Below are 72,089 nucleotides of genomic sequence, written 5' to 3'. Positions count from 1 at the left end.
ATTTGGTTTTGATAATTTAGTTTAAATAATCGAAAATGGAGAAATTGTTAAATTACAATTTATGAAATGGTTTTGATAATGAATGAATAAAACTAAGTTTTAATTATATATAAGTTAAATTATATATATATATATAATTGTTAAGTCATATCAATTATATTAATATATATAAAGATAACAAGAAGGTGTTGTAGTATAGTGGTAAATACTCCCGCCTATGTTTGGCTGGTTGCAAGTTCGGTTGTGCGCGTCCGGTTGATTGTTTGGAAATACCAAAGTTGAGCAAAACCCGGAAGCGCTTCTAAAATACCGAAGTTGAGCAAAAAAACGGAAGCGCCTCTAAAATACCAAAGTTGAGCAAAAACCAGAAGCGCCTCTAAAATACCGAAGTTGAGCAAAAACTGGAAGCGCCTCTAAAATACCGAAGTTAAGCAAAAACCGAAGCTTTCTTCTAGCTCATCATCATACGTCCGAAATGAAGTAAAACAAGATGATATCAACAAATGAATGACTACCACATATGCGTTATTATTCAAATTGTCTATCCACTATCCAGTACACCACGATCTTATGAATATTCTCTAATGTACTATCCTGACACACATCCAATGAAAGGAGGACAAGTGTCTATTGAAGAAGATCCGACTATTACTGTGATTTAGATATAAAAGAAGATCAAAGGAAAACAAAAATAAGACTTGACTCTCTAGGTTCTCCTAAAAATTAAAAACTCTCTCTCTACAAATAGTTTTCAAGATCTCATTATCTTAACACTTTTATGAGAGATTATTTATACCGAAAATCATTGTATCACTTTTCTATATTGTGAGTTCTTTGTAAGTTGATAGAGTGTCTATCAACAAGTGTTGTGTGTGCTAGGAGTTTAGAAACAGGCAGTGTATAAGACCTGGTTTCTAACTAGATTAGTTTTGAGATGTTATTCAAATCAAAGTCTTCTAGTTGAATCCTTCTCTAGGTTAAGAAGAAGGGGTGACGTATGAGAGTTTTCTTCGAACATCCATAAACAAACTTTGTGTCTTGTGTATGTCGCTTCAAGTCTAAACAAACAGTTCCGCACTTGACTCTGTTCAAGAGTTTGTGAAGACTTACGAAGAATAGAAACATATATTAACTTCTAACAGAGTTAATATTGAAGTGAAGGTTTTCGTGGTTAACAATACTTGGTCAACCCTTGCTATTGTTGACTCCTTTACTAACAAAATCTTTATAATCTAATTAACAAACTATTTCTTTCTCAATCAACAACATTGCTATCCCATTTAATATATTCTATGACATTGTTGATCGAAGATAATTCTTGATTAACTTCAACTTCGAGAAACTTCTTTCTAGCGATGCAACTATTATTGGTATGGTTAAAAATATCTTATAGGTAATGTAATTATTTGGGAATAAATCATTCAGTTTTGCTAGACATTGTATCATATTAATTATTCTTCTTTCATTTGTTAAATAACATCTCACGACTAACAACTCTGAATACAATTCATCACCATTAATGTATGAACGTCCATCTTGACTCAAAAATTGTTGAAGCTAAATACAAGACTTCATCAAGATAGTTTAAGGCTCACTTTTTAACTTCTCTAAATTCAATAAAACCCAAATATTTATTTATATTTTTTAAATTGTTCAAACCGGACTTGAAGCGAATATCGAACTTGATCAATTATAAACAAAAAATATTCAACTCTAAAAGACTCTTCACCAGATTATGTCACATCATCATTGCCACTTTCATCAAATTGTTTTTTTCTTCGAATGATACGCTTTTCTCTAAATTTAGGTTCAATCCTCATTTCACTTACCATTTGTATAGCTTTTTCATGGCACTAGAAAATCCCTCTTCTCTAAACTCATCAAGAAATTGATCAAGTCATTTTAAGAGGTTGATTACAATCATTATCCATATCTTCAGATTGGATAAACTTACTCACATTGTGTAACAAATTATACAATATCATCATTTCAAGCAAGAACTCAAAACTCTCAAGATCATATAATTCTAAGGTCTCATCATTACTTTTTGTTTTAGAATCTTCAGCAACTTCCGCCAAGTCAAGTAAAACATCTCTTATATGTACAATTTTCTCTTTTATAGCTTTTATACTCTCAACATTACTTTCTAGCGGGTATGTGACAATGGCTTAACAGTCAAACCAGACACCTTATCTTTAAAATATTTCCATCTCTTTGTAGAGGAATAAAACAATGTATAGATACGTTGCACCACTCCAAAGAAGGACTTAGGTTTAGGACAACATTTCACTATATCAACTAATGCCAAATTAATACCATGACAACCACATGGTGTGTAAAAAGATCTAGAATTTATTTCAATCAATCTTTTTTGTACACATTTGTATCTTCCACTCATATTAGACTCATTGTCGTACCTTCTCCTCTTACGTCATCAATGTACAACCCCACTTTAGTTAACACTTTCAGAAGTTCACTTGATAACCCAAGACCTAATGTGTCATCCACCTTCAATAACTCAACCCAATATTCTTCTACTTTTGATGTGTTTGTCGAATCATCCATGCATCGTAGCACTAGAGACATTTGTTTTTGAGGACTCGTATCTAGAGTACATCAAGTATTACTGGAAAATATTTTGCATGTTTAACTTTTTCAATAATTGTCTTTTTTACTTCGTTTGCCAAAGTCTCTATCAAAATCATTCTGATTTTTTGGACTTAAATATGTATATTGTGATTCCCTTGCTTCACAACGTCGAACATGCTCCTCCATCACTAGATCAAACTCATCAACCATTTCTATCATTTGCAAAAATAGTCCATTGTTCTCGACATAAAGTTTCATATCATTTCCTCGGAAGGTCAAAGTATTTTTGGTAAGTGCTTTAACAATGGAGATTATTCTTGTTAACATTTACCTCCAATGTTGTTTTTCTTTGTTGATTTGAAGTTACATACTCTCATCAATTGTTTGATTTTTTTCAGCTTCTTTTCTAATTCAACCCAAATAAACATGCAATTCATATGATCCCTTCTAACTTCATGATGTTTAAGACTTCTATGTATATTATGTCAGTCTTTGTATCGTCATTACCTAAATTCTCCATTCTACTCATCATTTGTTCAGTCTTGAACAACTTACAACAAAAGCAAAATATTATATCTAATGAAATAGAATATAAAAGCCATAGTTTATCAAATGTTTGTCCATTTGCTATTATCCGTGTATAATGCGATGAATCAAAATGCTTATTGTTATTATCTTTAGTAAATAAAAAATCATCCACTCTTTTTGAACCCATATGTGCCAAGTAATCTCTCACTTCTTGACTAATTTTATTCCAATGTGTAGGATCCTCCAAATTCTCAATCGAATTTAAATTTTCATGTTGAGAGTCAATCTCCAAGTTCTCATTCGATTCACCCAAATTGACAGTCTCAACCAATTCTTCATTTTTATAGTGACTTTATTCTTCAATCACCAAACTATCTCCTAATTCATCTCTTTCTATTATATTATTTCTATTAAAATATTTGTTAATATCACCGGCTTGACTTTGAATTAATATATCCCCCTTTGTTTCAATTTTCTCTTTTTAGCTCTAGACAAATGTTTATGAGACATTTTACACAAGATCAATTCTAGTAGCTACAACCAATTTCTTACCGTTGACATATTATGAAATTGTCACAATTTACAATTTCATCAAATAAAGATTAAATTCATTTAGCTCTTTTCAAATAAAGTTAATTTAATTAACACAACCTAACTCAACAACAGATTCATTCATACCATTGAGCAATAAAAATATAGAACTAGGATTTCATCGTTTCAATAGATTAGAACATCTATTATAATTAATTGCTATGATTTTGAGTTCTCACATACAAATTCAAAAAATTCATTGATAATATAACAAAAATAATTATTAATTCAAGTAAAGTATTAAAGCTCCACTTATTTCAGATATTTCATCAAAATCACATAAGTCTATTAGAGAAAACACTTTTTATTCAACTTGTAAGATCAATAAGTTAAAAAATCAAACAAGATTTGAAGCACATTATCAGATTGAAAAGTATTAGAATTGTTTGATACATTTGGGGATGGAAATTGGAGGCGACAACCGACAAGTTACGTAGGTATAAATCGTGGCAACTATTTTGCGTCATATTAAATATAATATATATATATATATTAATATTAAAAAATTTGGACCCCTTAGTTGGCGGGGCCTGAGGCAATGGCCTCTCTCGCCTCCAAATAGGTTCGGCCTTGAAGAGCCGACATCGAAGGATGAAAAAACAATGTCGCTATAAACGCTTGGCTACTACAAGCCAATTATTTATGTGGTAACTTTTCTGACACCTTAACTTGAAATTTCAAAGATCTAAAGGATCGTTAGGACACATTTCCATGGTTAGTATTCGTGCTGAAAATTAAAATACTATAAATTTTTTAATTTGAATAAATATATATAAACTAAATCAACTTTCCTAAATTAGGCAGTTTCCAAAATTTTCATCAATTCTTAAAATATCCATAATATATATTCAATTACTTTTTTTTAAATATAAAAATTAGAATTAAATTATAATATAACAAATGAATTAAAATTTAAATGTCAATTTCACCATCCAAATATGACCTTAGTGTAATTTAGCTTCGTTTTTTATAGTATATTTTTATTATGATGAAAATACCTTCTTAGACATTGCTTTATGAATGGTTAAAAACTCCTTATCCTACTATCAATTAAAATTAAATTATTCATCCTATTTATGTTAAATTAAAAAATATTTAATCATTTTGATCTTAATAACCCACATTGTACCAATCCATTTCATTCTTAATAAAAACACAATTTATTTTTTTGATTGACTATCAACATGAGGTTTTTATTTTTGTTAAATTTCCTTTTTATTCTCTAGTGGTGTAATACAACAGGAAAAGCAAAATCAAACTGATGCAGGTTTTGAACATAACATGTGTACTTAATTACAAATCAAGCATGTCCTATTTTCATAAACAAAATAGAGAAGGATAAAAGAAAAAGAAGCAGATCTGAATAAATTAATACACAATTTGTTTACAATCTTTGTTTCTTATACAAATCTTGCTCAATCAGTAGTCATGGGCTGATTCATGCAGCATCTGAACCGAGCTTTACGAACAGTGGTCATAATTTCAGTTTGAGCATTCTCGAGCATCATCACTACCTCAGTGAAGGGCGGTCTGAGGTCAGAATCTGCATCCCAACATCGGGTCATGATTTCACTGAGAACGGGAAGGCATTCACTGGAAATAGTGGGTCGAACTCCCTTGTTTACAACTGCAAAAGCAGCTTGAACGGCAGTCATGTTCTGGAATGGAAGCATTCCTGTTATGAGCTCCCAAAGAACAATTCCGAAGCTATAAACGTCTACTTTCTGCGTGTAAGATCTGTGCTGGATCATTTCGCTGCAATAATTCATGTGTTAACAATAATCAGACATAATCTGAATTCAGAAACATACTCTATTTTCAAATGTTATTTGATGAGGGTGACAAGTAATGAACATTCAGATATTCAAAACATCAATAAAAAAAAACTCACTATATATATACTTTAAATCATTTACTAATTGTTTGTTTGATGTTGATCCGAATAGTTTCATAATCAATGACTTCACTCACCAAATCCTCGTTTAGACCTTGTTTGATGAAAGATTATTTGAACTTAATCGAAAATAGACTAAATTTCCCCTCATTAATCAAATACAAAATTACCCATACTTTATTTTTTCTTATAACATTTAAATATTACTATAAAATAATATTTTAATAATTTAACCCAAATAATGGTTACTTTATTTTAATTTTATAATACTAAAAATACTATATATAAAAATTATTTTAAGAATTTAATAAAAGTAACCTATATTTTCATCAATCAAGTTTAGATTCAAATAATCCTACATCCAACATACTCTTAGGCCTTGTTGGGATTTGTGATAACCTTGTTCAGATGGGGTTATAAAAATTATTCCTCCTTAGGTGTGTGATCTCCACTAAACCGAAAAGCAATGCAAAAACGTTAAAAGAAGAAAAAATAGTAAGTTATTTGAATAAAATACTTAAAATATATTAATATATAATGAAAAATTAATGTTTTAAAAGGAAATAAATAGTATTTTAGTTAATGATTTAAACGATAATAAAATAAATGAAAAGATGGTAAGATCTTCAAATAACCCGCCGATCTGAACAAGGCCCTAATGTCTTTCTATCCAAATAACTAGATATAACCTACATTACACAAAATTATTTAGAAATAACCACTTCGTTAGTAACCCAGATCATAAAAGGCCTCAAAAACATTCATGGGAAATAGAATCACATACAGATTGATAACATTCAATGATGAGAGAGTATTAGGGTTCTTACGGTGCCATCCAGCGATAAGTCCCCGTCTCGGGTGTCATTCCCTCGGATTGCACCTCGATCCTGGCAACACCAAAATCCGCAATCTTGATTGACTTGTCAGCAGAAATGAGTAAATTATCAGATTTCAAATCTCTATGAATCAATCCAAGTCCATGTACATAAGCCATTCCCCTTGCAACATCCAAAGCCTGCTTAACCGCCAATTTCAAAGGCACGGATCTGTTTTGCCTCTTCATCAAGAACTGCCTAACCGAACCCCCTTTAGCATATTCAGTAATAATACACCACACCATAGGTTTTCGACATGCACCAATAAACCTAACAATATTTGGATGTTTTAAAGTTGCCAGCATCATAACCTCTTGCTGAAATTGTTGCTCCAACAAGTTTGCCATCTCTTGATTGTTCTCAGGCTTCTCCAAAAGCTTAATAGCAACGTCTTCCCCATCGTAACAGCCTTTATACAGTTTCCCAAAAGCTCCCATTGCAAAAGCAGGCCCCATGTTCAGCTTCCTCAAGTCAATTGTCCATTCCTCAAAATTATGAAGGCCTTCTGTTTGGAAACGGGGATCTAATAAGGCTTGGGCAAGTGCATCGTTGCTCAAGCCGTGTGAGACTTTTCCCCTGTTTACACTCTGGGTACCGGTGTAGTTCTTAACACGTTTCAAACCTTGATGGTCTAACAATTGGGCGTTGGAATCATGGTTTGACGCAACACTGCTATCAACTGACATCGCAAGTGAACCTCCATTGTTGCTTAACTGTAAGCTTGCGAAACTGTCTATGGACATGTTGGAATCCTCACCTACTCCTAGTTTATGGTAAAAGCCTTGAGGGATTTCGTAATTATCATGGTTGTTGTTTAAACCTATCATTCCAGTTATATTTGGACCTTCCATCATCATATCTGAGTTATCAGTTCAATCTTCAAACACTTTTATTCCTATCGGAATTAACATTTTGATTTTTACGTCCTAAAACAACAGATTAATCGAGACAAACAGATCAATTATATCGAAAAAAGAAGAATCGAACTAGAAAAGAGAAGCTATATTTTCCAAACTAAAAAGGACAACAACTTTTATTAAGATTATTCATAAATTGGTTTAAATATCATGATTCTGTGAAAGCAGATCAGAGAAGTAGTTGAAGGATAAAGCAACTAACTACTCATCATCAGATCTCAGCAAAACGAGCAAATTTGGAGACGAAAATCGTGATTCTTTAGTAGAGAATGAACAGATTTTGCATTACCTCAATCGGAGATGGTTTGACTGCGGGATTCAGCTGATGGAATTCTAAGGCGGAAATTGAAGAAACAACTGTACAGACTGACTGAGAAAACGATTGGATGGATGGATTCTCTTAAGTAAATGCTCTACCAAGCCCCCGTCGTAGTCCGTAGAACACACAACACCACCAGAGCAAGGTAGAGAGAGATAATGGAATGGAATGAAATGGAAGACAAAGAAAGAGGGCGTAGGCAGTCGGTCTTCGTCTCTATTTTCTATTGAGGTTACCAGGAGGAAACACTCTGGTACAATCAATCATATTGGAAGCATCACCTGTCCATCCACGTGGCCAATTTATAAGCGTTTGATTCTAACTCAAAGTTTAATCGGAGGAGGATGAATGTTGGATTTCATGAGGCGAGACCTTTATTGCAAAATTCTCAAGTTTTAGTACTGGCCTCTACAAGCCAATAAAAACTTGTGTCACCATTCTCAACTTTAACGGGTTTGTTTTATATTATTAAATTTATTTAGGTTCAATTTATTTTCTTAAATTTATCTTCTATCTGCAAATTTATGTATTTATCTAAATGGGCGTCTCATTTAGACACGTAAATTTTTTTAATCTAAACTATCTTCAAGGTGGAGTTCTACTTGCATAAATTAATAATACAACTAGATTACACATTATTTTTTATTATTAAATTAATTACTATTTAAAATATAATATTGAGACATAAAATTAATAACAAAACAAGAATTCTGAGCAGTAGATTGAGGAGCTCATGTAGTACAAATGTCTATTTTTCTTAGAAAGAAAAAAACTCACATCTTTGTTGTTGGACACGAACATAGACTCCCCACTTTTTTTTTATTTTTAGCAATATGAAAATTAGGGTAGTAGACAATAAAACTATATATCCAAGTAATTTCTCGAACAATATTAGTATAAAAACTGTCATTTTCTTTTTGGTAAAGTTTTTTTTTTTTTTTCAAAATCAAAGTGTGAATGGATGTATTTGATGTGATATTATAGTAGTATTCATCGAGCCCGATGGATTTTTTCACTAAGTTCACAAAAGCCCATAAACCTGGTCTAGGTTTGTGTAACAACTTGAATTTGAAAGATCAAGAATGAAATATGTTGTTATGAGCAAAGTATCGCGGGGAAGTTAGGAGCAAGAATTCATAGGTTTCAAAAGAAGAAAAAGAAACATGAATGAGGTAATATTATGAGAGTTCAATACGAAAAAGAAAATTAAAAATATAGTAAATTTGTGCTTAATAAAACTGAAAATGAAGATCTTAATACTAAATATTGAATTTGGAGTATATAATGACTTAAATATTTAGAGATAAAAAATTAAATTAATAAATAGAAATATTTTGAACTTTAAGTATTTAATATTTTAATTAATTTGATAAATATTTAAAATTAATATTTAAAAAAATATATCAAAACTACTATAGGCTTTTATACTAATTATATTAGTTAATAAACTTAATATATAGAAATATAAATTTGGTATATTAAATAAAAATTAATTAAAATAAATATTAATATTTTTTAACTGATGTATTAAATTATAATTTATTAAGTAATTAATATATATATATAAATTAATTAATGTGATTATATATATATATATATATATTTTGAGAAATAATAAAAAATATACATAAATATATTTTTTCTGTTTCACTTGTAAGGAGAAAAAAATGAAAAAATAATACGACTTTATTTATAGAAGTAATTTTATTAAATTTATAAATGATAAAGTTGATTTTTGGTGATTTTTAATTAGTCATTTAACTTTTTTTTTCACTTTTAAAATAAACTTGATATTTTAGTTTATTATTTTTAACATATTTTCACTTAAGTTTATAAAAATAAGTGATTATAAATATACATTATCAAACTTACCTATTTTAATTAAGTCTTTCATATATTAAATTAAGTGAGAAGTCAAGTTATCAAAACATTGTCTAAACCAAAATTTTCACCATCTTATTCATATCTATAATTGAAGGTGAGTTCAACTTATATATTAGCCAACCTCATAAAAATATTCAGTTACAACTGTTTAAAAATAATGTGATTTACAAAAAAAAACAAAAATTGAAATAGTCAGATAATCAACTTTAATTATCACACTACTAAACTATTTTCTATCATGGGATCATAACATTATCTCTCCCTTCAAATATTCGTCGTCCTCGACGAAGAGACCTTGACATGATCTGCCTCCAATTCTCAACCCCATCTTTAAAGATAACTCATTTCTCTTGTTGTTCTGCAACTACTTTATGCGTTTATGACCTCTTTTCAGCAGGGCAATAAAGGGAACCACTCTCTTTGACAAACATTCAATAATATCCTTTCAATTTCTTTACCGATTGTGGAACCGGTCATGTCCTCATTATCTCCAACTTTTTCGAGTTTGTATCCACTCGATTTTCATCTAATAAATGGCCCATTAGGAAATTTTCATGCACCCTAAGCTACATTTTCCTTTATTGAGGAATAACTTTTTTTGTTATAATGTTGTCAGGACTTGGTGTAGGTAGAAGATGAGCTCATTCCAGCTCACACTGTACACCAAGATGTCATCGAAGATTCATGACAAGTTCTTCTTCTAGACAAGCACCATAGGGGTAGCAAAAGAGCTATGACTCCTTTGTTCAACATATCATTGACTAACTGCTCAATTTTTATTTTTTTAGTGCATGGTTCCAGTATGAGCACATGCACACAAATTTCATGCATTCCTTTAATATGATTCGATGATGTTGTTTCCTAATTGGAGGTAGGTCTTTGGGTTGCTAGAATAAAGTGTTGAAGTCTTCGAGCAGCTTCTAGCGATTCTCAAGAACCTTTTTTGTGCAATTATGGTAAGTGAAATAAATTGGCATTCATGCTCACTCCTTATTTGCACCATGACAACAATACTGTCTATATTTAGTAATTTCTCTAGTTGGTTTCCTTGTATCAGGTTGATTTGTACATGAGTTATACCTTCTAGGACAATGATTATTCCATCCTGTTCAAAATATAGGGTCGGATTTTCAAAATCTTGGGATGAAGGGCTTAAAGTAATCAACCACTAAATGCACATCACAATATCGTACTTTGTCATGGTAAGCACCTTTATGCCTGTTTGATAATCCTTACATTCCATTGACCATTTCAGATTTTGACAAATACTAGAGCAGAATATGTTAGAGCCATTTACCACTCTAACTAAAAACACCTAAGTGGGCAGGGTATTGTAATTTGTATTCTTCATAATCCTATTATTTATAAAGTTATGAGTGATTCATGTATTAAACAGGGTCACCACCGGTAGGTTCTCGATATTACCAAAGATTTGGAGTGTCTGGAAAATCTCAAAATCAATCAAAGCGTGCAAGGAAATAATAAACTCTTCCACTACCATAGGCTGCCTTGGAGAATTGTCAAGAATCGGCTATAAGGTGGCTTCTTCGACACCTAGTAATCTTTCTTGGTCATTAGTAAAGACCATGAATAACTTTAATTTATGCTTGTGGTTGGGTTTCTATTTTTCATGTCAAGTGTAATAGAGGCCTTTCATCCTCTTTGCATCCATTACAGTCGGGTCTATTTGCTTCACGTGGCCCTAATTTATGATGGAAGAAGACGCAAAAGAGGGGTTTAGCTTGAGTTCGGTGGTCCGGTTGGTGCTTGGCCAGGCCGGATGAACAATATGTAGCTTGGGTAGTACTGATGGTTTAACACTACATAAGTGCCCATTGCTCAATAGGGACCTATATGTCACTTCTTAGACTTTGATCATTGACTTGACTTCATTTAAGGACCCGAGGAAACCGTAACCTGATCACATTTGAGATTTCCTCCCTCAATCCGGACATATAATAGTCTATAACATATTCCCTTAGAATACTATATAGTTTTTGGGAAACTGTCATGTATAGAAGATTGTATTCTTAGACATAACTGACGTGTTACAGGTGCATGAATTGCCTCATGGGAGTGTCATTTATGGAAGGACCGAACTGAAACAAGAGGTCTCTCTTGAACACATCCCATGTCATGACTTCTTTATGGTTGTGTTGATGAAGATATGACACATATCACATTATTGCTCAAACATTGCCTTTTAGCACTAACAAACTTGCACAATTCATGCACCATTCCAGAACGACACATTGGTCTATACTTAAACGGGTGCTTCATTATCTAGCGAACTCTTACGACAAAGGCATTTTCATCTCGGCATTTGCTATGGTAACCCTTCACGCTTACTCAGATGCAGATTGAGCGGGTGATAAGGATGATTATATCGTCACTATTGGTTACTTTTTATATCTCGGTAGCACTCCCATATCTTAGAGCTCATAGAAACAATGTTATGTTGCTCGTTCCTCAACCGAAAGAGAATACAAAGCCTTAGATGACACAATTAGTGAACTTCTATGGTTCCTATTCTTGTTCACTAAACTTGGTCATCTGCCTGTTAGAGTATAATATATTATATTTGTAAGATATATCACAACATTATAAATTGTGATAATATCAATATTATATTATTTAGTTTCCTTATATGTCAATTATAATATCTATGTTATAGACATAATCTATGCAACCATGAATAACAATTTAATATAATATTTCTCTCTTTAGTTTAATATGGTATCAGAGCCAGGTTATTGTTCTTGAGTCAATCAAGTGATATTCTTCTGTTGCCTCCATCAATAGTTACCTTAGCCATTGATGGAGGGCTTTAATAATTTATTATTAATATTTGTTATGTCAGTGTTCTTAAGTAACTTATTTGGGGTCTTGGATTTTGTTTTAGTGAATTTGTTGTCATCTAGTTGGATTGAGGATTTTAGTAGTTTGATTGGTCTTTGTTTAATTGGTTTTGGTTTTTTTGTTGAGTAAAGGGAGTTGAATTAGGTTTGGGGTTTCCCTAAGTTTGTAATGTTTGGTTTGGTTTGATTTGGTTTGGTTTAGTTGTTGTGGGTTGTTGATTTTAGTTTGGTTTTTTGGTTTTGGTTTGGTTGTTAATTTTGGTTGATCTGAATCGAAGAAGAGCTGTTTTTCGGTGGATGGTCAATGGATTGTGCAGAAGAGAAGAGAAGGAAGAGAAGAAGATTAAGAATGCTATGTAACTTTTTATTGTTCGCGCTTTCGTTTTCTGATTGTCAAACTATCAATGCTTATTATTGTTGCATTGTGAGTTTGAGTGGGGATGTTAGAGTATAATATATTATATTTGTAAGATATATCACAACATTATAAATTGTGATAATATCAATATTATATTATTTAGTTTCCTTATATGTCAATTATAATGTCTATGTAATAGACATAATCTATGTAACCATGAAAAACAATTCAATATAATTTTTCTCTCTTTAGTTTAACACTTCCCACAACCAATTCGGTTATCTATTGTGATTAGGGGTGAGCATTGGGTGGTTTAATCCAAAATTCAATCCAATCTGAATCCTAAATACTAATTCGGATTGGATATTTCGGATTGGACTGAGATCGGATCGGATTGAGTTCGGATTGAATTAAATCGGTTTGGATTAGGATTATCCAAACTATCTAAATAAAAAAATATTTTTTAATTAATTTTCTTTAAATTAAATTTCATCTCAATATAATATATATTTTACCTATCATCACTTACAACGATATTTTTTTATTTTTATTTTTATTATTTTTTTCAGATTCAAATTTAATAATAATAAAAAATTTGAATTTAAAAAAAAAATTAAAAAAATTTTTAAAAAAAAAATTTTAAAAATTAAAAAAAAAATTGTTGACTAATTTCAAGCTGATATATATAAATATTTTTTAGTTTGGATTATCCAAACCATTTTCAATCCAATCTGTATCCGATCCGTTTAATTAGTAAAATGGTTTGGATTACGGATTGGATAAACTTAGTTTGAATTTTATACGGATCGGACAAAACGGATTGGTTTTACCCATTTGTTCACCCCTAATTGTGATAATCTCGGTATTACATATCTCAGTGTTAATCCTGTTTTTCACTCTCATATGAAACATATAGCTTTAGCCTATCATTTTGTTCGTGAAAATGTTCATAAAGGCATGTTTTGGGTATCTTTTGTGTCTATTGATGATCAACTTGCTGGTATACTCACAAAGTCACTATTTCGACCTCGATTTGACTCCTTATTGTCCAAGTTGCGTCTCTCTTCTAGATCGTCCAACTTGCGGGAGGATATCAATTATAATAATTAATTATTTAATTTCCTTTTATTTAGGCTAAATTGGTGAAGTTAGGAAATATAATTTTCTCCGAAATTCTAGGTGCTTAATTTATTGTTTTATTCTCATTCTTCCCATATTTATCAAACTCTTATAAATAGGAAATTGTAAATATTGTAATATATATAATTCATTCTAAACATTCTTTTCTACCGACACATGGTGCATAATAAGGAGAGGTTGGTATGTGCATGTAATTGACTCTTGGGTCGTCAATTCAGTAGGTCATGGGTGCACAATGTAGCACCATAGTTGAACTTCTCTTCGGTCTAACTCCATGATATCTCCAGTTAGCCCTTACGCCCTCCATTGAGCTTCTAGTGAATTATTCCTCATTGTGTTGCGGACATTTCAGTATAAGGTTCATCTGTTTTGGTGCATCCTATCTCCACCTTTCATTTGTTGAACCCGCACTTCCCTTAGTTGCCTCGGATAACACCTCTTCGGACTTTGGATGCGAACTAATGTTGCTACAAGAGGAATGATGGGTTGAGGATTATACCTAGTTGTGGATGGGTTCTTTGTTGTCGTTTTGGTATGTTATGGACATGATTTGGTTGCTAGTAGCCCAACCAATCTTTATGCCAACCTAATGTGTCTTTTTGATCTTTGGATTTTGAAGTTAAAGAAAATTTGCTGCATGGGAAGCTAAATAAGAGGATGCCCGTAATGTCCGGTTACCAATTTTAACCGCTTGGTGATGAAGACAAGAGGATCCATGCACATGCATGCATGGCTTCGGTCAACTCGTCCGTTGACTTGGGCTTAGGCCCTATATGGTTTCCCAAAACTTGTTTATTTTTATTCATTATGATTATTTTATATTCTTTTAGCAAAAATAAATACATAAAAATTCGATTAATGTCAAAAATCATACCAACCTATTATATTGGGTTTATTTATTTATTATGGCATTTAACACTAGTAAAAAATCGACATTTACCGACGGTTTTTACCGAAGGTTTTATAAAACTCTCCTAATTGATCCCGAGATGAACAAACTTTCGTTAATAAAAATAGATTCCGAGAGGGGTGTAAAACCTTCGAGTTTACTAATTATTACCGAAAGTTCTTTGAAGAACTTTCGGTTTTTACCTTCCCAAAAAACCAAAAATAATTCTAAGTGTTGGATGTGGGTTAATTGCGAAGGTTTTTACAAAAACCTTCGGTTTTGAAATCCCGGGGTTTTTAATTGCGAAGGTTATTCAAAGAACCTTCGGTTTTACCTTTTTTGAAATTCTCTTTTCCGAAGGTTTTCCAAAAACCTTCGGTTTTGGCTCAATTAAAAATAATTCTAAGTTTGGTAATGGTTTTTTCCGAAGGGTTTTTAATAAACCTTCGGTTTTGACTAAAATCAAAACCGAAAGTTATATGAAAACCTTCGGCATCTACCTCTATAAATACAAACCCTAACCCTTCTCTTTTTCATTCCACTCTCTCCTTTCTCTCTCTCTCGCGCCGCAGCCGCCTCCTTCACGCCGCTTCTTCTCTTCTCGCGTTCAGGTTTGTTTCATTTGTTTTTTTTTTGTTTTTTATTATTATATTTAGATTTCTTAAGTTTATATATATATATATTATCTAGATTTAGGCTAGTTTAAACTATTTGTTTGTTTCATTGATTTAGATTTGTCTATACGTTATTGTTTAGATTAGATTTAGGTTAGTTTGTTAAATATATATGATTTTGTTAGTTTTGTTATTTTGTTTGATTGAAGTTATATATATTAGATTTAGGTTACGGTTATTTTGTTTGATTAATATATATATATATATATATATATACATATATCTGAAATGCATTTAGGATGGGTGATTCATGGAATAGTCTTCGGCGTACACCGGAGAAACTGCCTCCGTGTTACCAGAATTTGCTAGCACAAACAGAAATTATGGCACGTGAGGAAGAGGTGAGATAGATGATGCTGGAAATGGAGCAAATCCGATTGAGGGATGCGGAAAGAGGCCGATTGCTGAGTGAAATTAAAGCGGACAGGGCTGAAATGGCCCAGAGATTAGAGAATCTCGAACAGGAACTTGTATTGTTGAGGAGTCGACTGAATCAACCACCCCCTCCTCCCACCCCATCTAATAATTTCTAGATTAATTATGTGTTTATTAGTTTTCTGTACGAACGATGACATTAATTTTTATGTGTTTTGTTTTAATATTCATGAATTATTATTATTATCTTTGGTTTGGTTTTAATATGTTTTTCATGCATTATTTTATTTTTGTTTTCTTTTCACCTTTTTTTTAAAAAAACAGCATGGCCAAAACCGAAGGTTTATTTGAAAACCTTCGGTTTTGACCCTCGTTTAAAAAAATCTAAAAAATTTCTAAGTATGGGGAAGGGTAAAAACCGAAGGTTTTCAAATAAACCTTCGGTTTTGACCCCTGTTTAAAAAAATCTAAAAATTTCTAAGTATGGGGAAGGGTAAAAACCGAAGGTTTATTTGAAAACCTTCGGTTTTGACCCCTGTTTAAAAAAATCTAAAAATTTTCTAAGTGTGGGGAAGGGTAAAAACCGAAGGTTTATTTGAAAACCTTCGGTTTTGACCCATGTTTAAAAAAATCTTAAATTTTTCTAAGTATGGGGAAGGGTAAAAACCGAAGGTTTTCAAATAAACCTTCGGTTTTGACCCCTCTTTAAAAAAATCTTAAATTTTTCTAAGTATGGGGAAGGGTAAAAACCGAAGGTTTTTAAATAAACCTTCGGTTTTGACCCCCTATTTAAAAAAATCTTAAATTTTTCTAAGTATGGGGAAGGGTAAAAACCGAAGATTTTCAAATAAACCTTCGGTTTTGACCCCTGTTTAAAAAAAATCTTAAATTTTTCTAAGTATGGGGAAGGGTAAAAACCGGAGATTTTCAAATAAACCTTCGGTCTTGACCCCTGTTTAAAAAAATCTTAAATTTTTCTAAGTATGGGGAAGGGTAAAAACCGAAGGTTTTCAAATAAACCTTCGGTTTTGACCCCCTGTTTAAAAAAATCTGAAAATTTTCTAAGTACGGGGAAGGGTAAAAACCGAAGGTTTTCAAATAAACCTTCGGTTTTGACCCCTATTTAAAAAAAAATTAAATTTTTCTAAGTATGGGAAAGGGTAAAAACCGAAGGTTTATTTGAAAACCTTCGGTTTTGACCCTTCCTAAAAACATTCTGTTTAAGGTCAGGACCGAGAGGTTTTCTTAAAACTTTCGGTGAAACCCTTAAAAACCGAAAGTTATACTATTAACTTTCGGTGTTATCAAATCATAATTTGGAAAATTAATTGGTTTGATACATTCCAATCTAGAATCTTAACTAATCTAATCAAGTGTGAGTTGTTTTTTAAAAATTAAGATTGTGTTTAATGTTAAAATGTTTATGATTGTGTTTGATTATATAAAGAAGTGTATTTATATGTTTATGTTTATGATGACATGAATGTGTATAAAGTTTGATCATATGGCTTATGTAATGTGTTAAAGTTATTAAATGTGTTAAATTAATAATGTTCAAATTCATTAGAAGATTAAAAACCAATTAATTTAACAATTTATGAAATGGTAATTCCGAGAGTTTAGAGTAAAACTTTCGGAAATACCCATAAAAACCGAGAGTTTTATGATTAACTCTCGGAATTACTATGTCACAAATTGTTAAATTAATTGTTTTTTTTGTTATAATCTAGACTCCTAACTAATATTATCAAGTGTGTGTTTTATTTGAAAATTTTAGATTGTGTTTAATGTTAAAATGTTCAAGAATGTGTTTGATCATAAAGAGAAGTGTATATGAATGTTTATGTAGGATTATCCTATGTATTGATGTAATGTTTGATCATATGGATTGTGAAATGTTTTAAGGATATCAAATGTGTTAAATTAATATTGTTCAACGTTATTAGAAAGTGAGAAACCAAATAATTTAACAATTTGTCATGTTGTAAAACCGAAAGTTAAATATATAACTTTCGGAAATATGCATAAAAAACGACAGATTTACCAAAACCTCTCGGTTTTGTGTATTTAAATTTAATTGTAAAAATGTAAAAAAATAATCAAAACCGAGAGTTATATGAAAACTCTCGGAATTTAAACAATCAAAAACCGAGAGTTTTCGTATAACTCTCGGTTTTGATTATTTTAATAAAAACCGAGAGTTATATGAAAACTCTCGGAATTAATTAAATAAAAACCGAGAGTTTTCATATAACTCTCGGGAATCAACTATTTAATTAAAAAAACTCTTCTCTTTCTCTTTTCCCTGTTTCTTCTCCCTTATCACTTTCTCTCTCCCGCCGCTTCTCTTCGCCAGCGCCGCCAACAAGAAGCCCCCGCCATCCGATCGACGACTCCCTCCGGCTGAAGAAGACGACGCCGCCCGTAGAAGACTACGCCGCCAAGACGCCGCCCCTGTTGAAGCCGCGAAGACGCCTCTCCGGTTGAAGATCTGCCGCGGATCCGGTTGAAGAACTGCCGTCGCGCCTCCGCCGCTCTCAGCCGTGCCTCCGCCGTCCATCTGATTGAAGGTCAGTTTCTAACTTTTAGGATTATTTACATATATAAGTGTTATATATGTTAGATTTTAGGGTTAGTTTTTAGGATTTGTTAGATTTAGGAATTATTAATGTTATTATTGAATCTGATTGGTTATATATGTTAGATTAATGTTATATATGTTAGATTTGGTTTTTATATGTTAGATTTGGTTTGTAATCTGATTGGTAATTGTTAGATAAATTCATACCGGTTCGAATAAACCTAACTTAAACAAACTTCCCATGCAGGAACAAGGAACCGGACCGGATGAACAAAAGAAAACCAACTGAAGAAACCGAACCGGTCAAGTTACCATACCGATCAAGAGTATTCGGAGCATGACCAAACAAAGGAAGGATCGGCCAAAGCTTAAAACCAGATCCATCAAACAGCCGATCATCTACAAGACAAGAATAACCGGAAGAAGTCCGGTTACTTCACTACCAAAGACATTCGGCCAAGTCAAGAGGCCGACCAGTACAAGAAGACACTTTGGGTATCTGTTGAGAATGATACCAAAGGAACAGACTGAATACTTCCATATCCATGCAAGTCTGAGGAAAGACTGTAGGCTGCAGAAAACAGTACTACCGGATCCTTCTACTTCGGGATAAGCCAGAAAGGAAATCTTCAAAGTACAGACAACTGTCCAAGCAGACAGTGCCTACATTGAGTAAAAGACAAACCCAGCAGGTTTGCCTTACAGACCGGCAGGTCTGAAACAGGATACCAGGTCTGAGACAACCGGCAGGTCTGAGACACTGAATCACTGCACCTCTGATCAGCCAATCAGATTCAAGGCTTTGAAATATGACCGTTGGCATATTTCACCTATAAAAGGAGGCAGTTGCAGAAGAGTAAATGCGGGACATTAAGTGAGACAAGTGAAGCGTTGAGAGCATTTACTACAAGTGATAACAGTGTGGTATTCTAAGAAAGCCTAAGTGCTAAATTCTAAGTGTGTGTTACAATTTCGGTGTGAATTGTAAGAGTGTTATCGAGCAGGAAATAAGTCTCGATCGGATTGTACTTGTATTCCTTAGTGAATATCCTTCTCGCGGCTTCGAGAGGAAGGGGTGACGTAGGAGTTTTATCTCCGAACATCCATAAAATCTGTTGTGTTATTTACTTTCTGCTGGCTTCGTTACATAACCGACTAACTTAACCATACCGCTCCAAACCAACTCCATACTGACCATACCGAATATCCAGATAACCGAAACCGACCCACCACTCTTCAAATCTCCATCATCCGAAACCGACTCCGCCTATCATACACGTGTACCGCTTCAACTTGAAAGCAAACCTCTTCCGCGCTTGAACCTAGTTCAAGGGTTTGTGACAGGTTGTGTAGTATTGAAACCCCGGTGTTAATCTCTAACCGGATTAACCACCACCCTACGAGTAAGAACCGCTAACCGGTCCAACCCCCGGTCCACCAGCGGCGACCTAGATCCTAACAGTAATATATGTTAGATTAATGTTATATATGTTAGATTTGGTTTGTAATTGTTAGATTTAGGTTGATTTATGTTAGATTTTGTTTAATTTAGGATTATGGTTTAAAATTGGTTTTTATTAGTTTAGATAGGTTTGATTTTGGTTTGATTGAGGTTTGATTTTGGTTTGATTTATATTAGATTGGTTTGATTTTGGTTTGATTTAGGTTAGATTGGTTTGATGTTGGTTTGATTTTGGTTTGATTGAGGTTTGATTTTGGTTTGATTTAGGTTAGATTGGTTTGATGTTGGTTTGATTTTGGTTTGATTGAGGTTTGAGTTAGGTTAGATTGGTTTGATGTTGGTTTGATTTTGGTTTGATTGAAGTTTCATTTTGGTTTGATTTAGGTTATATTAGTTTGATGTTGGTTTGATTGAGGTTAGATTTTGGTTTGATTTATGTTAGATTGGTTTAATGTTGGTTTGATTGTAATTTTTTTTTGTTATATTGTGTTACATTTATGTATAATATGTTTTATATTGAGTTTGATTATATTTATTGTTATCAGGTTTCATCCACCGTCTAGTGAAGATCGTCGAGCTTCCTCCACCTTCAGCCGCCTCCTCCACCGTCGCCGCCGACACAACTGCTAAATAAGGTAAGTTTTAAATGTTTTTAATGAATGAATGAATTGAATTGAATGAATGAATGAATGAATTAGAATTGAATTGTTTGGATTAGATTGGATTTTAGGTATAAATTGAATTCTGTATGATTGTAATAGTGTTGGATTAGATTTGAATTAAAGTTAGGTATGAATTTTGTATGAATGAATTAGATTTTAGTTGAGAATTGCATTGTTTTGATTAGATTGGATTTTAGGTATGAATTGTGTATGATTGAAATAATGTTGAATTTGATTTGATTTTAAGTTAGGTATTAATTATGTATGAATGAATTAGATTTTAGGTGAGAATTGAATTGTTTTGATTAGATTGGATTTTAGGTATGAATTGTGTATGATTGAAATAGTGTTGAATTATATTTGATTTGAAGTTAGGTATTAATTATGTATGAATGAATTAGATTTTAGGTGAGAATTGCATTGTTTTGATTAGATTGGATTTTAGGTATGATTGAAATATTGTTGGATTAGAAACAAGTTTAGGTTAGATTTATTATAAGATAAATGAAAGTCTAATTAAGTAAATTAGACTTAATTAGATTTATTAGATTGGATTAGTCTAATGCGGGTTGTTTTCCATTTTATTAGAAATATGGAAGTACCCGATAAAAGCTGGATGACCTTACGTCGAGATCATCCAGATTACGAGGAAGGTGTTGACAAATTCCTCGAGTATGCTGTTAGGAATACATCCCGACAAACCGTGAAATGTCCCTACGTGAAATGCTTGAACACGCCGTTTATGGAAATAGACGAAGTGAAGACTCACCTCATCGTTTATGGAATAAATGTTCATTATGAGTATTGGTATTTTCATGGAGAAAGAGACGTACTACTCAAGTGGTTAATGACGATGTCGATGAAGATGTCGATGACTTAGATGATGATGATGATGATGATGATGACGATGATCAGTCGGAGGATGCCATGCCGGAATTCAACGATGCGAGACAGGAGATGAATAATACAGTTAATGAAGAGGTCAATGAAGAACGTTATATGCATGAATTTATAAACGATATGTTCCCCAACGTTAATGACGTCCCGAGCAACGATGAACCAGTCGAAGATGCGCATAGATTTTATAAATTGCTTGATGATTGCAAACGGCCATTGTATGAAGGTGCTCGAATAACGAAACACTACTGAAACTACTTCACATAAAAAATGTATGTCAATGGACGAATTCTTCGTTCGATATATTGTTGCGTCTACTTAAAGACTACATATTACCGATTGACGCTCAATTGCCAAACTCATACTACAAAAGTAAAAAATTCATTACTGATATCGGGCTTAAATATGACAAGATAGACGCATGTAAGAACAACTGTATGCTATTTTGGAAGGATGACATAAATGAAGATTCTTGTAGTGTTTGCGGTCTTTCAAAGATGGAAAGTCGACCAAACAAGTGGGACAGTTCGAGAGAAGCAAAATGGGAAATTCATTCCAAAAAAGGTGTTGAGATATTTCCTTTTAATACCAAGACTGCAAAGACTATACATGTCCTCAAAAACGGCTCCAATGATGAGATGGCATAAAGAAGGAAGAGTTGATAGTGATACGTTGAGACATCCCGCTGATTCCTTAACTTGGAAGACGTTTGATGAAAATTATACAGATTTTGCTTCAGAATCTCGAAACGTAAGACTGGGTTTATCAAGCGATGGGTTTCAACCATTTGTAAATGGGAAAAAATCATATAGTGTTTGGCCGGTTATTCTCGTTCCTTATAATGTGTCACCCACGACTTGAATGGATTCTAGCAATTTCATTTTATCTATGTTAATTCCGGGTCCAAAGAGTCCGGGAGATGCAATTGACATATTTCTCCAGTCATTGATCGAAGAGTTGCATGAACTGTGACAAACAGGTGTGAAAACGTTTGATGCACACACACCTCGCAATACTTTAACATACGAGCGGCGTTGTTGTGGACCATTAACGACTTTCCCGCCTATGCGAATTTATCAGGCTGGAGTACGAAAGGTAAATTCGCTTGTCCTTGTTGTAACAACGATACAGTATCTCTTCGATTGGTTCATAGTTCCAAACAATGTTACTTGGGTCATAGACGCTTCCTTCCACCGAAGCACAAATACAGAAGGGATAAAGAGTCGTTTGATGGTCGAACTGATTATAGAGATCCCCTTAGATTGTTAACGGGGCAAGAAAGTTACGAGCAAGCACGAGACCTAGATGACATAATTCTTAGTACGAATCTGAGCAAGAGAACTAAGATATATCATGAAACGCGGGGAGACAATTGGAACAAACTTAGCATTTTCTTTTGCCTGCCTTATTTGAAATCACTATTATTGAGACATAATTTGGATGTGATGCATATTGAGAAAAATATTTGTGATAGCGTGTTGGGAACAATAATGAATGTGAAAGAGAAGACTAAAGATGGTCCTAAAGCCCGTAAAGACTTAGAACTCTTGGGCATAAAATCATGGTTACATCCTATAAATGATGAAGGAGTTGTTCATTATCTAGAAGCGCCTTTCACTTTGACATCCGAAAATAAAAAACGTCTTTGTAACTTCTTGAAAGATCTCAAGTTGCCTGATGGTTTTTGCTCAAATATCGGCGGTTGTGTAAATTTGGAAGATAAAAAGATTTCGGGATTAAAGAGTCATAATTGTCACATTTTATTGGAATATCTTATTCCTTTAGCAACTCGTGGATTACTTCCATATAATGTGTATGATGCGTTAGTAAATTTGTCTCGTTTCTTTCGGTTGTTGTGCTTCAAAGAGTTGATTCAAGAGGACCTCGAACAATTGTACATGGATATTACATTGACACTTTGCAAATTTGAAATGATTTTTCCGCCGTCAATCTTCGACATCATGATGCATCTCCCAGTTCACTTGTCATTTGAGGCTTTGCTTGGAGGACCTGTTCAGTATCGATGGATGTATCCGTTTGAACATTACATGGGTACAATGAAAAGATATTTGCGGAATAATAACCACCCCGAAGCCTCTATAAGCGAGAGCTATCTTGTTAATGAGAGTATTAGTTTATGTGCCAGGTATATGGAGGAACAAGAGCAAGAAAATGCACAACCTGGAATCTCGGGCATTTCAATATTTGCATCGTTGGAAGACCTATCTAACGGAAAAGTATACAACTTGGATTATATCGATCGAGTGACAGCTCATTCTTACATTTTGAAAAATTGTCCTGAAGTAGAACCTTTTTACATGTAAGATTCGATGTTGCTGTTACTAATTAGCATTAAAGAGTGTGCTATTTAATATTCGATCTATTTGCAGAGATTATAACAACGAGTCCAGTGGAGAAACGTTTTCCGCCTATTTCAAGTATCGAGTGAGTAAATTATAAACCATATATCCTAACTCTTTTTATTCATTTTAACAACTTCATTTCGGATACATATATAGGTCGCCCATTTAGCAGAATTTAACAACATATCAAGAGACCTCAAGATCTTAGGATAAGGTCCAAGTATGTACTCGTCTATGTATGTTTGGTGTAAAGTAAACGGATACAAATTATGTACAGAAAAACACGACGAAGGTTTGACCACTCAAAATAGTGGGGTGGTTGTTGAGGGGTACAACGGGTCTGAAACTATGTTATACTACGGAGTTTTAACGGATATAATCGAAGTACAATACTTTTCTCACAAACGAGTTGTTTTATTCAAGTGTAAGTGGTTTGATACACACTCGGGGGAACTAGGAGTGAAAGTGGATAAATATGGCTTCGTAAGTGTAAATGTAAACCGAATTTTGAAAACCCAAAGTCAAGACCCGTATATATTGGCGAGTCAAGAGAAACAAGTATTCTACGCCCCTGATATGTCAGCCCGACCCGGTTGGAAGATTGTGACAAAAATAAAACTACGGTTTACAAACATATAGTTCAGATTAATTAATTAGGTAGATTTATGTTTTTTACTTTATATTCATTCTTATTACTACTTTATTTCAATTATTCACTCATTTTTATTAATGGTGTGCATTAAGAATGTCTGAAGGTCCTAAAACAACTTGGAAGAGTATGAGGAAAACATCCAAGAAATTGGATAAAAGCTACCAAAACCTACCAAAACCTACTTGCCCAATCCGAGACCTTAAAGCTCCAAGGATCGTCTTCTAGAGACCAACCACCTATTGTTGTGGTCCCGATAGCTACTGCTCCCCCAACAGACGAGGATGTTGAGGCTAGTGAGCTCCAAGAGTTTATAAAGAGCACGTTTGCTGATATGGTGGATGACGATGAGGCTGAAGACGAAGGTCTCGAGGAGCCTATCGAGGAAGGTGACGAGGAGGAGCACGGTTCCACTCCCGACCCATCATCGACAGGTAACTCATTTACAAATTAGTTAGTGTTTCAATTGATTGACATATCTAATTATGATTTTGATAATTTTGAAGAATCTTCTGCCCGCAAGAGACGGGGGAAAAACAAGAATATTGCGTTGTCTAAGAGGGTAGCGGGGACAAGGATTCCTCTTACGTTTAGAGAGAAGGATGTGAGGCCAGGTGGTACAGACGTGGGAAGAACACGGTGGTCTAGACATGTGGGGTCGATTATCCGGGACCCCGCAGCCGTCTCACACCGTCTTCTAAAGTGGAAGGCTTTAAGTGCAGACCAATTGGATTCACTGTGGACTGCTATCAAGGTAATACTTATTACTTGATTATACATTACGTCATTAAATAATTATTTTTAACATTTGAATGTTATTTTTTTCAGGATCCGTTCGAAGCTACTAATGGTGATATTGAGTCTTTTCGAAAGACCGGATTGGGACACGCCAATCAGATATGGGATAGATGACAGTCAGATTTGAACAAGACATATATCCGCGTCCACAAAGGAGACGAGGCGGCGGTACTGGCTAATCCTCCACCAGACTACGATCGAGATGATTGGGAGTTTGTGTGTCGCAACCATTTCTTCACAGAAAAATTTAAGGTACGGTTTCATAATTCAAATAAAAGCTGATATTAATTAATCTAACTTCATTTTTTATTTCAAATACAGAAAAACAGTCGTACAAATATTATTAACAGGAAGAAGCTGAAATTCCCACATCGAACGGGAAGTAGACCGTTTGCACAAATTGAAGAAGAGTTGGTAAGTACATTATTTGTAATAACTTAATCTAAAGATTGTTATTAATTATATAAATCATTTATTTCAACAGGCGATTGAAATGGAACGGGCACCGTTTGTCATTGAAGTATTCAAGAGGACCCGTACCCCAAAACCGACAAAAGAAAACCCAACACCCGTCCCGGACGAACACGTGCAAGAGAAAATTGTAAGTGAATTGAATATGCCTAGTTTTTTATTATAGAAATGATACTTTATTTCAATTGTGCAGGTTGAGATGGAGGAGGTTGTTAGTAACGAACCGGGAATATTGGATTTTGAATTGACGGAGAGGGTGTTCGGACAACAAAAACACGGGGTAGTGTTCGAATGGGATCAGGCGTCCGGCCCACACACTTTCGTGAGGATCGTCGAAGTGGAAACAGTTCACAGCGAAACAATGAGCGATTGTTAGAAGAGAATCAAATAATGAAGCTCAAGCTGGAGGAACTGGAGAAGAGGGATGAAGAAAGAAGGCGCAAAATGGAAGAAATGCAAGCGGAAAAGGAAGAAATTGTGACAAGAATGGAGAGGGAAAAGTTAGAGATGAACGCAAGAATGGAGAGAATCGAATTGTATATGAGGCAACAATCACCTCCTCCCCCCACAAGCTAAGGTTGTTTCGATTCAAAACATGTTTTCATTAGTAGTTGTGTCAATTTGAATTTATAACAGATTGTTCGGATTATTAGTTTGGTTGCGAATTTTGTAATGATAATGATCATTTAATGTGATCGTTTAATGTATGTGGCATTTCTTTTATTATTGATATATTGGTTTGGCTGAACAGATTTTGGTTGCGAGTAAAATAATTCGCACATTTTTAAAAATTTACGGGAAAAAACCGAAAGTAATATTGAAATCTCTCGGTTTTTCTTCAAATGGAAAAACCGAGAGATATTAGAAAACTCTCGGTTTTATCCATTTGAAGAAAACCGAGAGTTATTAGAAAACTCTCGGTTTTTCCACAAAGAGAAAAGCCGAAAGTTTTCATATAACTCTCGGTTTTCTCCATTTGAAGAAAAACCGAGAGTTATTAGAAAACTTTCGGTTTTCTTCAAATGGAGAAAACCGAGAGTTATATGAAAACTCTCGGTTTTTCCACAAAGAGGAAAATCGAAAGTTTTTCAATTACCTTTCGGTTTTACTCTAGGGTATCTAAACCGAAAACTCTACAATATCTCTCGGTAAATGCCCAATTATTTTTAACGAAAGAGTCAATACCGAGGGATGGCGAGAGTTACCAAAATCTTCGGTAATGTGTCTATACCGAAAGTTATAGGGTCAAAACCGAGAGTAAAAACTCTCGATTTTGACCCCTTTTTCACCGGTGTAATGTAGCTTATGTTCATCCAAATTAATCCTTATCGATTAAAAATGCGATTTTCGAATTAATCTTTTATATAAATCTCGATTCACAAGATCATTGTATGAAAATCATATCGTTTTGAAATTATTTTAAAGTTGTATGTTCGGGTGTCAAAATCGAATGTCTACACTATTTTTTTCAAAACAATTATTTATTTTACATCCCATACAATGAGTCTGTATAAAAAATTTAGAAAATAATTTATTGGTTCGACATTATTTGAAATTTATATATTATAAAGTAAAAAATGAGTGTACACACTACCGTTTGAGTTTATTTAAAATTTATTAGAATTTAATTAATTTATAATTCGATTGATACAAAATTGGTTTTAAATTAATTATTTATTTTAATTAAATCTAATAAGTTAATTGTTGGTTTAGGATTATTTGAAATTTTAATTAGGGTGTAAGGGTAAAAAATGAGTGTCCAACCCCTTTGTTGAGTCTTCCTCTTCCCTCTTCCTTAGATAGTTTATTTGATTTTGGCTCAAAATTTTCAATTTTTGATCGACGGCTATTGATAAAAAAAAGTTTTGAAATTTTTTTGTTAAATAAATGACAAAGATCATTTTATCTAATACCCCAACCAAAATACCAACTAACTCCTAAATTTGTTATTAAAAGTTTTATAACTAAAATGAAAAAGTATAAAATTAGCCTCGATAGAAGCATCTCAAAGGATGGGTCGATTTAAATAGATTACTAGTTTCATTAGGAAGGTGTTGAACAATTAGAGGAAAAAAATGGAGAGAACCCCAATTTAGCATTGTTAGAGCTTGAGTGGTCGATTTTTTTAGTTGGAACTCGATTGATCGAGGTTGGTTGATCCTAGACGGTCTTGTAGGATCCTAGTAAGATGTGTGAGCAGTCATAAATCATCATTCACAAGATAGAGTCCTCAATTTGTAAGAACCGATTTCATTGAATTTTTTTAATTGTGTAATAAGATTGTTCTTCTATTGAATTGAGTTTGTAGAACTATTCTAAATACATCATTAGTTGATTATTGATTTTTGGATTGCTTAAACCTTGGTATGGGTTATAGGAACTTCTTGGTTGGATAGTTTAGGTGCAACTCTTTTAACCCAAGTTCAATTGGAACCCAAATCTTTTCAATCCAAAATTAATATAAACTGAACTATTTAACTTAAACCATTAATTTTGAGTTGGATTAAAGTTGGAATTCGGATCCAACTAGTTGCTAACCCTTAATTATTAATGTGAGTTGCTTGCTTACCATATAATTAGTCAAGATGGGATAATTAAACATTTGGTATATAACAAAATAACATATTAAATGTCATTTTTAAATCATAAATAAAATACAAATTTTCTTCTTTAGAATAAAATAATTTTATATTCTATATGTGACCACTTTGAGTTTAAAAGGAGATTATAGCGGTGATGTGTCATATTAGTTATTCTTTAATACTCAAAAAAAAAAAATTGTTTCATATTATCATGTTTTTCATATATTTTAAGTTATTTAAAGAAAAAAAATCAAATATGAAATAAAATTTTATTTTGATGAAAAAATAAAAATTTTAAATTAAATTATTATTATTTTATTTTGTATATAATAATTAAATTGTATTTTTTAATAATTTAAATAGTTGAGCTAATAAAAGCTAAAAATCAAATAACATTTTTAATGCTTTGTATTATTTTTATCCTATTTATTAACATTTTTAGTATCTGAAATAACAAATAAGAATATAATAATCCTTAAATTAACTAGCATGATGCTCTTGCAACGCAAGGATTAATAAATTTTGCATTTTCTTTTATTTTTGTTGTCATCATTTTTTCATTATCATTCGTCTAGTGAACGTCTTAAGTAAAAATGTTCAAAAATAAACCATTTTAGTTTTAATGTACTCTAAAGAGTTTTTATTTTTAAAATTATTATATCTGACAAATTGAATATAAAATACAACATATACAAAATTGAAATATACGATATTCGTCTCTCTATTATCGTTGTTGTCATCATCATAATCATTACATATTTAACCGTCAATATACTTTGTTTCCCGGACTTCATTTCCAATATTTTGCACCAAAATCATCTAATATCATTATCGTGTTATCTTACCTCCACTTCAGAAAACAAATACAATCTCTCATCTCATAATCTCACATTTTTATACTTCGATCAAATACATGTCTCAATTCATACTCTTATATTTTTAATCACTAATATCACTTTAGAGCATAACGAAAACTGTCTCATCTCACCATTTCATAAATTTTCTAGATTTCAAGATTGACATTACTTAAAGTTGTAAGTCATTCATTTTGCTTTTATCTAAAGGAATAATGTTAGACTACTTTACACACTATTAACATCATTTTAATCCCTTACTATGACCTCTTTTACTCCAATTCGACAAACCAACCACCAAATCTCAATCGACAAATCAACCACCAATTTTAATCGACCCACCAATCCCCATATCTTATGACCTTAATGGTCAAATTAACTATCTCTAACATTATCAATATTTTTTACCATCACTTTGTCCCACCAATTTCATGTTGGTTAACCAATAATCTCATTACATATTTATTTACCAATCTCATGATTTTACTTTCACTTTAACCATCTTTGTTTTTCATAAAAGTTGCGTATAACAAGTTTTGTTTTGAACATTGGTCTTTATTATGTATTATGGATTCTTTAACCACTAAAACATATATAATTTATATTTATAATTTTGTGTATATATATATAATTTATATAACTTTTAAAGTTTTTATATTATTAATTATGCAAATATATGTATTTATTTTTTATAATATATAATAAATAATTATTATTTTAATAAAATTTAATTAAATTTTAAAATTTATTAATTTTTGAAGTTGATTATATATATAAAATATATAATATAAATGTATTATTATTAGGGAAATTTGACGAAATAACCCTCATAAGAGGGTTATTTCCAAATTTAGCATAGACCAAATAAAATTTTCAAATATAACCTTTTGCCTATGGAAAAATACTATTTTTCCCTCAAATTAAAAAAATAAAAAATGGGAATGTCAGTGGCACTTTCAGTTTCTTGTCTCCCATTTCCCTCCCTCTCCACCAACGTCCTTCATCAACGTCCTTCATCATCGCTGTGAAGAACGATCCAACAAAACCAAGGAAACCGGAACGTCTTCAACATTCAGGTTAGTTTTTTGTGTTTCCGTTTTCGTTGCCTTCGTCGCCTTCGTCGTTTCATCGCTGAAATGGAAGAATGTTTAGGGTTTCGTCGTTTAGAGTCTAGGGTGTAGGTTAGGTCGTGGATGAATGGTTTTAGAGCTTAGTTGATTGGTTTTACGGTGGAATATAAATCTGACGAAGGCGACGATGCATCTGTCGCAGGCGGAAAATGCATTTGTCGCAGACGAATATGCATTTTTCGCCTACGACAGATGCATTTTTCGCCTGCGACAGATGCATTTTCTGCCTGCGACAGATGTATCGTCGCCTGCGATAGATGCATTTTCCTCCTTGCATTTTCCTCCTGCAATTAACACTGACTTCTGTGAATTTTTATCAATTGCAGATCACATGTATGTGAGTGTTTTTCTCCTATTTGATGGAGACTGGAAAACTGATGATGGTGGTGTTAGTTCTTTTGTCTCAAGTTCATGTTGTGGTGTGAATGTACCCTGAAATGCTACATATGACGAATTAGCTGCAATAGTCTATAATGCTATTGGTGTGGACAAATTAAGATATGACTTAGTGTTCAAAGGGAAGTATAATATGTTAATGATGAATTCTCCTCCTGCAACAATCATTGGGGATAGCGATGTGGCGTTCTATTTACAAGAACTCTCGTCTTCACTGCCCAATCATCGCGCCCCACTATGTGTCTCTTTAGTAGAGAAGTCAATACATTTAACTCAATAAAGTGAAAGACCAAAAAATGACATATTTGAGCAGCAAGATATCTTCCCAAGGCAGCGAGATGTATGTGAACAACAAGATGTATTCCGAAGGCAACAAGATGTATTCTGAAGGCAACAAGATGTATCTGAGCAGCAAGATGTTTTTGAGCAGCGAGATGTATGTGAGCAGCAAGATGTCTTCCGAAGGCAACAAGATGTATCTGAGCAGCAAGATGTTTTTGAGCAGCGAGATGTATGTGAGCAGCGAGATGTATGTGAGCAGCAAGATGTTTTTGAGCAGAAAGATGTTTTAGAGCAGCGAGATGTTTTTGAGCAGCAAGATGTCTTCCCAAGTCAACCAAGCACTTCCCATGCTAGGAAAACATTCAGCCATACTAAGGGAACCAAGCAATACTTCTCATATGAACCACTCAAGATCGAAACACCTGCTCCATTAATTGAAAACAGATTGGAAATGGGTACATTTTTTTATAACAAAAAAGAAATACAATTGAGGTTGCATAGACATGCGATGTCTAATCATTTTATCCTTAAAGTGGTGAAGTAAACAAAAAATCTTTGGTTTGTAAAATGTATGGCTGAGAACTGCAAGTGGAAATTGCGTGCTAAGAAAGGAAAATTCTCGGAGATGTTTGAGATCAGAAAATTTGTAAAAGAACACACATGCTCAATTTTGACGAGACAGGACAATGTGAGGCAAGCACCATCATGGGTAATTGCGGAGTGTATCAAACATAAATACATGGACCATAACCATGACCACATGCCTAAGAAAATAATGGAAGACATGCATACAAGCTATGGGTTAACTTTGACATATAATCAGGCTTGGAGGTCAAGGGAAAAGGCCTTAATGGCGGTGCGAGGACTTGTGGAGGATTCCTATGGTGAATTGTCATCGTACTTGTTCATGTTGCAGAAGAAGAACCCAAGTACCATAACTGACATCCAGACGGATGAGGAAGGCCACTTCATATATATGTTCATGTCCCTAGGGGTTTCATAGGATGTTGTCGTCATATATTGTGCGTCGATGTCAGCTTCCTTAAGCACAAGGTTGGAAGTCAACTACTAGTTGCGATAGCATTGGATGCGAATGAGAAACTATATCACGTTACTTTTGGTGTCGTTGATTCGGAGAATAATAACTCTTGGACATATTTCATGCAACAACTAAGGTTGGCAATTAGATTAGTCCCGGATCTCGTCTTCATATCTGATAGACACCCAAGTATTGCCAACGCCTTATCCGCGGTTTTTCCAGAAGCACATCACGATGCATGCACATACCACATCAAAATGAATATTATGGCCAAATTTAAAACTGATAACTGCCATGTTGAGTTTGATTTGGCTTCTCGCGCATACATCGAGTCCACATTTCATAAGCATTTTGACAGGATTAGAACTAAAGACCCTAGGATTGCTGAATATTTGGAACAAATTGGAGTGGAAAGATAGAGTCGTGCTTTTTTCCTCGGTTCGCGATACAATCAAATGACAAGCAACTACGCGGAGAGTTTTAATAGTCAAAGTAGGGAAGCTAGGAAATATCCCATAACAACATTAGCTGACTATTTAAGATTCACAATACAAGATTGGTTTAATCATAGAAGAGAAAAATCAACCAACCACAACGAACATTTATCTCCATATTATGAAAAGTTCGTACGTGAGGAAGGCGAAAAATGCTAGATTCTACAGCGTTTATCCACTTAATCGATTCCATTTCCATGTGCATGACGGTGAATTTGATTTTCAAGTTGACTTTAAGGGTCGAACTTGTACTTGTAGGGTATTTGATGTATCCGGTCTTCCTTGTACGCATGCCCTAGCGGCTGCCCGTTTCCGGAAATCGGTTCAATGTATAATTTTTTAGGTTTTACTCAACTGAATCGTGGTGCTTGGCATATGCGGAGACATGTTATCCAGTTTTTCATCATAATGAAGCTTGGGACAATCCCAAACATATCAAGAAACGAGTCTGCCTAAAACCCCCTGTGAAGATTAAGAAAGGACGACCAACAACAAAACGTAGATCATCACAAGGTGAGCTTCGTAAGGAACGGAGACGGCGCGGCTCATGTGGCGGTCTAGGTCATAACAGAGCAACATGCTCAGCAGTGATGCCTGCACCATCTACTGTAAGATCAACACAAACTAGTATACAACCCTCACAATCAAGTGCCCAATCTTTGGCATGATCAAACTGTTGTTTTTTTTTGTCAAACTGTTGTACTAACTTTTTTTTATCAAACTGCTGTTTTTTTTGTCAAACACTGATGTACTAACTTTTTGTTGATCAAACTGATGTACTAACTTTTTGCTGATCAAACTGATGTTTTTGTTGATCAAACTGATGTACTTTTAAGTGTTGTCATTTGAAGTGGGTTGTCATTTACATAGTCAACAATTGTATTAACAGCAGGACAACGAGATATAGCAGGCGACAATGCATTTGTCACAGGCGACAATGCATCTGTCGCAGGCGACAATGCATCTGTCGCAGGCGATAGTGCATCTGTCGCAGGCAAATAATACTTAATCGCCTGCGACAGATGCATCGTCGCCTGCGACCGATGTATATTCTTAGACGACAATGCAGTTTTTTGATAGATGGCATTCTTATTAATTATACTAATTTATATATATATACTACATTATATACTCAATCGAAAGTAAACATAAACTAAATTATATGTATACTACATTATATAACCATTTGCATTCAAAATATACAACCATTGTAGCATTAGCAAAATAATACAACTGCCCATTTACATTTAAAATTGTCCATTTTCTATGGGTTTATTATATGGTGGAATAACCTAACTGCCCATTTTTGTCTCCAAAAGTGCATGTTTTCTGTGATCACAACTGATATATTCAATTTGGCAATAAGGTACTCCAAATACATGATTGTAAAAATACCACGGTCCCCACTCTTGGTGCACCTGGGACTCTTGGGTGTGGTATTACAACATATGACATTCTTTCCAAACTGAAGTTATGATACCTGTTATTGGCAACCCTTTTTTAAAAATGTAACATGCTGCATCTATCTCATGCGAATCGAGAAAATGAATTAAGAACATAACATAAATTGAATTAAGCACCGAACAAAAATTAAGCACATAATTGCATTTTCGGCCTGCGACAGATGCATATGTCGTAGGCGAATAGTATTTTCCGTCTGCGACAGATGCATAGTCGTCTGCGACAGATGTATAGTCGCCTGCGACAAATGCATCTGTCGTAGGCCGAAAATGCAATTCTGTGCAGGGTGGATGATGTAGCTTACTTGATCATGTAGCCAATTCTGAGGCCTCAACATTCTGATAAACAAATCTCGATCAGCAAAGAAAAGAACCAGATTTATCTTGTCTTCATCCTCCAACTTCTGCCAATTTTTCAACTCATCCATTAGTTCACTATCATAATCTAAAAGAGGATTGACAGTTACTGGATCATTGAGTTTAAACGTTTTTCCATTATGGTCTGTGTAGTTCCCCAATTGTGTTGACTTCTTCTTTCTCCGAAAATTTTGTCCCTCAAATTTTGTTGGAGTCAATTCTAATACATCATCATCCTTCTTCTTCTCCGACTCCACTTTCCTTTTCTTGGCCAACTCCTGCAACCTCTTCTTGGCCAACTCCACCTTCCTCTTCGTGCCCAACTCCTTCTTTTTCGTGGCGAACTCCTTCTTCTTCGTGGTCAAATTTTCCTTGTCGTCCATCTTCAACTCAGCCTCATTCTTTCTCAACTCAGCCTCATCAGCTAATTTGTTGTTTTCATTCTCAACAACAACATCATCATCAACTACTTTGTTGTTTTCATTCTCAACAACAACATCAACTATCTTCTTTCTCATTCAACCCATCAACACCATCAGCATCTTTGTTTTCATTCTTATCAGCTTCTTTATTCATCTCCAACCCAACATCTTATTTCTCATTCAACCCATCAACACCATCAGCATCTTTGTTTTCATTCTCATCGGCTTCTTTATTCATCTCCAACCCAACATCTTCTTTCTCATTCAACCCATCATCAACATCATCATCAGCTTCTTTGTTCATCTTCAACCCAACATCATCATTCAACCCATCAGCAACAACAACATCTTCTTTCTGATTCAGCCCATCATCAATATCATCATCAACTTCTTTGTTCATCTCTAACCCAACATCAACAACAACAACATCTTCTTTCTCATTCAGACCATCATCAACAACATCATGAGCATCTTTGTTCATCTCCAAATCATTCTCCACTAAATCTGAATCAGCAGTAACATCTTTTTTCTATTGTTTTATTTCACCCAATAATTTGATTATGTGATTGAACATAACACGTTGATCCTCTTTGATGACCTTCATTTCAGTTTTAAGCTCATTCACATCCCTTGTCATCTCCTTCATATCCTTTCTCGGCTCATCAAACTTGACATCATGCTGGGCTTGAGTCACCCGATTGTCTTGGCTAGTTGGAGAATTGTCTTCTTTATTTTGAGGACTTGTTGCTGAAGGAACATGGCTAGATTCATGAGTAGTAGACCGAGAGGTGTCTTGGCTAGATTCATCACTAAATGACTTATCGGTCCTCTTGGCTAGTGTGATTTTAATTGGTCTTCTTCTCTTGGGCATCAGTTTGGGAGTACTGCCATCTTCATTCTTTCTCTTTCTACCATCCACTTCAAATAATTCATCATAAATGTAGCCTCCCATTTCTTCAAAGTCTTCCCCACATTAGTTCCTCTTCTCCTCCTTAGACTCATCAATCTTGTTAAACACATTGCATTTCAAGAGGGCAGTGGATACCTCTTGGACAGTGTTGGTGTTGCTTCTAGAGGTTGTAAAGAGTAATATCCCTGGGCATATAGGTTGTTCCTTGGTCATATCCGCAAATTTGGAGACAAATGTCTTCATAACCAAATATGTCCAAACTTGGAAGGCTATTGCGAACCCACTAATAGTATAAGCGACATCACAGTTTCCCTTGCAGGTTTCCTTCTTCTCCAGATATAGTTGCCGAAGATGTTTCATGTCTTTGTCAATACCCTTCAAAGTTGAATTGAAGGACACATTTCCCCATGGAAATTGAAGGAACATCTTCATGTCCTCCACCATGCTGAAGATTTTCAAACTTTCCCTCCTCCTATTAGTAGATCCAAAAAGACACTGGTAAATAAGGTTGATGAGCCCAAGCTTCCATGCATCCTCCTTCTCAGAGCATCGGAGGAAAACTGTTTGAACCTCTATCACTCTAACAACTGTTTTGCCACCAAAATATTTTTGGACTAGGGGTGGACATTCTTCAACGTGCCAGTTTTCGATCACAGGAAATCTTCCAAAATTTATGCATGTCACCAAGGCATATTCCTTCATGCCTCAGTGCAGCTCCTGACCATTGACTAGGAAAGTTATTCCCTTCGAATTGGAGCTGCTTTTCCTCATCAAAATCTGATGGATTATTGTTCCTGAGAAAATTATAGTCAGGCTTTCAATAGATACTGAAATTGAGTTTTCATAGCCCTTTCCATAAGACCAAAGTGATTAAATTTGTCCTTCGTCTTTAACAAGCAGGTACAAATGGATTTCCATGAAACACGACCAGGAAAGTTCTCAATAACCGTTTTGTTTTTACTTTTGGTTGGTGTCATCTGCAAAAAAACATTATGTCAGACTAATGAAAACAAATACCACTTCTTTAAATCAAATAAGACATCTGTCGCAGGCGACTATGCATCTGTTGCAGGCGGAAAATACTCTTCGTCTGCGACAAATGCACAGTCGTCTGCGATAAATGCATCGTCGCCTGCAACAGCCTTCGACAGCCTGCAACAACCTTTGACAGATGAATTTTAAACCCAAAACGATTCAGTCAGCCAATAAACCTAAACATAAACAATAAACACTAAAACCCTAAATCATTCTTCCATTTCAGCATGCGTGGAAGGTAAACGAAAGAAAACGGGAAAAACTCACCTTCAATGTTGCGGCGTTGTCAACCTTCGTTCGTTCTGCTTTTTGTTCTGCTTGCATCGTCGTCGGGGGCTCGAATATGTCGTCGGGGGTTCGGACAGTCGTCGGGGGTCGGGGGAGAGGTGGGGTTTCGTGGCTTGGATCGTCGTCGGGGAGGGGTGGGTCGTGGGCTTGGATCGGTCGTCGCCGGGGAGGGGGAGGAGGCAGTTTGGAAATATGAAAAGAGGAGAGGGAGGGAAAACTAAAGGGAGAAGGAAACGAACTGATTTTTTTTTAATTTGAGGGCAAAAAAGTCTCTTTTTGATACGCAAAAAGTTAAATTTGAAAAAATTATTTGGCATATGTTAAATTTGAAAATAACCATCTTTTTCGTCGAATTTCCATTATTATTATTATTATTATGCTGTAAATGTTGATTATATATATAAAATATATAATATAAATAGAGATTAACGGCGTTAAGTAGCTCGCTCTCTAACGGCGGGGATCATGATCTCTCTCCTTCTTCTTCTCTCTTGATTGATTTTCCGGTCTGTCCTGATCTAAAGGTCCATTGCAATCCTCGTGTTTGTAGGAGCGGGGGAGTCTGTTGTTTCTCCTGAGTCCTTTTCATTACATAAGATTGTCTCTGCTTTTTCTCCCTCTTTACGCGATCCATAATCTAACACTCTTGGGAATCCTCCTTTCATTAACCGATCCAAATCTCGCCGCCGGGGGACCTCCGTCCCTCGCCGGAAACTTCATTCATTCCGGTTGGCGGCTTTCAATCGTCCGGCGAGGTTAGGAGGAGGAGGAGGACAAGGCACTAAACAACACAGACTTCCTTGCTTGCTTGCTCTGACCTGACCGAATTATCCAAACGTAAAACCAAAGGATCACACGGGGTTCTTAACGTGCAATGACAGAAAAACAGGAGAGAGACGAAGCTACCAACCGATTCAGGAGGCTCTTGCACGCCACAGATTCTTAGATCTCCTTCGAGATCCTCTTAACCTTCATCGATCCTTTTCTTTAAATTCCCTCGAAAAAAAGGTGCTTCTTCTTTCCCTGTCTCCATTTTCACTATTTTTTATTTTTATTTTTTCTCTCAATTATGTTTCTTTTTGAATTCGATCTCTCGATTAGATGCTTCTGAGGTTTGAATTTGCTCATCTTGTTCATGCTGGCAATGTATTCGACAGATAAATTTTTGGGGAAAATATTGAGCTCATAGCAGTTCTTCCTTAATTTAAACTTCAATTTTAAATCCATTGTTTTCATGGTTCTTAATGCAATCAACGCTTATGTCTGTTATCAAAAGTGACCAAAGTTTGTTGAACTTGGATATGCAGTTGTAGCTCTAGGTGCCACCATGCCATCGGAAAGGATGGACTCGAATGGATTTTCATCTTCTTTCTTCTCAGAGCATGTGAATTTTCCTAACGAGGTATTCATGAGGGTCTTTGTTCGGTGATCAATTGCTTTCTCTCTTTTGGAGTAGTAGTAGTAGTAGTAGTCTTAATTGGTTTGATTTGTCCACAATTGATAGAGGCAGGTTGGCTTCTGGAAGTCTGGAATCACACCAGCTGACTACGGTACGTAAGTCTAACTTGTTTTCTCTTGGCATTCTCATCAATTAAGTTGAAAAGATCTTGTTGGAAACACTTGTGGGTCTCAACCTTGACATGAAATCGTAATGAACTTCTGAATATAGATCTAGATAGGTTGGGTTAGAAAGGTGTGGCTTGTTTGGAAACCTTCAATCCCTTCATTTGGGCTGTTTGTAAATCTCTTGAAGAAGTTTTTTTTTTTTTCAATCTTCATTCCTCATCCATCCCAATCCCAATCTTCATAGCTTTGGCTATACTCAGTTCAGATACACCCCCTGCTTTTCAAACACGATCTCACCCGAATGAAAAAACCGGCTGAAAACTCAATTTGAAACGGTTTGAAAATCTGAATTAGTTACGGAGAAACTTTTCTGGATGGGATTTTGTTTGGTAACTATGGGTATCTGTTTTTGTCAAGACCCAAATTCATAAACAAGTTCATAAAATCGAATTAAATAAACTTTGTATTATGTTAGACGACATGCTAACATAGGGGACAAATGAAATATCAAAAGCTCAGCATTGAAGTTGTTGCAGCGTAGACAAGAGGGCATTAACAATGTTAGTTTTTTTTGTTTGTCAAATGTGTTTTACAAAACACAGAGTAAGTGCAATTTTTTCTAAATTTTGCCGTGGGTCATTTACTCATTTATATAATGCATAAAACTATTAAAAAGAAAGGAGAGTAAACAAAAAATTGAATATGCATGAAAGTACCCAAAAAAGTATGAAAATTACAAAACGTATCTCCATTCAATCTTTATAACAAACATAGCTGTATTTAGATTCAAATTCAAATCCAGATTCATATTAGTTTGATTTTAGAATTGATAGTGTAAAAATAAATAAGAATTACTTGATTGAGTTTTTGAAAAAAAAGATTAAACTGATATAATTTATTAAATTTATAATGTTTATAATTGTTTATATATTTATAAGAATATTACAACTCTTAACTTAAAAGCTAACTAATAGGAAAATAACTAAATTGAAAGCTAACTAATAACAATATAGTTAATAGGAGATAATAAAATAAATTTTAACTTTGATAATTAAAACTAAATAATAATATAATAAAATAGATTTAAACTTAGTAATTAATTTGCTATTTTTTTGAGTTATTGTTAGATTATGATGAAGTGGTAATAGATTTTTGGAATTAGTGACTTATACTTTATCGCCCATTCAATTGAAGAGGTTCAATTGAAGAGGTGAGGCACAAATCATGAGCTTGTTGCCAAAAAAGGTAATGGTAAGGTAATGGTAAATCAATAAGAGGAAAAACTTTTGGTGAAGATATCACCACTTGATCTTCAATAGACTAAATGTGTACAAGCAACTTTGTCCGTTTTCAGACAAAGTGAGAGTCAATTTCAATAATTTTACATTAATTGCCAAACTTGGTTAACAGTAAAAACTAATGCAAAACAAAAGAGTGTGATTATAGAGTCCCAACTATACTTCGATAGGGAAACAATGTTTAGAACATAGCAACCCGAATGAGAATACGGTCCACATACTTGAATTGACAAAGAAATAAATCATTTTTGGTGCGAGTGACTTCAATGCCAAAATGTATGTAGTCCTTATCAGAAAACAATTTATTTTATTGAAATATTATTTTCCTCATAAATGATTTAGAGTTGTCAGTTCATAGAAGAGAGATGTATCAAATTTCAATTATGTGAAACCATCATATAATAGAGCAGTCCGAAAAATAACTTACAAAGTCAAAGCCCGATTATACTTTTTAAAACCATATATTGTCTTATGAAGTTTGCATAATAGTTCTCCTTAATTTAAAAAATATATATATATATGTATCTACTAGTGAGGGTGAAGCTCATGTTTAATTGTTGAGTTAACCTTTTAGAATTCTTATTATACTATTGTTATCTAGGTATGAAAATAGTTGGAGCAGCTTCAATTGCAGCAAATAACAGTTCAATTGCTTCATCATTACCATTGGAGGGACAGCCTCAAACATATTCCTTTGGACAACATGATCCACGGCTAATCCATAGTCCTAAAGTTGGCCATAGTTTCGAGAAACATGCCGTTGGATCAGAGAGAGCAGCTATGAGAAGGCATCTTAACCTCAGTTCAGAAACAAGATCCAACTTTAACGGTGAAGGAAATCTTATGATGGGTGTGCAATATGAAAGTGGTCAGTTGTCAAGCTCATTGTCCGAATTATTTGACCGACAATGTAATTGTAAGTAAAAAACAATACAAAAAAAACATCCTTTTTTTCAACATGAAAATCTGTGATCTTGATCTTGATCTTGTTGTTTGTTTTTGCAGATAGATTGCCTCAAGTTAATGCTTCATATGAGGAAGTGGAGCCATTTGATTCTCTTGAGGAGATTGAGGCACAGACCATTGGAAATCTTCTTCCCAATGATGATGACTTCCTAAATGGTCTGACTGCTTATGCATCCCAACGCAATGGCGAAGAAGAGAGCGAAGATTTAGACTTCTTTAGCAGTGTTGGTGGTATGGATCTAGGAGACGACGAATTTTCTTTGGGGAGAAATGACTCGTTCTCTGTTGTTGGTGATCATTCTTATGGGGAAAGCCCGTCTCATACGTTGTTTATTCGTAATATAAATAGTACCGTTGAAGACTCTGAACTACACGCCCTTTTTGAGGTAAGCCACATTAAGTATTGGATTACTTTGATTGATTGATGTTGTTTGGTGAAAAATAACCGAAACACCCCTTCTGTTTATTTTTTTATTTTTTAAATGGTTATAAAAGGTACTAAAATAAATTATTTTGCTATTTTAATGATCTACGGTGGATGGGATGTTGGTCAACTCTAAGATGCATTTATTTGTTAAAAGATTGACCAAAACACATTTCTATTTAGTTTAATTTGTCCAAGTTTATAATTTCTTCCAAAGTTATTTCTAGCATATTTCATATTTTTATATGGCTTAAAAAATATATTTTAATTTTACAATTTAAACGATTTGATTAATGTGATATTGGATCATTAGCTGAGTGTGCATGTGAGTCAACCATGAGATGCATTTATTGTTGATTGGCAGCAATATGGAGTTATTCGCACACTTTATACAACATGCAAACGTAGGGGATTTGTTATGATATCATATTATGACATAAGAGCTGCGGAAAATGCAATGAAAGCTCTTCAGAACCAACCATTGAGGAATAGACGGCTCGACATACAATTCTTCATTCCACGGGTATTCTTCTTCTTTGTGTATATTATCATTTATTGCAGTAACAAACACATAGGACATAAGACCTATTATTGTTCATTTCACATATTAGATTCTTTTCGTATATAGGAAAATGAGGTTGGATATTTTTTTCCATTTTATCTTTTGCTTGGAATATAAATCTCTAATGCGATAGAACCCCACCCGTTGATACATCCTAAAATCCATCTAGTGATTTGATCCAACCTCCAATTTATATGCCCAAAGAAACTCTGATCTCACCTAACCATATTTATTTACCAAACACAAACGTAAAAGTTGGGGCTTGTTTGATGTGAATTAGTTGGGATTATTTCAAAATAATGCAGCCTTCAAAGATTATTTTCAATTACATTATTCAAATCATCAACTAAATTACTAAAATATCCTTCATTTTTTTACACTGTTTATTATAATTTTTAAAGGAAAAATAATAAATAAACCTAAACTATCTGATTTCTTGAAATCAAACATGATTTTCCCCCCAAAATAATCAAAGATCAAACAAGCTCTTTGGGACCTTTAATTGAGATTCATCTACAACTCCAAGCACCAACTCTGTTGCCAAATGAAACATGAATACATGATCTCGTAAATTAATTGGTGATTTTCAATGTGATCAAGACACAACTACAAATTTTGCTCATTATCTATCTGGTTTTGTTTTTGGTAATTGTATATTTATGATAGGACAATTCTTTAGAGGGAGATATAAATCAAGGCATTGTTGTGGTTTCAAACCTAGATTCTTCTGTTTCAAATGAAGAGATACGCCGAATTTTTTGTCCCTATGGCGAGATTAAGGAGGTAAGTACTTGTCTTTTCAATTATTTTTACTTGGAAGTTGTATATTTCCAATTGGCATATATTATTCTTTTAACTTTCTTATGGTGGCTTACATATACAGGTCTCCGAGAGTTCACACCAAGGCCAGCATAAAGTTATCCATTTTTATGATGTTAGAGACGCAAAAACCGCCCTTAATGCAGTTAAAAATAGTGAGATAGCTGGAAATCTAATTAAACATAATAACCCTGCAAATAATTCGTTTATTACACATGGTGGAATTGCACCATCGTCTTCCATGGACAATGGAACTCTTCCAGGATCACACTTGTCTATTGAATCACCTTACAGTCAATTCATGGATAGTGCATTCCGCCATGGGATCTCATCCAGTGTGCCTAACAACCTACTGAAAGATGATTATATTGGCAGACTAAGTAATCTTCCTAAAAATAGTATCCCCACAATGGGGCATCATATGAAATTTGATTTCCAGAAACTTCATCCACACTCACTTCCCGAGTATCATGATGGTTTCACTGAAATGATTCCTTGCAATTCCCAAAGCATGTCCGCGGTTGATGTTAACATTAGACCTTCTAGATTAAGCTCAAATCCACATTCCATCAAAATGAATGATACTGGTATGTTTATTTTTTTTATAGGATGGAATCATTATTCTTGTTGCATTTCTTCTGATCTGGATGTTATCTTCTACACTTATCAGTATTTAGTTCTTCTGCAAATGGTGGATCTCCTTATATGTGGAATAATAGCTCCCCTCAAACTCAAGGAGGCATGATGTGGTCTAACTCGCCATCGGTTATCAACGGGACCCACGCTGTTCGTCCTCCATGGTTTAATGCACTTCCAAGAGCACCACATATGATGATGAGTTCAGTTTTGTCTATGAACAACAACCATAATCACGTAGGATCGACACCATCTGTTTCTGGTTTCAATCTCGGTTCTGTTGGGAACATGAGAATAATGTCAGCTAAATCTCCCCATCATCTTCGACTGGCTTCTCAAAATATGTTTCCTCATGTTGTTGGAAATTCCATTGATGCTGCTGGACTGAAATCTCATCTTCATCATCATCATCAACCTCAGAGATGTTTTATGTTTCCCGGTAGAGCATCACCCCAAATGGTCCCCATGGCGAGTTCTTTTGAATCTCCGAATGAAAGGATTAGAAGTCGCAGAAGCGAAGGCTCTTCAAATCAAATTGACAACAAGAAACTATTTGATCTTGACATTGATCGCATATTCCAAGGCGAAGACAACAGGACTACACTTATGATCAAGAATATTCCTAACAAGTATGTAGGAAAAATAGATTATTCTAAAAAAGTGTCCATTTTTTTTAATGTGGATGAAATCGCAGGTACACTTCCAAAATGCTTTTAGCAGCAATCGATGAGCACCACAGAGGAACATATGACTTCCTTTACTTACCCATTGATTTTAAGGTAATGGATTTTTGTTAAAACAGTTGGAAACATTTTATGAGCTTATTACTAATATTGGATTTTCCTGTCTGCTTACAGAATAAATGCAATGTGGGGTACGCATTTATCAACATGACCGATCCTTCCATGATTATTCCATTCTATCAGGTTCAACCACGTTAATTTTTTTTTCATCTATATCTGACTTGAGTTATGGATAATGAAGAAGTAAAAATGACTCTTTTATTATAGGCATTTAATGGTAAGAAATGGGAAAAGTTCAACAGTGAAAAGGTTGCATCAATTGCTTATGGTCGCATACAGGGTAAATCTGCTCTTATTGCTCATTTCCAGAACTCAAGTTTGATGAATGAGGACAAACGCTGTCGCCCCATTCTCTTCAATACTGACGGCCCAAATGCAGGCGACCAGGTGGGTAATATTTGTTTGATAAATTTCTACACTTGTGTGATTTCTGAGGAAAACTAAATTATATATTCCTCTAATAACTGCAGGTTCCCTTCCCAATGGGTGTTAACATCCGATCTAGGCCGACCAAGAGTAGAGCTGGATCAAGCGAGGAAAACAATCAAGAAGGCACAGAAAATTTATCAAATGAGCACGAATTTTTTAATACCGAGCCTTAGGACTGAGTGGGAACATTGTCCTTCTTGAAAGCGCTAACCACATTATAGGACAAAAGAAGAAACCAATCAGATTTTTGAACACATCAGGCATGGCTAACCTTAAAAAACTAAGGACCTTTTCTTATCTACCTCGGAGGAAAAAATACCATAACTTTTTTGCCTGTTCACAGAATTATGAAGGAATCATTCCCCGTTTTGTTTGGTGGGAGTTTTGAAAAACATAAATCATTTAGAAAATGAAAAAAAGAAAAGTAAAGTGAGATGAGATGAGATACAAAATTTTGGAGTGTTTGACTTGTGCAAAAAGAATGTATGTATGTATGTATGTAAAGCAGCGGAGTAACATATATGGATATTGTTGCATTATGAAGGAGGCTAAAGAAGCTCAATTTTGTTACCTTAAATCCCCACATTTTCCCTTTCCTCATTTTGATTTGCTGTTTCCTGAAAAGACAGTTGTTGAAGAAGGTTTTGATTTGAGGCAATGTTGTACCAATGATACTAACTAATCATATATACTGTTATTTTTATTGTTTCTTTAATTTTATTTTATTTCAAGAGAGAACTTTTGGTGATGGCAACATTCCATAATTTCCATCCTTAATTCTCTTGGATTGTCTTATTGTTGCATGTTTCTATAGTGTTCTAGCATTTCTCCTCTGTTCTTGATAGAGAGTTTCTTTCAATTTGTGGGTTTTTCCTTCAAACAAGTTCATGATCTTGTAAGCACAAAAACAAATTGCACGTGGTCTAGCTTTGGGGCTTTGGTTATGATGGCCTGGTTGATTTATGTAAGCTACTTATGGTCTTTATTCTCTAACATGTTTAATTTTTCTATGCGACCATGGTTACAATGGAGGAGGAGGGTTACTATACATCAGTTTCAAAGAACTACACTGTCTAGCCTTCCTACACAACCTTAACCTGGATGAGTAATTGATTTCTTAAGCGCAAGAGGAGATGAATCAACAAGTTGACTTCAAGAATAATTTCCTGGATAGAACGAGAATTATGATTATATAATAGGCAAATTTAAATTAGGATTGTCCCTTGATGAGTAGAGAAAAGAATGAGTACATAGAAGATATAAGAATGAAATAAGAGAGATTAGAGTAAGAAGAGTTTAACAAAATTGATCATAGTCTTTTTCCAATCCAGATCAGTTGATATTTAAGGGGACTCAAGCTCTCAACTGTTTTTTTTCACCATAATTAATTTTCTCTTCAATAAATTAATTTATGTACATTAAAATTAATTATTATATATATATATTTAAATTATTATTTTTAAATTATATTATTTATATTTTAATATATATTTTAACTTATTTATATTTATAAATTTAATTATTTATATTTTAATATATATTTTAAATTATTATTTTTAATTTGATTATTTATATATATATATATATATTTACAATTTAATTATTATTCATATAATATAATATAATAAATATTTATAATAAAATATTGTATTGAGTAAAATTCATTATTATATATATTTAAATTATTATTTTTTATAAAAAAAAATGATAAAGGGAGAAATTTGGGAAAAAAATAATAAAGGGTGAGAGAAAAGTGATAAAAAAATTACGTTACACATTATTTCTTCTTAAATTCTCTTACTCAATCATTTTTCTTTTATAAATTTAATATATATATTTAAATTATTATTTTTAAATTATATTATTTATAATTTGATATATATTTTAAATTATTATTTTTATAAATTTGATTATTTACATTTTGATATATATATTTTTTTAAATTTAATTATTTATATTTAAATATATATATATTTCAATTATTATTGATATAATATAATATAATAAATATTTATAATAAAATATTGTATTGAGTAAATATTTATGAAAAATAATAATTTAAATATATTATTACAGCGATGAGATAATGTCTTCGAAAAATCAAGTTATCAGTGAACTTATTGATTTTCTTGAACATCTTTAAAATTGTTAATGTTTTTCTTGAGCATCAATCAAATTGTTAATGTTACATTTTATGTTAGACTTGTTAGTTAATAAATATTTTTGACTTATATTTTTATTATTGTTTCTCAAATGTTAATTTCCTCATATTTTGACTTTGTTTGACAACACTTTAAACTATCATGTTTTTGTCACTATATTTAAACGATTCTCATTTAAATAATATTGGATGAAATTTTTTGAAAATAAAAAATTCTATAAATTGGCAAGAGGAGATATATATTTACATTTCAATTATTATTCATATAATATAATATAATAAATAATTATAATAAAATATTGTATTGACTAAATATTTATGAAAAATGATAATTTAAATATATTGTTACATGGATGTCTTCCTGAAAAAAATAAAGTGATAAGTGAACTTATTGATTTTCTTGAGCATCATTAAAATCATTCATGTTACATGTTAAACTCGTTAGTTAATGAATATTTTTGGCTTACATTTTTATTATTATTTCTCAAATGTTAATTTTCTCATAATTTGACTTTGTTTGACGACACTTTAAACTAATCATGTTTTTGTCACTATATTTAAACTATTCTCAATTAAATAATATTGAATAAAAATTTTTGAAAATGAAAAAATAATATAAATTAATAATTAAAATGTAAATATATATATATATATATTAAAATTTAAATAATTAAATTTATAAAAATAATAATTTAAAATATATATCAAAATATAAATAATCTAATTTATAAAAATAATAATTTAAATATAATAATAATAATAATAAGTTAAAATGTAAATAAATAAATAAATAAAATAATAAAGTAAGTTAATTTGTAAATAAATGAACAAAGTAGGTTAGTTTATAAATAATGAACAAAGTAGATTAATTTGGAAAGTTTTAAGCTGAGTTATTTTGGGAATTGGTTCAAGTTACCCGGCTTATTCAAACCAAAATTATAAAGCTCTAATTATCACAAATTAACATTATAACTGGCTATGCATTAATAAAAATTTATTTAAAGGTACATATTATTAAAAATTGGTTCATCTAGTTGGGTAATCATGGTTATTTTTTTTTTAAATTAAATATTTATTAATTAAATATTAATTTTTTTCTCTCTTTCTTTTATTTATTAATTAATCTATTTTTACGATTTTTTTTCTTTTCTTTTGTCTATTTTTTATTATTAATTAATGAATCTATTTATTTCTTTTTACTATTTCTTCTTTTGTTATTTGATTATTTTTTTCTATTATTTAATTTCTTTCTATATCAACATAAATTATTCTAAAATTAGTTGGTCTATTTTAAGGACTAATATTTGATACACTAATATTTTTATATTTTGCTCAAGTATTTTTATTAAATAATTACTTTTATAATTTTTTTTCAAGAAATTTTATTTACCGTAAAAACTATTCTTCTACAAGTTAAACACATTCAACATGTTATGTATTCTGTCATATTTATACAAAATGGAGTAAAAATCATAGGGAGAATAAATGAATATATTATTCTAAAACCTAGCTAATTAAATATTATAGTAAATATTGAAGTACTTTATCTATTATAAGTATTAGTCTCTAAATCTAAAAAAGATCAAATAATTTTAAATTAAATAGTTTATGTTGATATAGTAAAAACAAAATAGTAAAAAAAATAAAAATCAAATAATCAAATAATAAAAGAAGAAAGAGTAAAAAGAGATAAATGACTTAATTAATTTATAAAAAAAAATAGAAAAAAAATAGTAAAAGAAGATAAATATATTAATTAATTAATAAAAAAAGGAGAGAAAAATAAATAAATATTATATTAATAAATATATATTTTTTTAAATTAACCATGGTTACTAGAGAGGGGAATGAGCCAATTTAATTTTTAATAGTAGTATAAATGAAACTTTTAAAACTTGTTGTATAAGGATATAAGTCTAAATGACTTTTTTTTCTTTTTCTATACTTCTCTCCATATTTATTTTATTTTATTTATTATTAGGAGTTAATAAAAAATTTAAAACAACTAAATAAAAATTTAATTATTAAATAATATGATAAATTTGTAAAAATTAAAATTCCAATTAATAATATTTAACAATCTTGATTTTTTTTTAGGGTGACTTCAAATACGAACTCATTTGAGTTTCACAATGATGAGTATTCAAGTAGAGCAAGTTAAACAAACCAATTATGCGGTGTCGAAAAAATCTTTACTAAAAATTTTGAATGATAGTGAAATTTGTCATTTCCCGTGGGTTGGTAAGCAATGTCGGGAAGGTTCTTTCATGTGATAAATGATTATTTATATATATGGTGAAAATAATAAGAGACGTGTACAAATCAAAGGAGGATACTTGTAAGAGAACCTCTTGTACAAATCAAAAGAGTATACTTATAAGAGAACCTCTCAATCAAAGATCAATTTCAAAAAACTATTTATTGAATAAAAGAAAAACAACTCCAAATCTGACAACTTTATCTTCTCTACTTGTACGAAAGGGATGCACACATAATTAAAAAAATATCATCAAAATAATTGGCGGGTATAAATAGTAAACGCCTCATCAAAAATTAAGAGTATTATTCAAATTATAAAAATTTAGTAAGAAAAATTCGATTAAACTCAACAAAATGAAAGACCAAATAAAATACAACATCAACTCAAAACCTAGTGGTAAAAATTAAGAGGCATCATTTAATATAATCCATTAAAAATGCTAAAAATAAAATAACTTTTAACATTCTCTAAACAATTTTTTTTGAGAGAAATAATAAAAAATCCATATATAATGATCATTTTAACATTATACCTCTCTACTTAATAAATGTAATATATATAATAATATTTAAAATATAGTTTCACCACAATCATGGATGTAATCACATAAAAATTTTCTTTCTTAATCAATCTTAATTATTTTCTCTACTAATATATATATATATATATATATATATATATATATATATATATATATTAAATATATTTCTTTTTCTTAATTTCTCTTTTATAAATAATAATAATAATTAAATTCTTTTTTATAATAATTACTAATTTATCTCCCCTTTTATAATTATTAATTTATTTTTCATAATTAATATTTTTATTATTTTATCTCTCACATATATATTCTCTTTCATCATTAATTTTTATATAAACTTATTAATAAATTTTATATTTATATATTTAATATTATTTATTTATTTATTTTTATATATAAATATAATTTAATTTATTTCTCTTTTTATATTTATTAATTTCTTTTTCCTAATTAATATTTTTATTATTTTATCTCTTATATATATATATTCCTCATTAATTTTATATAAACTTATTAATAATTTATATATTTAAAATTAAATATACGTTTATTTTTATATATAAACATTTATAATATACATAATAATTAATATAATAATATTATATAATATTAGAAATGATTGAGTAGGAAATTTAGAAGTGAAAATTTTAGAGAGAATTATGTATGTTCGCAATTTAATTTGCTACAAAAATTAACGTGACAAGTCATTCCCTCCCAAGAAAAATATATAATAACTTTTCACTCTTCTAATTCAATTCCCTTTTTATTTTCTCTCTCATTATATATATATATATATATATATATATAATTTTATATATCTAATAATTAATTTATTTTTTATTTTCTCTTCCTATATATATATATATTATGATTATATGATTATATATTTTTAATAAAATAAAAATTATATATAATTTATTTATTTAAAAAATAATATTAAATATTTTTTTCTCCTAAAATCTCTATATATAGGATGAGAATATATATATATATATATATGATAAAATAGAAAATAAAAAAAATTAAATATGAAAAAATAATTAATATATATATATATTTTTGGAGAGATAAACGTTTAATATTAAATTTTAAAATAAATTAAATACATATAATCTTTTATTTTATTAAAAAATATAAATGTGTAAGAATATAATATAATAGAGGAGTGATAGAGTGAGAGAATTTGGTGAAGGAATGACTTGCATCAGAGAAATTATTTTATTTTTTGAGCGATTATGCCAAGTCATTCCCTCACCAAATTTCTTCACTTAATTATTTCTCAATATAATATAATATAATATATATATATATATATATATATTATATTTAGAGTACTCATATATTTAGTTGACATTGAGATCCCTAGCTGAAGCCATATACAACTTGTCTTGTTTAAAAGATATACTTTATAAATACATGGTTCTTCAAACAGCTACAAGAAGCTACAACAATATACTTATACTCTATCATACTATCATGTTTCTATACAAGTCTTATATACATGCACCATTAGACAGTAAGAAAGGACCCAAAATAAAAGTCAAGTGTTATCCAAAAAGACAAGAAATCTAGCATCATCGGTCCCTCCTCCCACACTCTCTCCAACAGCTTGCTCCTCTCCAAGCCTCATTTCTTCAAGTGTACAAAAGCTAGGGCTGGGTACCTACACCACACACAAGCATAGTGAGTCTAATGACTTAGCAAACAATTAAGTATTTTAAAACCTGCTGGAATGCTTTGCTTTTAAAAAGGAAGATGTATGCATAAAATGTTCATACTTTAAAAAGAGATGATCAGTCCATAAAAACCATTGGCATGTTTAAAAAATATGAGTTCATAGGGCCTATATAGTAACATCTTGAGCCATGTTTGACCCTACACCATTCAGAGCTGGTCCTGAAGGCAAGGAATACATTTGAGCCGTATTTGGAAAGGCACAATTAAAAGTCCATCCCTAAAATCCCTTAACCTGTTTGGACCGTCTTTTAGTTGGGCAGCAGTAAATAGAGCTCATGCTAGATACTCTAGTCCCTTAAATAATCAGCCAGTACATTTGGAATCAACTGACTAGAGCTCATGCCAGCCAACCTCCTCCCGTTTCCATAAATACTCATTCATCAATAATATGCGCCCATATATGCATAAATCATAAGGGTTTCTGTTTTATAAAAGTATATATTTAACAAATCATGAAAACCCTATCATTTCTGGAAAACATGATGACCCTTGTCATACTTGAAAAAAACATATTGTTTATAAATCAAGTTTGTCAATAAAACCAGATTATGCTATAGAAACATATATTTCAAACATATATGAAAATTATGCAGAAAATACTTTAGATACATAGCTATGTGTGGCTTTAAGAGTGAGTTTAAGAGAAGGCTTGCCTTAATTTAGAAACTGGATAAAGAAGATGGTCTTGGCTAGGGTTTGCTCTTGTTTTGAAGAAAATCTCCTAAGTCTTGCTTAAAGAGAGAGAGAACTGAATTTCTAAATGAATCAATGTAATGGGGGTAATGTGAGCTATTTGCTGTTATGCTAAGTGTGAAGCATGCAGCTGGGGCAAGTGGAGATCATGTAATGGGTTGGGGTGGAATGTTATTAAGTTGTCGAGTGTTCCAATTAAATGATAAGCAAGTGGGTTTAATTAGTGACTAAAGAGGAAATTAAATTAGGATAATACTTATCCTAATTTTCTGGCGGATCCCCTACATGGGTCCCTTCAACTTGCAACTTGCTGTTTTATGAAAAAACTTTCTAAGTATAAATTGTGAGCCTCTTCTAGATGGGTCTTTCTACAAATGTCCCACAATATAATTAACACAATAATTTTTATATCTCATCCCCTAATAATAATAATAACAAGTCTATTCCTAACCTAACTTATAAGTGAATACATAAGGGTGAACATTCCAACAATGCACCCATTGACCCTACTAGCCTTTCTTAACAGAAAAGGATGAGTTTGGGCATAACAATTTTACCCTACTTATAAAAATTTTGACCTCAAAATTTACTTACAGAACAGTTTAGAATAATTCTGCTGCATATCCTGTTCTACTTTCCAGGTGGCTTCTTCTATTGAACTATTGTGCCAAAGCACCTTGACCATAATTACTTCCTTATTCCTTAACTTCCTGGTTTACCTGGCCAGGATCTGGGTTGGTCTCTCTTCATATGATAGATCCTTTGCTAACTGTACTTCCTCAAATTGGACACATGAAAAACATTGTGAAAAACAGCAAGACTGAGAGGTAATGCTAATCTATAAGCAACCTCACCAACTGCCTCCAAAATTTCAAAAGGCCCTATATATCTTGGATTCAACTTCCCTTTCTTTCCGAACCTAATGATACCTTTGCAGGGAGATACTTTGAGAAACACATGGTTGCCTTTGTTGAAGATGATATCCCTGCGCTTCTTATCTGCATAACTCTTCTGCCTACTTTGAGTTGTTAGCAACATTTCCCTGATCTTGCTAACTATGGAAACTGTGTTGGAGACGATCTCTGGACCAATTAACATTCTTTCCTCAACCTCATCCCAATGCAGGGAAGTTCTATATTTCTTCCCATAAAGAGCTTCAAAGGGTGTCATGCCAATAGAAGATTGATAACTGTTGTTGTAAGCAAACTCTACTAATGGAAGCCTTGATTCCCAATCACCACCAAAATCTATAAGGCATGCCCTTAACAGATCTTTTAGGATTTGGATCACTCTTTCTGATTGGCAGTCTATTTGGGGTGAAATGCAGTACTGAATACCAACTTTGTCCCCAAACCCTTGTGCAAGCTTTCCCAGAAGTGCGAGGTAAAACGAGGATCTCGGTCGGACACGATTCTAGTTGGGATGCTGTGGAGCCTAACGATCTCTTGCAAGTACAGCTCCGCGTATTGATTTATTGAGAAAGTTGTCTTTACCGGTAGAAAATGTGCTGACTTAGTAAGACGATCTATTATTACCCAGATGACATTCATTTTTCTTAAGGTTAGAGGTAATCCAACAACAAAGTCCATGGTAATATCGTCCCATTACAACTTAAAATGGTTCATTAGTAACTTATTTTTGCAACTTAAATATAACTAATACATTTTTTAGAACATGTAACTTAAATTATAACATAAATTCTAAATAGTGGAAATATTGTAACATTTTTTACATTAATTGATTGTTGATAAAAAAAAATTAAAAGCTTCAAATAAATTGTTGTTAAACAAGTCACTAAAGAGGGAATAATGTTTTATTAATTAAAATGGTACAATTTTTTATAACAAGTAATCATTACAACTTTTAAAGCCACATTAATATAGAGATAATACAAATAATATTGTTAATATTTTAACTACCATATATATATAAATATTCCAACGTTTTCATCCACTTTTATAATTATAATGTTTTATTCTAATAAAAGATAAATAATAAGTGACCATAAAAGTTGGAAACTCTAATCTTATCTTATTGTGCAACTAAGTTTGTAGTAAATATTATTAACACTAATATGTAACTTGTTTCGCAACAAACTATAATTATATGTTGCCAAATGAAGTTACAAATATAAGATAATATAATTTGATTTATTATTTATTTTATTAAGATGCTTTCATTCTTAATTAATTCTTAATTAATTTTAAAATTTATTAATTATATGTTAAATAAAAATTCAATATGTTTTGCATTAATAAAAAAAAAACTGTTTTACTTTACAATTTTTTTTGCAAGTTTAAAGTAAAAAGTAAATTAAACTATTTTTAAATATATTTTGAATTATTTCTAAACTAATTTTGTTATTTATCTTGCATTACAGATAATTGAATATAATCTTCTAACTTATTTCGTAATCTTAATTTTAACTAGATAATAGAACAACTTATTAGATTGGAAGAAATATATATGATATTTTTTAAAATTTTTATAGAATTATAAATGAAAATAAAATTTATTATCAAATTAATTAATACTTAATTAATTTTGAAACTATTTTTTCAATAAGTTTTACATTTGTGAATAATTGAATAATTAGTGATACTTTATAACCGTTCCATAATTTTAAAATACGTTTAAAATAAAAAATTAAAAAATTAAGTTGGACTATTCACTACAAAAAAATGTTCCATTAGTAACTTATTTTTGCAACTTAAATATAACTAATACATTTTTTTGAGAACATGTAGCTTAAATTATAACATAAATTCTAAATAGTGGAAATATTGTAACATTTTTTACATTAATTGATTGTTGATAAAAAAAAATTAAAAGCTTCAATTAAATTGTTGTTAAACAAGTCACTAAAGAGGGAATAATGTTTTATTAATTAAAATTGTGCAATTTTTTATAACAAGTAATCATTACAACTTTTAAAGACACATTAATATAGAGAGATAATACAAATAATATTGTTAATATTTTAACTACCATATCTATATATATTTAATGACGCTTAATTTAAAATGTTGGAGGTGTAAAACACGCTCTCTACACAATCATTCACAAATTATGTAATTTCTCTTTCCTTCATTAATTATAAAACAGAAAAAAAATTTTATCATGTTTACATTAAATACTAATTACAAAACATTAAAACCTACAATAAAATTAAGAATTTTAATTATATATTATATTAGTTATCCCATTATATTAATTATAAAATAGGAAAAAAAAAATTAAAAAAAAATAAAATAAATTAGTTATCATATTTACATTAAATACTAATTACAAAACATTAAAACCTACAATAAAATTCAGAATTTCAATTATATATTATATTAATTATAAAATTTAACTTTTATCCCATTATATTAATTATAAAATAGAAAAAAAATTAAAAAATAAAATAAAATAAATTAGTTATCATTTTTACATTAAATACTAATTACAAAACATTAAAACTTACAATAAAATTAAGAATTTCAATTATATATTATATTAATTATAAAATAAAACTTAATTTTCAGTTATCATATTATATTAATTATCAAATTTAACACAAAAACAATAATTATGAAAAATATAAACCTTGTAACTGCAATTAAACCAATATATTAAATCAACCAACTTTTCATCTTCTTTTCCATCTAAATATTTGTTTTTCTATAAATAATTTTACATCAACAAGGTTCAATTTAAGAGAGAAGAGTGATATTCTGCCTATTCAGAGCATTTTAATTCATCGGTCTCTTTTTAAGGCTTCTAACTCTAAGCTGTATTGATTTCTAATCTTCTTAATCTTCTCAATTTCTCTATCAATATCATTCTTTCAATAATTAAATTTGCAATATGTTATGTTTTAACAATCTATTATTCACTGTTTTTCTTTTTTTCTCAGGAATTTGATCATTTTAGGCAATTACAACATCCTATCTTTTGAATTCCATCTTGGTTAAAGTGAGGAATAATTAAATTATATGACTAATTAATAAAATAATAAATTAAAATGCATATGATCTCTATATTCTTAGCATAATATTTTTTACTATTCTCCATTTTTTTTATTAAAAATATTATTATTACTTATTATAACATTTAATTTATTTATTTATTATTCATATTATTTTATAATATTTATCTTGATTATCCTATTTAATATATTTATATCTATATATATCTAATGACGCTTAATTTAAAATGTTGGAGGTGTAGAATACGTTCTCTACACAATCATTCACAAATTATGTAATTTCTCTTTCCTTCATTAATAAAACAGGAACAAAAAATTAATTTTCATGTTTACGTTAAATACTAATTACAAAACATTAAAACGTACAATAAAATTAAGAATTTTAATTATATATTAGATTAGTTATCTCATTATATTAATTATAAAATAGGTAAAAAAAAAATTAAAAAATAAAATAAATTAGTTATCATTTTTACATTAAATACTAATTACAAAACATTAAAACCTACAATAAAATTAATAATTTCAATTATATATTATATTAATTATAAAATTTAACTTTTATCCCATTATATTAATTATAAAATAGACAAAAATAATTAAAAATTAAAATAAAATAAATTAGTTATCATTTTTACATTAAATACTAATTACAAAACATTAAAACCTACACTAAAATTAAGAATTTCAATTATATATTATATTAATTATAAAATTTAACTTTCATCATATTATATTAATTATAACATAAAACTTAACTTTCAATTATCATATTATATTAATTATAAAATTTAACACAAAAACAATAATTATAAAAAATATAAACATTATAACTGCAATTAAACCAATATATTAAATCAACCAAACTTTTCATATTCTTTTCCATCTAAATATTTGTTTTTCTATAAATAATTTTACATCAACAAGGTCCAATTTAAGAGAGAAAAGTGATATTATGCCTATCAAGAGCATTTTAATTCATCGGTCTCCTTTTAAAACTTCTAACTCTAAGCCTTAATCTTCTCAATTTCTCTATCAACTATCTCTATATCGATTTTTAATCTTCTCAATTTCTCTATCAACATCATTCTTTCAATAATTAAATTTGCAAATATGTTATGTTTTAACAATCTATTATTCACTATTTTACTTTTTTTTCTCAGGAATTTGATCATTTTAAGCAACTGCAACATCCTATCTTTTGAATTCCATCTTGGTTAAAGTGAGGAATAATTATATGATTAATTAATAAAATAAAAAAATTAAATGCATATGATCTCTATATTCTTAGCATAATATTTTTTTTCTATTCTTCATTTTTTATTAAAAATGTTATTATTACTTATTATAACATTTAATTAATTTATTTATTATTCATATTATTTTATAATATTTATCTTGATTATCATATTTAATATATTTATATTATATTAACAATATTTTTATTATTATTTAATCTAAATATTTTTAAAGTTACTTTATTTGAAGTTATCCCTTATAATATTCGACCTTTTGAATCAACTATCTCTCTATATCGATTTTTAATATTCTCAATTTCTTTATCAACAATATTATTTCAATAATTAAATTTGAATATGTTATGTTCCAACAATCTATTGTTCACTGTTTATTTTTTTTTCCAGAAATTTGATCATTTCATTCAGCTGCAACAAAGTCCTATCTTTTGAATTCAAAAAAAAATTAGCTATCATGTTTACATTAAATACTAATTACAAAACATTAAAACCTACAATAAAATTAAGAATTTCAATTATATATTATATTAATTGTAAAATTTAACTTTCAGTTATCATATTATATTAATTATAAAATTTAACACAAAAACAATAATTATGAAAAATATAAACCGATTGCAATTAAACCAATATATTAAATCAACCAAACTTTTCATCTTCTTTTCCATCTAAATATTTGTTTTAATTCATCGGTCTCCTTTTAAAGTTGTATCGATTTATAATCTTCTTAATCTTCTCAATTTCTCTATCAACTATCTCTATATCGATTTTTAATCTTCTCAATTTCTCTATCAACATTATTCTTTCAATAATTAAATTTGCAATATGTTATATTTTAACAATCTATTATTCACTGTTTTGCTTTTTTTTCTCAAGAATTTGATCATTTTAGGCAACTGCAACAACATCCTATCTTTTGAATTCCATCTTGGTTAAAGTGAGGAATAATTAAATTATATGACTAATTAATAAAATAAAAAATTTAAATGCATATGATCTCTATATTCTTAGCAAAATATTTTTTTCTATTCTCCATTTTTTTTTATTAAAAATATTATTATTACTTATTATAACATTTAATTAATTTATTTATTATTCATATTATTTTATAATATTTATCTTGATTATCATATTTAATATATTTATATTATATTAATAATATTTTTATTATTATTTAATCTAAATATTTTTAAAGTTACTTTATTTGAAGTTATCCCTTATAATATTCGACCTTTTGAATCAACTATCTCTATATCGATTTTTAATTTTCTCAATTTCTTTATCAACATCATTATTTCAATAATTAAATTTGTAATATGTTATGTTCTAACAATCTATTGTTCACTGTTTGTTTTTTTTCAAAAATTTGATCATTTCAGGCATCTGCAACAGAGTCTTATTTTTTGAATTTGATCTTGGTTAAAGTACGAGTAATAATTAAATTTTATGACTAATTAATAAAATAAAAAATTTAAATGCATATAATTTCTATATTCTTAGCATAATATATATTTTTTTTTCTATTCTCCAATTTTTTTTTAAAAAAAATATTATTATTACTTATTATAACATTTAATTAATTTATTTATTATTCATATTATTTTATAATATTTGTCTTGATTATCATATTTAATATATTTATATTATATTAATAATATTTTTATTATTATTCAATCTAAATATTTTTAAAATTACTTTATTTGAAATTATCCAATATAATCATCAAGTATCAACCTTCTTTTTAGTCAAAGTAGCAGTAATGACTATATTTTATGATTTAATAAAATAAAATTAATTTTTTAAGTTAAATATATTTAATTTTTTTAAATACATATAATTTTATTAATTGAAAAAAGATAATCTCTATCTCTTGAGTATAAGATTTTTTTTTTCTATTCCAAACAATTTCATATGATAAAGTTAAATGTATTTAATAATATTTATTTTTAATCACAAAAAAAAATATTTTTTTTTTGAAATATTATTATAAAGTTCAATTAATTATTTATTATTTCCCATTATTTTTTAATATTTATCTTTATTCTCATTTTTAATATATTCATATTATATTAATAATTTATTATTATTATTATTATTATTAGCCTATGATATCCAAGTCATTAATTACCATACCAAAATACTTATAAATACTTTTTTTATAATAAATGTGTTTGTTATGTCCATAACATCTAATTTTTAAATATTTTGTCATTTTTTCACATATACTTTCGTTAATTATAACAATCCAATTATCCACTCAAATAATCTTAATATTTTATGTAAAAAAATGTTTTGCATAATATATTAAATTTCATTAAAATAACTATTTTTACAGAAGATGGTGAATCTATTAAAAGTTAATACATGATATTTATTTTTAATCATAAAAGAAATATGTAAATTTTTGTTAAATATATTATATTTATTATTTCTCATTATTTTATAATATTTGTCTTTATTCTCATATTTAATATATTATATTATTTAATTTATTATTATTATTCAATCTATATTTACATATAAATATTTTTAAAGTTTTTTATTTTAAGTTTTTTTTATGTTTACATTTTATACTAACTATCTATTGTAATGTCAATTCATATGAAAATATCAGAAAATGGACACACAAGCATCCATTGGAATTTTAGATTTGACTATGGATGGCAGCTTTGGACAAATTATTTATTGAGAGAAAAAAAAAGAAAAGTATATAATTGTTAGAACAAGCATAATCAGAAATAAAATAAAAAGACTAAAACAAGAGGAAAAAATTTTCCGGAAATAAACATTAACCATAATAAAACAAGTTTGAATGTTAAAAGATTAAAATTAAAAAAAAAAAATTAAAAAGAAGAAATACTCGCGTCGTTCATAAATTCTATTATTTAAAAAAAAAATTACTAAAAAAATCTACATAGATTTCTTTTTATCTATCATTACTATTCGTAGAATAAATATGGAACTTTTTAGTGAAAAAAAATAGAAAAATACATTTTTAATAATCAAAGTAATGAAACAAGATTTGAGAAATCAAATCAAATTCAATTTATTTTCAGTAGAAAAAGTCGCTTCAGAATATTCTTAATAAGAATTCACATAATTTTGATGATTTAGCCTCCTTGTCGCAAGCGTATATCTTTTACAAATTATCACAAACCCCCTCTCTTAACTTGTACTTCTATAAGTTAAGACATATTCTTGAATATCATGAAACTTTTTCGTTTCTTAAAACTTCACTAAAGAATTATTTTGAACCACAAAAACTATTTACATGTGGGATGCAATAAATACTAAAAAAATAATGAATTGCTAAGTGTTGATTTCTTATTAACAGACAAGGATGTAAGTGTGTTTAATATTTGTTATATATTAATGTATGTTATTATAATGTGTATCATATTAGTGCAAACTAACATGTAATTTATAGGGTGCGGTTATTCACGTCAGCATCGATCGTCAATTTGTTCCAAGACATCGAAACTTATTAAAGGAGGGTAACATGTACATATTTCAAAATTTTCGAGTTGTCAAGTCAAATGCTGAGTACAAACCTGTTCCAAACTCTTTGAAAATTTTGTTTAACTACGGGACAACCATGAAGTCTGTTTCTGAGATTCTAAATATTCTGAGATATAAATTTAATTTCTCTGATTACAAGGAGGTTATTTTTAGAAGTGACAATTGCTCACAACTAACAGGTAGTGTTTTGATTAACTATTGTCTTTCATTCATTTTTTTAACTTACATTTTGCTTTTTTATGTTATAGTTATTATAGCTCATCTTATCAGTTTGAGCTCTAAGACTTTTAGCAAAACTGGATATAACACAGTTGCAAAACTTGGCTTACTTGTCAAGTTATACTAAGGTATGAATTGTAAAAAAAATATGCTTATGTCTTAATATGTTTGTGTTAATCATTTCTATGTGCTTTCAATAGGTCATCATGTCCTTTCTTCAACAACGGCCACACAAGTTTTTCAAAATCTAATGATTCCAGAGGGGGTGACTATGCGAGAAAAGTTGATATTGTCTTTCTTTAAACAATACTCTTTGTTTAAATATTTGTTGTTTTAATGACTATTATTTTTGTGCCACCTTTACTCAACTAATTGTAGATTTGTTGTCCATCCATCTCAAGTATGTTTATTGAATGATACTGTTGAAAGTTCGATGTCTTTACAAGATGAGATGATGAAAGATCGACACACAATTGAGGAATTATACAACTTATTGTCAAATGAGGAAAGCAAGGTTGATAAAATTGGTATTTCAATTTTTTTATAGTTATCTTACTGGTTTATTGGTTAACATGAATGTATACGTACCGTTGAAGCGACAATCAATAATGTATGCAACTACAATGGTTGATTTTACTACTCTTGTATTGATTGTCGCAGAAAAGTAATGCTCGAGGGCGATGTTTTTTTTGCAACTCATGTGTTAAAGTTACAAAAAAATCCTACTCCAAGGTGTTTATTTTTTTCTCTTTGATCATTAACAAACTATATTCATATATTTGATTATATCTATTTTGTTTTTTTCATTAATTATTTTGTATCCATTTTAGATATAAATTAGAGATTGAGGTTCGTAACGAGTCAGGAGCTGCACTATTTGTACTTTTTGATAGAATTGTCAATATGTTAGTTAATCTAACTGTTTCAAATTTGTTACAATTACATCTGAATTGTGACAAAGATTTCCATTGTCGTTATCATCAATGTCATCGCGAAAATTTGTGTTCCAAGTTAGAATTACTGATTACAACCTGAAGAAAAAATCGCACAATTTTACAATTATAAAAGTGTTTGATCCAAGTCAATCACTCATTACTCACAGGTAAATATATTTTGGATATCTTTATGCTTAACTTTGAAACGTGTTTTATATATTAAATTAAATTTTGTTAAGGGAGGAACATCAATTTCAGACAAAATTGTTGAAGGGGTACTTTTTCCAGACAAAGTTGTTGAAGAGATAGGATGAAAAAGACAAAAAATTTAGTTTTTGTTTTTCATTTTACAATTTTATAATTTCATTTTATGTAAGTTGTTTTTTTATTAGTATACATTATTAACTATTATTATAATATAGGATATCTTAAATTATACTAGAGTTATACATTTATTTATTTTTATGAATGTTTGTTTAATATTGTGTTAACTTAAATTTTTATTTTGCTTTCAATAGTTTAAATTAAATCAAGTCTTTTGGTATGTCTTGTATTATTATTATTTTCAGTTTTAATCAATCATTCTTTTTTCTCACATTATGTATATATTTCATAATTAATTTTATATAAATATATTTTTCCTTATATCATTTTTCCACAATTATTTATATATTATTTGTTTAGTCATTTTAATAATTTTTTTTAATGTTAGATAATAAATTTTTTAATGTAAATTTAGTAATGTTTTTTTAATCCATAAACATTTAAATTATATATATATATATATGAATATATATATGTGAATATATATATATATATTATATTTTCTATTTATATAAATATATATTCTCTTTTATTAAATTAAATGATGTTTATATGTATATAAAATATTTTGTTCATAAAAGTTTGTTTTAATTTTTTTACCATATTTATTTATTTTTATACAATTTACTTATATTATGAAACAACTAATAATAATTAATTTATTTTTTTTATTGTTTTCTTTAATTATATATATATATATATATATATTATATTTTCTCTTCATATAAATATATTCTTTTTTATTAAATTAAATATTTTATAAAAATTTTGTTTATATTTTTCCCATACAGGTTTCATACTAGTATATATAAATATTCCAACGTTTTCATCCATTTTTATAATTATAATGTTTTATTCTAATAAAAGATAAATAATAAGTGACCATAAAAGTTGGAAACTCTAATCTTATCTTATTGTGCAACTAAGTTTGTAGTAAATATTATTAACACTAATATGTAACTTGTTTCGCAACAAAACTATAATTATATGTTGCCAAATGAAGTTACAAATATAAGACAATATAATTTGATTTATTATTTATTTTATTAAGATGCTTTCCTTCTTAATTAATTAATTGTATATTACATTATTTTATTGAAATAAGAATCAATAAAATTTAAATCTATCTATAAACTTATTATTTATAAATTTGCTAACTTAATTAATTCTTAATTATTTATACATATTGTACGTAGTATCCATTTATTTTTGTATATAATTATTTATTATTAATTAATTATACTAATTTTGCAAAGAATAATAATAAATAAATAGTTATAGAATAAGTAAAATTAATAATATTAAAATTGGATATGAGCTACAAGAGCTAACCCATTGGTTTTTACTAACAATTTTGATAAACAATGTACATATTAAGTAGTTTATAAAATTCATTTATCCAGCGATGTGAGATTCTTGTCGTGTTCTATTTATCAACTATTATTGTAACTTTATAAAACTAAATATTGCAATATAAGTTGAATAGCAATTGATATGGTATATATAATCTATCTATTAGTTTCATTTATAAATGAATAAGTAATGTATTTTGCATTATGTATATTAGATTTATTTGTAATTTGTTTTTTAATAAACGTATCAAATCGCAACTGGCCTTACGACTTTCATATAAAATAAAATTACAATTTGAATTGCACATCCCATGTATTAATTTTACCATAACAAATTTTGAACTTTTTGCTAATTTGAGCTAAAAATAAAGAGTAGATGTGATGTTTGCGAAAAAGAAATATGGACAACTCGTGTAGGAGTCAGTCCATGGTCTTTACTAAATTTTTATTATATAAAATATGTTAAATAGTTTCGAAATTTTCTTTTTCTAAGTGATATGGGATTATTGTCGTGATTGAGTAATTACATGTAAATAGCTACGCATAAAAAAAAAATCAATGTTATTATCAACTATTATATCCATTTATTATAACATTAAACATTATCAATACAATTATATATATATAAAATAATTAATATAATTAAAAACTATAATTAAAACATAATTAAATAATGCAGACCAACTAACTACTTAATAATATCATTTTAATTTAAAAATATTCAGATAATTTCAAATTAAATAAAATAGTTTGAAAACAAATACAATAAAATTTAAATAAAATAAAATTTAAATTCAAACTTAAATAAAATAACATAATTAAAATTTACAGCCAAGGAGAGTCATTCATATAGTTTGGCATGTGAGTGTGGTCTACTCATAACATACACGGCATGCAACGATTCATTTGATCCAGGTGGATATCCCATATATTTTTGAACCTTTGCAACAAAAAAATTTTCAGGGTCTTCAGTTGTTGGGTTCTTTCAGTTGTTGAGTGAAAGTACTATCCTCGGAATCACCAGAACCTTCAGCATTTGTATCGACCCCAACAGTGTACACAGTCGAACCAGTAGTTAAACTTTGACCAAATAATCTTTCTTAAATATTTTCATTTTGAATCCCACTTGACTTAAATTTATTTAGTTGGTCATGATCCTATTCAACAAAAAAATAATAAACAAAATTCAATATTAATAATTTTAACCTAACTAATTTTTATAAAAGTGAAAAAAAAAAACAGTGTTTACCTTGCTCTTTTCTTTCCACCAAAAGTTTGGAGCTTTAATAGTATTACGCTGATGATCCCAACCCATGCCGCTAAGTTTACTACTATTTTTTAAAAAAATTCAAACTTTCCACAAATTCTTTTCTGAATTCCACTTATTTCTCAAGATTTTGATATCGTGATAGACAGACAAGTGAGTCCACAGACCCTCACTTACGTTTTTATAACCCAAGGGCGTGGGATTTTTACCCTTAAAATTTTTCTTTATTTTTTCTAAATCACAAAGCCCCAGAAACATTTCGGTGAATCCACTGGAGTAATGGGAACTCCAGGATTAAAATTAGTAATCCTTGGCATTCTATTAATATAAATGAATTGATATTAAAAAGAGATAAAAGATTTAAATAAATAAAATTTATAAGAAATAATGAGACGGAATAATAACAATCAACAAGATGAAGGATCAACTTTAAAAACCTCAGACATAAAGTTTTAAATGTGTTAATTGAATTTAAAGTGGATATAAGAGAAAACATATTTGATAAACTTACTTTAACACTGCCGATGAAGATGCCGACTAAGAGTATAAAGGCAGAGTTCAGTCAATCCTAACAAATAAAAGAAGAGAATCAAATAAAAACGTTTAATATAACTAAATTTCACCTCATCCTTCTTTATAGAAAAAAAAGGAAAGAAACTTATTTATTGGAGAGCGATACTTCTGTTAATTATTCTTTCAAATCTGGTATTCGATCTTCAAAATCTCAAAAGGACCGCTTGTCTCTGTCGGTTCATGAATCTTAGGCCTTGTTCTCTTTGGGTTTTTTAAAAAACCCACCCCAAATCAATTTTCCAATCAATCACTTTTCAACAATCACATCACTCGTTTCATTAACCAAAATACTAAAATACCCTTTATTTTAAATTATTATTTTTTATTTTATTCATATATATCAATACCCTTTAAATATTTTTACCAAAAATAATCATCACCTCCTCAAAATCATCATCAATCATTACCTTTTTTCCTCTCTAAGTTTTTTCAAAAACCCCAATCCGAATAAGGCCTTAAAGCCAAATTCAATTTCGAATCTGAAATAGTTAGAAAGATGGTTTAACTGAAGTACCAAAGAAGGATTAACAAAGAAATGAAGGAAAGGAAAGAAAAGATGATAGAAAGAAAACGAAGGAAAAGAAAGAAGAGAGAAATGGGATTGGACGGAAGGAAGGGATGAAAAGAAAAGAGAGAGAGGATGGTTCAGACTTCAAACAGAAGCACAGACTTATTTTTCAAACTATCTTATCAGTCAAATTCTTTCAGTCGTCTGTGCTTTACTTTAAATCTAATCCGTATACAACAGGCCTAAGAGCTTGTTTGATCTCGGCTCTTTTAAGGTGTAAAAGAAATAATTAAAAATTATAATATTGAATTTTATGAAACTCAATAAAAAAAATCAACTAAGTTAATATTAAGACATACTATCAAATCATAAAATAAAAAAATTCAAAATTAAAGATATTTAATTTTTAAAATATATAAAAATATGTCTATATTAAATCATTTCAAAACTTAAAAAAATATATAATTTAAATCAAAAAATATTTTACAGACATCTGATATATAAATATAATTTTTTTATTATTAAATATTAATACTCTTAAATTTTTTCACAAAAATAACCTAAAACTCAAAATTTTATTAAAATAACCAAATAAAAACTAATTATCTCAGCAACTTTCTCATACTTAGACATGAATTCAGTAAAAAGTTATAATAATAAACAAGACTGGTCCATCAAACTTATAGGTCCATCAGACCTATATACAGAAGAAGAAGAAAATAAGTAATAATCACAAATCCAAGTTACTGCCAAGCAATTGTTTGAGAGCTGATTAATGTTTTTATTTATCATAATTTTAATTTTCTTTATTTATTAATAAATATCAAATTTTTTTTAAAATTAATTATTAAATAAAAATATAGAGAGAGAAATGAGGATGATCCAAAAAAACCCAAAAAAAATTAATTAGGTTAGTGAAAAAAAAAATAATTTATGATAATTTTGAGTAAATAGAGATATTTTGTTAGTAAAAAAAAGTTAAAATGTATTGATTTATATATATAATAAAAATTAATAATTTTAAAAAATATATATTTTAATATTTTAGTTAATAAATTAATTAATTTAATGAATAAAATGTTAAATGAAGTAATTGATGTTTTCTGGATTATTCCAATTAAGCTATTTTTAGCATAATAAGTTGGGTGAAAGAGCAAAATTTTCTGAAAATTCTTAAAAGTTTCATAAGAACTGAACTCCTTTAATATCTAAAAAAAATAAATGAAATATATACCTTCTAACTTAAGGAATACCAAAAAGCATCCGTCATACCATTATCAATATGGTAGAATTTAAAAAGTTCTTGAAATCTTTATACTTCCTCCAATATTCAAGAAATTAAATAAAATATTAGAAAATTTTATATAAAAATGTATGATTTATAGCTCATTCATTTCTGAAGATGAATTTGGTTAGAATATAAAGAAATATTTTAACGGGAGAACTCATTAATAATTTTTTAATAAAGTTATAAATAATATTAAATATAAAATCAAATGAATAGAATAGATTTTTAAAATAGAATATTGGAGAATTTAAAAAAAAGTAATTAATAAGTTTCTTCTTTAATATTGGTGGTGTTTGGCGGTGACAGATATAAAGGCAAAGGAAAGGAAGAAAAGTAATATAAAAACTACTGTTGTCAAATCCAACTCAGTATAATAAATATGACAATTTTTTTATTTATTTATTTTTATTCTATAGAATAATAAATCTTCCGAAGAAGAAAGCTAAATATATATTTTAATATCAATCAGGTTGAATTTTTTTAATGAAAAATTTTGATAAGCATAATTTAATTAATTTTGTTTATTAACAGTAATATAATTCATTGATATTTTTAATTTCTAGTTTAAAATTTAAGAAATAAATAATAGCAATTCTAAAAAAATTAATTAGATATGACTAAAAAACAATATATTAAAAGAAAAATAATAATTTTTATATGGATTAAACTAAAATAAATAAATAAACATTTAAAATAAATGACAAGAATTAGGATTTTATTTCTTTCTAATAGAGTAAAAACAAAATTAATTAAAAAAAAAAAACCAAATAACTAAAGAAAAATAAGAAGAGAAGAATGCTAAATAAAATATTTTATTAGAGAACACTTCCATGGTCATTTATTAATTAACATGTTATTTGAGATATTTTTTAATAATAATAAACAAAACTCACCTTCGAGACCAATAATATAGCTATATACATAAAAATGAGGAATAATGATAAATGTAGGTTATATCTCACTATATGAATAATTGATCTCAATATATTTGGGACTTGTTTGAGGAACTAGTTAAGTTTTTTTTTATCATAAATCTAATATATCATTTTAATTATTAATCCATATAAATTAATTATTAAATAAAAATATACAGATAGAAAGGAGGAAAATCCAAATAACCCAAAAAAAACTGTTTGTGTCAATGTTTGGAATTGATTTATTTAAAAAATTAGTAGTAGGTCAGTATTTTGTTAAAAAATTCAATATTTATTTTGATTGTTGGGGGTTAAAAATGTATGAATTATCAAATAAAATCATAACAATATCATTATCAAATAAAATAATAATATTACCACACAATTAGTAGAACAATATTAAAATGTATTAAATTATAGTAAATTAAAATTGAGAATAAAGTACATGCCAAAACATTCCTCGGAATTAAATAACGATGTTTCAAAATGAAATCACATATAAAAATAAAGGATTGATTGATATCTGTTTTTCACGTATTTCCTTCTTCTTTCTTGACAACTTTCTTCCTTCCATGTTATCCTTGAATATTAATCATATCCTCTATCTGCAAACATCAAAAAAAAAATATTACTAAAATATTAATATGAATCTTCAATTTTAGAATTTACCTTTTTAGCAACTGCATTATTCATGCTTGCTGCAATTTCAACGATAGATTTCATTTCTTCGAACAAAGTGATGGATTTGGCCTCTAATTTGATCTTCAACTCATCGTTCTCCATTTAAATAAATGTAAACTTTTTTGTTATTAAGGGTGAGGTTGAACTAAATCATTTTCCTACAAGAGAACCATTTTTTTGTTTAAGATTTTCTAGATAATATTCGAATCAATTACTCATTGTGTTTTTACTCATATGTTTTCATTACTAATGAAAAGTGTAATATGTACATATTGACATTAATTTATTATAGTGCTATATATTTAATGAGGAGGGATAGAGAGAATAAATTTATAATATTTATATATTATTAAGAATTAAGTTAGTTTAACTAGTTTATGAATAATAAGCTAGCTAATATATAAACTACATTATTCTTATTTAATAACGTAAATAATATTAAATACAGTTACATAATTAAGTTTATTTATATAATGTATAACAGTATTATATGGATTATTAATATTAAATTAATGTAATAATTATAATTTATGGAAAAAATTATTGAGATATTGGATTAAATGATATGAAAACTGAAAAGGAGAGTAATATAATTAATTATATATTATATTTAAAATTAAAATTAGACCAAGTAAAAATTCTATACGTAAAATGATTTGTTATTGTTTATTTTTACGGATAATCATCTTATAAGTTTATTGACTATCTTTATTTATTTATTCTCTTAAAATTAATAAAATTTATTATTAAGAAATTAGGAGAATGAAAAATAAGAATAGAGGAGAAGATAATTAATTATTTTAAAAAAAAGTATTTGCATTTTTTTGGGTGAGAATTAATTGAAATTATTATTAAAAAAAACATATAAGTTTTAATAAGTTAAATTATTAAAATAAAATACAAATAAAATCTAAATAAAACAGAGTAAAATATAGAGTTAAAAAAACAAAATAAATTTCTAAATAGAGTTTAAAAGAGTTAGTTTAAACATTTTTTTTTTAAAGATCATTGTAATTTTTTAACTAAAATTATAAAGTTTTTAATATGTTAAATAATTAAAATAACATCTAATATAATAAATCTAAACAATAACACGTAAAATATATAATTTTAAAACAATCAAATAAAACATTTTTTTTAAATAAGGAGTAAGTTTTAGTTTAAATAATGTAAAATATTTATAATTATTTATAAATTAAATTTGATATTTAATGAAGGTATGAAATTATGATAATTGATTAAGTGTTAATTTAGATTTAATGATGAGAATTAGTAAACCAAGTATATGATGAAAAATCTGAAAAAATATTTTAATTTTTTTTTATCAAATTATATAAAATAATTAAAATTAAATCTAGTCTAATATAATAAAATCTAAAAAAATACGAAAATTTAGAGTTATAAATAAATGTAAAATATTTGTAATTATTTATAATATATCTTTATATTAACTTTTGTAATTGAGAAAAATTTATAAAGATATGAAATTATGATAATAGATTATGTGTGAATTTGAATTTAATGATTAGGAACGATTATGTGTGAATTTGAAATTAATGATAACAAACGGGTGCATGATACAAAACTTGAAAAGAATTTTAAAGTTTTAAACAAAAATAAAATAAAATCTAACAAGTTATGTATAATTTATTAAAAAAAAACTTCTCATCATCTCTATGTGAATAGAGTTCAAATTAAGATCTCCCTTCTCTCTCCATTAATGGAGCTTTCAAACCTTTGATCAGCTTTTCCAAACTTTTCATTGTCGATCAAAACGTTTGTAAGTAAGTGTTCCACATTCTTTTCTTTAAACCTTTATATATTTGATGTGTTGGTGAATACTCATTTGAAAAATATCTCTAATAACATTTATAAATTTAGGTTGTAATGTTGTTTATAAGTTTTTTGTTTTGATTAACTGATAGAATACAATTTTTTTTCTGAATATTTTACTTAATATTGAAATGTGTAAAACTTGCAGGAATATGAGTAAACTGAAGAGGGGCTCAAGTTACTATAGAAGAGGAAACTGAAGAGGTATGATTATTGAGGCATATATTATAGTTTTAATTCGTATTTTTTTTTCTTCATTTTATTAATGATGATTTATGACTATTATGTTTAACTATGGTAGGATGAAACAATAATGGAACAAATACAAAGGAAGAAAACAAGAAAGACTAAAAAAAAGGGACATCGGACAACACACAAAAAAGCTTCAGCTTCAAAATTGAATGGTAGATCTGATTCTAGTACCATAAATCATTCTTCATCAGTTCCTCAATCCAACAATACTTCCACCAACATTCAACCAAACTCTCAACTAATAACATCAAGGGGTCCTCCTACACAAATCAACAACCAAATCACGAGCGCACCAACTATTACTCAATCTTTAATCATTCTTGACAACCACCATCTAACCCAACCACCATCACAACCTCTAACAGAAGAAGATTTAGCAATGGATGATGGTAAAATTGAACCACAAACTACAAACTTAAAAATATTTCTTAGGATCGAAGGGGACAAGTAAGTATCTTCTATTAGAATAATGTACATATACTGTTAATACAAATATTTTTACTTTCAATTCAATAAATATTATATTGTATATATATATAGTTTCGAACCAGACATTACCAAAGAAGTCAATGGTATTGTCACTGGATTATGGAGAGGATCTTTCTTAAATTGGAATGAAGTTTCTCAAGATATCAAATACTTGTAGTGGGCTCATTTCACGGTATGTTAAAAAAATATTATGAATTTATAATATATGAATTTATAATATTTTAAAAATTATAGGTTAATCTTATATATATTGTATTTGGTTAATATATATATATTGTATTTGGTCTAATTTTGCAGGAATATATTTTAAATGAAGTTATAATATTATTGCTCAATATCCTATTGCAAAACTAATTATAAAATTAATAAAATATAATTATTGGATAAAATCTTGAAAATGAAATGGCTAAATGTATAAAATTCTATAAATATATTTTTTCTTGTGGGAATTATAAATTAAATATTAATTACAAAAATGTTGTCAAATCAGTTAGTAAATTAATTCAGAAAATAAAAAATATGCCATCTAAATATTGAAAACTATATTGCACAAAGAAATGACTAAAGATATTAGTAAAATTTATAAATATATTTTCGTATAAATTACAAATTATGTTGAACTGATATTTTTTGAGGTAAAAAATATATATTAATTGCAAAAAATTTTACAGAACCTATTGGTAATATTTTGCAAAAATTATAAATTATGTTGTAGAACATATAGATAAAAGTATTGATAAATTTTTATAAATAAATTTATATAGATTGCAAAAATATATTGTAGAATAAAT

At 29.5% G+C, this 72,089-nt stretch overlaps 2 protein-coding genes across 4 annotated transcripts; one reads left to right on the top strand and one right to left on the bottom strand.

Annotated features, from left to right (window-relative positions):
• Positions 1-4,952: 4,952 nt before the first annotated feature.
• On the bottom strand, positions 4,953-7,903 carry LOC124913702 (serine/threonine-protein kinase STY13-like). 3 transcript variants are annotated; one of them, XM_047454118.1, is made up of 3 exons: positions 7,684-7,903; positions 6,430-7,403; positions 4,953-5,463 (listed from the first exon to the last, which is right to left on the bottom strand). In XM_047454118.1, the coding sequence occupies exons 2-3, from the start codon at positions 7,332-7,334 to the stop codon at positions 5,124-5,126; spliced, it is 1,245 nt and encodes a 414-aa protein (XP_047310074.1). In that variant the 5' UTR covers positions 7,335-7,403; positions 7,684-7,903; the 3' UTR covers positions 4,953-5,123. The 3 variants fall into 3 exon arrangements, with proteins under 3 accessions (XP_047310074.1, XP_047310075.1, XP_047310076.1); XM_047454119.1 differs by having other exon boundaries at positions 6,430-7,372; XM_047454120.1 differs by having other exon boundaries at positions 6,430-7,336.
• A 29,646-nt stretch (positions 7,904-37,549) lies between these two features.
• On the top strand, positions 37,550-45,274 carry LOC124914017 (protein MEI2-like 4). The gene is made up of 13 exons (XM_047454474.1): positions 37,550-38,031; positions 38,331-38,425; positions 38,528-38,573; positions 40,489-40,803; positions 40,893-41,239; positions 41,642-41,800; positions 42,506-42,622; positions 42,723-43,245; positions 43,329-43,923; positions 43,989-44,073; positions 44,152-44,220; positions 44,305-44,484; positions 44,568-45,274. Exons 2-13 carry the CDS (start codon positions 38,351-38,353, stop codon positions 44,697-44,699), a joined length of 2,643 nt encoding a protein of 880 aa, XP_047310430.1. The 5' UTR covers positions 37,550-38,031; positions 38,331-38,350; the 3' UTR covers positions 44,700-45,274.
• The last annotated feature ends 26,815 nt before the right edge of the window (positions 45,275-72,089 follow it).

This window comes from Impatiens glandulifera, chromosome 9 (assembly GCF_907164915.1).
Source record: "Impatiens glandulifera chromosome 9, dImpGla2.1, whole genome shotgun sequence".
NCBI classification, from domain to species: Eukaryota; Viridiplantae; Streptophyta; class Magnoliopsida; order Ericales; family Balsaminaceae; genus Impatiens; species Impatiens glandulifera.
The sequence above is the reverse complement of the archived record's forward strand: the minus strand, read 5'-3'. Positions and strand labels throughout refer to the sequence as shown.

What these genes read in the sequence shown, in the direction of transcription:
- LOC124913702 (XM_047454118.1), bottom strand. Translation starts at nt 7,334, where the DNA reads ATGATGATGGAAGGTCCAAATATAACTGGAATGATAGGTTTAAACAAC. An exon ending in ACTTATCGCTGGATGGCACC is followed by an intron (nt 5,464 to 6,429) that starts GTAAGAACCCTA and finishes GAATTATTGCAG; the next exon opens with CGAAATGATCCAGCACAGAT.
- LOC124914017 (XM_047454474.1), top strand. Translation starts at nt 38,351, where the DNA reads ATGCCATCGGAAAGGATGGACTCGAATGGATTTTCATCTTCTTTCTTC. An exon ending in ATGTGAATTTTCCTAACGAG is followed by an intron (nt 38,426 to 38,527) that starts GTATTCATGAGG and finishes CACAATTGATAG; the next exon opens with AGGCAGGTTGGCTTCTGGAA. An exon ending in ATCAAGAATATTCCTAACAA is followed by an intron (nt 43,924 to 43,988) that starts GTATGTAGGAAA and finishes ATGAAATCGCAG; the next exon opens with GTACACTTCCAAAATGCTTT.